Raw genomic sequence first — 70,390 nt, 5'->3', positions numbered from 1 at the left:
TGCCACAGAAGCCCTTCCTGATGGGAGGGGGGCGGGAAAGACACCACCACCCCTTTCCCAGGCTTGGATCTTTGAGAAAGTGTCATCACACTATGCTAATACAGACAGAAGACAAAAAAGAGACAGGCAAAATTTAATATTAAACCACATTCACACCTTCAAATATCTCCCCACAGGCTGGACTTTTATTGTCCAAATATACATCGGCACAGACTCCAAGTTGACACGTAGCAATGTACAGGTGCTGGATTGGCCAGACAGAGCAATACGAATTGGTACGATGATATCCATCCCTGGAACATCTTTACTAACACATCACCATGCACAAACAGAACTAAGCTGCAAAATACACATCAATTATTACACATTCATTATGATTTTGGAAAATCCACTCCATGTAGGCAGATGTAATGGGTTGACACACTGCGCCTCACACAGAAGCAGAAGGGATCTCAGGTTGAAAATGATACGATATGGCAGCGATTTTCAACTTCTCTCACCTCATATCACACTGACAAGGTGCTAAAATTTTCAGGGCACACCATCCATTTTTTAACAACTGACAAGGCACATCACACTGCCAACAGGGGGCTCACATCCCCAGAATCTGCACTAATGAATGACCCTCCCACAAAGTCCTGCGGCACACTAACAGCACACCAATGTGCTACAACACATCAGTTGAAAATTGCTGTGATATGTACTCAGTCTGTTCTTGTGCCCCTGGGACTGTCAGATTTGCATGGAATCCCAATATTCCGGTCAGATTCTGGCATCCTTAAATCTTACCTTCCATCTAAAAGGTTTTTTTAAAGCAAGTTCCTAGCTCTTATTGTTTGCAGAGGGGGCAAATATGGGTGGCTCTGAAAATGAGGGGCAGAACAGACCTTCTAAGGTGTCAGCTATCCTCCCCTCCCACTTTTTGTGCCACTACTTCCTGGCTTATAGCCCACACATGAGAACATACAAAGAGCCCTATTGGATCAGATCAAGGGGTTTATCAAACCCAGCATTCTTTTTAACACAGTGGCCACTCAGATGCCTCTTGGAGTCCAACGAGAAGGGAATGAAGGTAAGAGTCCACCTCTTCCATAACTGGAATTCAGAAGTATACTGTGTCTGGAGATACCACACAGCCAACATACCCAGTGATAAACTTCTCCTCCTCCATGAATTTGTCTAATCCCTTTATAAAGGGAAAGAGGGGGGACCCGGGAAACTAAAGGCTGGTCAGCCTAACATCCATACCGGGTAAGATGGTGGAATGCCTCATCAAAGATAGGATCTCAAAACACATAGACGAACAGGCCTTGCTGAGGGAGAGTCAGCATGGTTTCTGTAAGGGTAAGTCTTGCCTCACGAACCTTATAGAATTCTTTGAAAAGGTCAACAGGCATGTGGATGCGGGAGAACCCGTGGACATTATATATCTGGACTTTCAGAAGGCGTTTGACACGGTCCCTCACCAAAGGCTACTGAAAAAACTCCACAGTCAGAGGACAGGTCCTCTCATGGATTGAGAACTGGTTGGAGGCCAGGAAGCAGATAGTGGGTGTCAATGGGCAATTTTCACAATGGAGAGAGGTGAAAAGCGGTGTGCCCCAAGGATCTGTCCTGGGACCGGTGCTTTTCAACCTCTTCATAAATGACCTGGAGACAGGGTTGAGCAGTGAGGTGGCTAAGTTTGCAGACGACACCAAACTTTTCCGAGTGGTGAAGACCAGAAGTGATTGTGAGGAGCTCCAGAAGGATCTCTCCAGACTGGCAGAATGGGCAGCAAAATGGCAGATGCGCTTCAATGTCAGTAAGTGTAAAGTCATGCACATTGGGGCAAAAAATCAAAACTTTAGATATAGGCTGATGGGTTCTGAGCTGTCTGTGACAGATCAGGAGAGAGATCTTGGGGTGGTGGTGGACAGGTCGATGAAAGTGTCAACCCAATGTGCGGCAGCAGTGAAGAAGGCCAATTCTATGCTTGGGATCATTAGGAAGGGTATTGAGAACAAAACGGCTAGTATTATAATGCCGTTGTACAAATCTATGGTAAGGCCACACCTGGAGTATTGTGTCCAGTTCTGGTCGCCGCATCTCAAAAAAGACATAGTGGAAATGGAAAAGGTGCAAAAGAGAGCGACTAAGATGATTACGGGGCTGGGGCACCTTCCTTATGAGGAAAGGCTACGACGTTTGGGCCTCTTCAGCCTAGAAAAGAGATGCCTGAGGGGGGACATGATTGAGACATACAAAATTATGCAGGGGATGGACAGAGTGGATAGGGAGATGCTCTTTACACTCTCACATAATACCAGAACCAGGGGACATCCACTAAAATTGAGTGTTGGGCGGGTTAGGACAGACAAAAGAAAATATTTCTTTACTCAGCGTGTGGTCGGTCTGTGGAACTCCTTGCCACAGGATGTGGTGATGGCGTCTAGCCTAGATGCCTTTAAAAGGGGATTGGACAAGTTTCTGGAGAAAAATCCATTATGGGGTACAAGTCATGATGTGTATGCGCAACCTCCTGATTTTAGAAATGGGCTATGTCAGAATGCCAGATGCAAGGGAGGGCACCAGGATGAGGTCTCTTGTTATCTGGTGTGCTCCCTGGGGCATTTGGTGGGCCGCTGTGAGATACAGGAAGCTGGATTAGATGGGCCTATGGCCTGATCCAGTGGGGCTGTTCTTATGTTCTTATGTTAAAGGCACCTGAGCTAGGGGCCATCACCACACCCTGGGGCAGTACATTCCATAAGTTAAATGGCATGCAGTGTGAAGAACTACTTTTTCCTGTCTTCCTGACTCTTCTGGAAACCAATTTCTTTAGATGACTCTGCCTTCGACTATCCTCAGGTGATCCTCAACAGCTTTTCAAGGTGAGAGTCTTTCATACACCCAGTTGCCCTCCCCTCTGTGGGTCATGGGCCCCAAGGGTGTGCTACTATCCTGAAGGTACCGGAAGACAATGCGGTCATGTAAACGGTTTGTTTGGCCCTGCCAGAACTCTATGACTTCTGGCTTCAAGATGTAGCCTCCCCTGGAAGAGAAAGAACACAGTCACAAAACAGCCAGAAGGTGATTCTTTTCTCCACTGTGTCAGACCTTCAGATAAGCTCCTAGGTCATGGGAGAAGTGCTAAAGCACATTACTAAGTTGCTTTCCTTAACATTGGGATTTACTTCTGAGTAGGTATTCCTAGGATTGCTTTTGCTCATGTGCACGCAGCATAACCACTGCCTCATCTCTTGCATAGCAAAATTTATGAACCTCAAAGCCAGAGTTGCATGTATACCATGTGTCCACCAAAGCACAGAAATAGCTGAAAATGGGGCACCAGGTCACAAAATCAGCCTCCTATTAATCCATTTTCATTCTAAAATTTAAAAAAGTTTCTAGTCCTTATGGCAACAAACAAAGGTATGTGGGAATGTTAAGTGCACAATGCCTCCTGGAATGTCAGAAGTGAGAAGCACAGCTGAATAAGATTTGCAGTGATTGAGGTCAAGTCTTCAGTGCCCTATATTGCTCCTCCTTAGAATGTTAGCAGAAAGCAGACTAGGAGAGTTATACAACATAGGAAAATTATGTACACTTGCATAATTTGCTGAACAAGTTATCTTACAATAGATCACGGATCTACTGGAATGGAATTCTGATTGGAGGTAAGAAACCTGAATGCCTCTGCCCACGTAGAGTGCACAGCCCTGCTCATGCACTGCTCCATGGGGGAAAGAGAAAGGAAGTTTTTCTTTAAACGTTCAGAAACTATGAAGATGCTGAGGTTGGGTATCAGCAGAAGAGTAATTTTGCTCAGTTTTGTTCAGCAGCATCTTGCAACAGGCTTGAATTGTTGCTATCCTCCCCAACCTGCATCACCAAATTCAAGATGTTTCTGAAACCAATTTAATGGGCATCTGTGATGAACAATCAAGAACTCAATGCCAAAATAGCATCTAGGTCCAACTCACCAATATGCTGGCTTAGGCACCTCGGCTTCCCGGTATATCTCCTCTAGCTCTGCGTTCTTCTTCCTCAAATACTGAAAAAGGGAAAAAAAGGTTCTGAAGGCTTCAGGCAGAACAAAAATAAGTTTGGTACCACTCCAAACCACTAGCACCAAAGCAGTATTGGGAGATATTTTGCATTTTGTAGGGACTGCTAAAAAGTAGAATTTTTGGCATCTGACATAAAGTTCAGAATTTTGAGAAGGACATCTTCACAATGTGGGCATGGGAGAGATTCAAAGTTTCTAGTCCTCTTGGCTTGTGGCAGCTATGGAAAATAGGGTGAATTAACAAGCCTTTCAGTGTTTGTAGAGGGTGGTGTTAAGGCTAATTTACATCTCCTGTCCCTGCTGGTAACACAGTGGCTTCTTATCACAGGTTTAAAGTAAGAACCACTCTTAAGAAGTCAAGTGCCATTCTAAAAACTTGATAGACACTAACTATCCGATATAGAAAGTCAGAGTTTTGATGAGGCAAGCTTTCATCTCTCTTCCCAAGAACTATACTTAAACATTTTCTTAATATCCCCTGATGAAGAGTGTTCTGAAGAGCAATGAAACACAGTACCTTTTTTAAAAAAGAAGTTTTGACTCATTTACTGAACTTTTATTATTATTACCTCCAGTAACACACACTTTTGGCTTGATGTGAAATAAGTTGTGGAAGACAAAACCAAGGAGAACTCTGAGAAGCCCCATGTGAAAAATCACAGAGTGTGCAGGTGGAAAACAGTTCTATGTACAAAGAGGGTGTGAACACCACATAAGGCAGAAATATTTAACAATGTTTGCCTTTCTTCACACAAACAAGTACAAGCAGTTGAGAAAGGGGAACCTGAAGGAAGCCAACACAGCAGTTCCTCACCTCCCTGTCTGCAATTACTGTGCTCTGACGACTCACAACTGCCCCGATTTGGCTGCTCTTTGGTCGTGAGTGGAAGTAGGACTCTGATTCCTCTATAGGGAGTCTCTTAACAGAACCCTCAATCCGCACCTGAAAAAATGCAATCAAGTTGCAATAGAAAAGCCCAGAATAAGGATATGCATTTATTATTTTTACTTAGTTCAAACATTCTGCCCAGTTCAAGGAGCTCAAAGCAGGATGCTCAGAAGAGAAACAAAACCACTGTATAAATCAGTGCTTCTTAAACGTCTTTGTGTTACTACCATTATATTTAATTATATTGTATTACTACAATTATATTTAATTTACTTGTTAAATGGAACAATACATAACTTTTCAGCCTCTATTTTCAGGTTCAAGAGTTCAGCTATTCCAGTGACTCACCAGCCTACCCTGAAAATCCTCCACTGTTCCTAATCCCATACACATTATTCTTGGGGAACTGTGCATTTTTGCTCAGTACAGTAAGTGCTGCAGCAAACCCAATACTTCAGTCCTGTCCTATCCCTTCCCCCTGACATACGTATCCCAACCCTATAGATCAGGGGTGTCCAAACCCCGGCCCGGGGACCACTTGCAGCCCTTGGTGGGCTCCCAGTTTCCAATGAGCCTCTGGCCCTCCAGAGACTTGCTGGAGCCCATGCTGGCCTGACGCAACTTTTCTCAGCATGATGAGGACTGTTCAACCTCTCACCTGAGCTGTGGAACAAGGGCTCCCACCACTGCTTGCTGTTTCATGCCTGTGATGCAGCAGTGGCAGCGAAGGAAAGGCTAGCCTTGCTTTGTGCAAGGCCTTTTATAGGCCTTGAGCTACTGCAAGACCTTCATTCATTCGTATAAGTTCCATCTCTAATAAATTCATTTATGTAAATTTATTCAAACTTTAAATGTAAATTCATTCATTTTTTTCCTGGCCCCCCGACTCAGTGTCAGAGAGATGATGTGACCCTCCTACCAAAATGTTTGGATACCCCTGCTATAGATAGAACACAACTGCAACATGATCAGAGTTATCTTCCTGCACCACGTCCCATCTTTCTGGACAGGCTAGAGCAGTGGTTCCCAAACTTTTTGGACTGGTGGCTCCCTTGACCTACTGAGACATTTGACCATTAGGGCTACAATCCTATGCATTATATACTGCAGCAGTTTTTTTGCAAAGATTCCACTGCTCCCCTGGCTGGTTTCCATGGCTCACCAGGGAGCCATGGCTCACAGTTTGGGAATCACTAGAGACAAGCAACTAAACTCCCTGGCCTCAGTAGGATTTTGCTGGATCTCCTCCAACATCAGCTATCTAAGGGAAAGGCTTGGAGCACATGAAAACAGTTGGAAAACTGAAAGGGGTAACTACGATAAATATGTTCCTGAAATTTCTTACACCATGTCATCCTGTGCACCATACGGAAACATTTCCTTTTAAAAATATTTATTTATTTCAAAATTAATGACAGACAGACATAAACATAAACTGTCTAAAAGCATAGCAAGTATGAAGCAGTATATCATATCTATTTATATCCCAATTCCAATTTGATCAAAGGACTATTTCAGCAGAGACGAAGACAGCTCACCTGGCGATTGAGGGGCTCCCAGTAAAAGACAATTGAAGCAAACGGATTGGAATCCTGCAAGTTGTGAAGGAAAAACTATTACGAATGAAAAAGGCTACCCCCTATGGACTAAGAAAGACTCCAGAATTTTAAGCTGAAGAAGCATGGCAAGCTTCAAGGAATGCCAAGAAAACACCTTGGAAGAAATTGTTAAGGTTAGGTGTTGTAGGATCCCAGTGTTTGTCCCAATGTGAGCTGGATGCAAGAAGCAACATATACAGCAGAGTACTTTCAAGCAGCAGTTGTATTTTGAGCAAGGGATATCACAAGCAGAGTAGTCAATAAACAGTCCAAGTCAGCACAGAGATCAGTCAGTCCAATGATGACAAATCCCAATCAGTTTCCCACAATACAAAGTCAAGGTCCAGTCCACGGTCAGTAATCACACACACACATACATACACACACACACACATACACACACACATACATACACACACACATACATACATACACACACACATACACACACACACACACACACATACATACATACATACATACATACATATATCCAGCCTCCACAGTCACTGGCAGCAGTTTCTCAGTTATCTCCAACTACACCCCTACTACTGCACTGGAGGTTCAGCATACTAACCCTTAAATAGTTAGATCCGCCAATCATTGCAGGCTTGGTAACACCCAGGGTGTGTCTGTCACAGGTGCTTGCTGATTTTTGCTAACTCAGCAGCCTGCACCTGCTCCTGGACCAATTCCTTAGCTGTGTTTCTGTTTCACTCAGAACCCAGAGCTAACAGAAATCTGTTGGACTAACAGCGCAATCCTATACATGTCTACTCAGAAGTAAGTCCAACTTTGTCCAATGGAGCTTACTCCCAGGAAAATGTGTATAGAACTGCAGTTTAAGATGCTTTTTTGCATTTTATAAAGGCATAAAGAAGGGGGGAATCTCCCTTCCTCTCCTCCTCCTTCCATCTTTAGTGTTTACCTCTCTTTTTCTTCCATCTTTAGTGTTTACCTCTCTTTTTCCTAGTGCTTGAAGTGCCTATTTATGGCAGAAAGGAAAACACTTATCCTGGCAAACTTCTGGTTGGCCAGATTTAACTGAGGGGACACCTTTGCTGATAAACTTCAGAGAAAACCTGTAAGGCAGTGTTTCTCACACTGTGGGTCAGAACCCACTAGGTGGGCAGCGAGCCAATTTCAGGTGGGTCCCCATTCAATTCAATATTTTATTTTTAATATATTAGACTTAATGCTGCCAAGGTATGTGACTGCATTTGGGGAAAAGTCACAGATCTGTACTTTTAACAGGCTACTATGAAGATGCTTTTAACAACGACAGCCAATGGGAATTACACCTGGGTGAGTGTGGGTAGGATTGCAGCCTTGAATTGTTAAAAATTTTCCTGCTTGATGATGTCACTTCCGGTCATGACATCACTTCTGGTGGGTCCTGACAAATTCTCATTCTAAAAAGTGGCTCCCAGTGCTAAAGGAGTGAGAACCACTGTGGTAAGGTATTGGCCTTGCAGTATCAATACCTTGCATTGGTCACTACATTCCCATGGCTCATGGAAGCAGAATTATGCCAAATAAGGAAATATTTGCAACTTATTTACGTAATTGATTTGGGTCACAGCATATGTATTTTCTGGAGAAAATTTGGCTTGTTTTTCTTTTTAAAATAGGCCTAGGTACAAAATGAACTCCACAACCAGTAGTTCTGGACACCAACATATGCATGTCAAGCTTTTCCAATAATCTTTCTTCACAAGGTAGAACTCACCAGTTCCCTTCCTTTCCGACTCTCATGGTTGGTGAAGAAACGAAAACCTGCCTGGCTGAACCCCTTCAGAAGCAGCATGCGAGCAGAAGGTTTTCCATCCCTAAGAAAACATTAACACAGCTGATAGAAAGGCCCCAAATCCCACAAAAATTCACAAAGCAGAAAGCATATTATATGCAATTATGCAGCAATTCCTACTTGGTAGAGGTGGCTAAGCACATGGCGTTAACTTCTCCAATGGATGGGCACCTCATAGCCTCTTCAAACCATACAGAGAACTGCTTAATAGGGTCCAAGGAGGTGAGATGCTTCTCCTCAAAGGCCTGGAGAAGGAAACAGGACAAAGCCTCAGGAAAAGCCCAGTTTCACAGAGCATCCACATTTTAAAAATGTGTCTACAAGATGCATTGCCAAGTTCTCTTCCTTATTTTCTTTTCAAAACATAACCAATGACCACCTTCCTTGCTCTTCAACATTGCTTCTTCTCACCTCTTCTCAGGAATTCTCCAATCCCTTCTTCTGAATGTTTCTGACCTTCTCACTATATCTTTCTACTCCTATTTCATTGACCCCAATCTGCTCTCTGGCCTCCTTTTTATTATCTATGGTCCAAATCCAACCAACTTTCCAGCACTGGCATAACTGTGCCAATGGGGCATGGGTTGCATCCTGCAGTTGGGTGGCACTCATGGAGGCCTCCTCGAAGTAAGGGAATGCTTGTTCCCTTATCTCTGAGCTGCATTGCCCTTATGTTGGTGCTGGAAAGTGAGTTAGGATTGGGCCCAAATTCACTATACATCTCTTGATCTCCACTTCCTACATCTGTTCATCACTAGTCCTTTCATGCATTCCACATGCAAACATAGTTTTATATCTGTTCTGAGCCATTGTTGCTTAATTTGTGCTTAATTAGACCTGGTAAGGGACAGAAAGGCAGGATAAAGATAAATAAATCATAATGCTTAACGTAAGTCTACCTTAATAATTTGCTCTGGATATATAGTCTCCATGCCGATATTGAGGGGTACACTTGTGTCTGACTGTGACTTTACAGGGAAGGGGGATCCACTTTACACATGCTCAGAGGAACAGATGTTATCCCTACTTTATTATTTCCTGCAGAGCTCAGCCCTGGGAGTGGAGGCAGGCTCCAGGGCAAATTCCCCACTCAATTCAAGCCATGCACACTGTAAAAGCTTAGAAGCAAGTCCCAGAGGGAACAGCTATGATAATCAGCAAACAAAACAAAGTCTTGTGGCACCTTAACTAACCATTTTATTTCAACATAAACACTGAAACCAGTGGAAAGCAGCCAGGGGAGCCATGGAATCCTCTCAAAAAATCTGCTGCCCTACACAGTGTATAGGACTGTAGCTCCCTAATGAGGCTCTACAACGAATAGTTCACAACCAATAGGCCAAGTAGGTCAAGAGAGCCACCAGTCTAAAATGTTTGGGAAGCACTGGTGTAGTGGTTTGGGAGTTAGACCTGGAAGATCCAGGTTCAAATCCCCACTCAAACCTGAAGCTTCCTGGGTGACCTTTGGTTAGTCACTCTCTTTCAGCCTCACCTACCTCACAGTGTTGTTGTGAGGACAAAAGGAAGGAAGGAACCCTGTACACCACCCTGACCTCCATAATGCAGTGGTTCTCAAACTGTAGGTCAGGACCCACTGGTGGGTCACAACATGATTTTTTGTGGGTCACCAATGGGTGATGGAAAGATCAGGTAACTAATTGCTTCAAGCCCTGAGGCTATTTAAAAATCAGATACTATAGATGCTAATTACCCTGCAGAGAGCTCAGCTCCTACAGTTTGCAAGACAGCTGCTAACTGCCCTGCAAGGAGCTATGTTCCTACAGTTTGCAAGCATGAGTAAATAATAAGGAGATAAATGTCTGAGGGTCTTTTTTCTGGTCATTCTTATAAATAAATAGAATATTTTTTTCTAGATCTCCTTTTTTAAAGACTGGTAAACTTAGGTGGGTCCCAACAGAGTGACATTTTAAAAAGTGGGTCCTGGTGCTAAAAAGTTTGGGAACCACTCCCTTATACCTTAGCAGTATAAAAATGTGAACAAACAAACTAGCTCAGGCTGCAACTTACCTGGGAGTAAGCCCCATTCAACATAGTAGGACTTGCTACTCCAGTAGATATGTCTAGGATTGAGTTATCAGTTCACTAAGAGCTCAAGCCTAGGCAGGTCTACTCAGAAGTAAGTCCCACTATAGTCAATGGGGCTTACTCCCAGGTAAGTGTGGATAAGAGTGCAGTGTGAGAGCCCAAGCCTAGGCAGGTCTACTCAGAAGTAAGTCCCACTTCAGTCAGTGGGGCTTACTGTGGATAGGACTGCAGCCTAAAGCTCCTCCTAGCATCCGTGGTAGCCTGCAAGAAGGCAGAGGATGCATCTCTGGGGCTCTTGACCCCTGGAGGAAGCCTCCCTGTTAGCACTGCCCCCCGGCTCACCTCCTCATCCCCCCTATAGCTCTTCCGAAGGGGCCCCAAATCCATGGCAGGGGAAAGCCTGCGCACTTGGCCTGAACTACGAGCGCCGAGATGGTCCAAGCACCGCAGCCCCAGACACCCCGCGTAACTCAACGCAAGGAGACCTTTACCCATCCTCTGCGCGTGCGCACAAGCCACCAACGTGCTCTCAAATACACGCTCTCCTTCCAGTTCTCTCGTCATTCCACCTCTTCCTCTGAGAGAGAGGAACCGCCCACTCAGAACAGTGATAGGAGAGCTCCAATATCCCACAGCCAATAGAAACAGGCAGCGGGCAGGGGCGGGGTTCCCATAGGCCAATGAAAAAAGGGCTTTCCTTCAATGACACCAGTGGGTCTCATAGAGATAGGAAAAGGCTAGACTAACAAACGCCATTGCCTGAATGCGAAACTACTCATTGCCTGAGTAGTGAACAAATAGTGAACTATTAGTTAATAGTGACTAGTGAATTAGTGACTAGTGTGAACTCCCCATTGCCTGAGTAGGTTTTCACCTACTTTTTCCTGCTCTGGAATGGAAGTGAAAGCTAATAAGTATATAAAAATGAGTAACTTATTGCAAAAAGCACCCAGTTGAAAGAGGAGCTAAAATCCAAAAAAAACAAAACTACACAGGTAAAATGTCTCCTATTAAGGAAGCTCTTAAGAAATACTTTTCAAAGAATTCCCTATTTAGTTTAAGTGTATGCAACCACAATAGTTATCTGATTTATCACATTTGTGCTATGTTGTGTTACATCATGCAAATTAGATTATCTACCATACATAGTAGGATATGATATGAAAGGTAAGATGACCAGTTTTCATAAGATCAAATTACACTTCATAAGGTCAAACTAACCTTATAAGATATCTCTACATGAAAAGAAACATTTTCATATGTTGTAATATTTCCAAAGATATTCTGTTAAGCAGGGCTTTTTTTCTAATGGAAGGGGGGACGGAGTTCCGGCACCTTTTTGCAGGGGCCCCTCCCCTTTGGAGGCATTCCAGGAGGGGGGGAGCAAAATAGAGGCATTTGCTGGGTGGGTGCTGGGGGGGGTGCAGGGTGAGTGGGCGCTTGGCCCCTGCCTGACCGCACAACAACCCCCTCCTGCCCCATCTCCAAGCTCTTTCCTGAGCCCAGCCTGCCTCCGCTCCCCCCCCCTCTGCTTTCCAGCACAGCTTCCAAGCTGGTGGAGGGTGCAGGGGACACACACCGACACCAAGAAGGATGGACAGCCAGCCAGCCAGGGAGACGGGCTGCGGCACCCACAGAACGCCCAGGTACTGGCTTGGTGGAGGAGGAGGGGAAGGAAGCTGGCTGGTGCAGCCCCCGTGCCAATCTGCAGCACGAGCCTAGGCGTGTCTACTCAGAAGTATGTCTCATTGTGCTCAATGGGGCTTGATCCTGGGAAAGGGTGCATAGCCTTGCAGCCTGAGAGCCCAAGCATGTCTACTCAGAAGTAAGTTCCATTATGTTCAATGGGGCTTACTCCCAGGAAAGTGTCATAGCCTTGCAGCCTGAGTAGACAGGCAGAGAAAGAGCTCTGAGGCTGCAGTCCTCTCCACACTTTCCTGGGAGGAAGCCCCACTGCCTCTAGTGGGACTGACTTCTGAGTAGACAGGCACAGGATTGGGCCCCGAGGCTGCCATCCTATCCACAGTAAGCCCCATTGACTAAAGTGGACTTCTGAGTAGACATGCATAGGATTGGGCTCTTAGGCTGCAATCCTAGGCACTTTCCTGGGAGTAAGCTCCATTGACTAGAATGAGACTTACTTCAGAGTAGATATACCTAGGATTGGGCTCTTAATCCTGGCAGAGGTATATATCTGCACCCGTTTTCACATGCTAAGGGCAGGTGAAAAAGGGGTTCTACGTGTGTACAACGTGGTGTCCAGCCTTGCCAGAGATCCTCCTCATCCTTCCCCCACAATCATGCCCTCCACCAGCCAGCGTTTGCAGCTCCTCTCCAGCAATGCACAGCAGCTGCTCAGGGCAGCAGAGAACATACAATTGCATGCCAAGTGCCTTCCCAAAGACACAGAGTATTCTGATACCTGAATTAAACCATATTTAATCACTTGTTTGCAAATGTAGCTGTTTCTATGTGCACTTAAGGACCCCTCTCGTGTAAGAATTCCTTTTTTGTTCTTACTCCCACAGTTGCTTAGAGTAATTTTACTACATGGAACTCATGTAAGCCATTTTTCAGAATCCATTCACTGCTTCCTCTCCTCGAAGTAGTGCCATACTACACACTACAAGTGCACCTGTACAGTATTTTTCCCCATGTGTAGAAAAAATAGCTAGGGGGAAGGGGATGTAGAGATTGACAGCCCAATCCTATGCATGTCTACTCAGAAGTAAGTTCATCTTTAGGGGGAAACACATAAAAAATATTTTATTTCTCCAATAAAAATGGTTTATAAATAAATAAATAAATAAATAAAAGATTAACAAGTTGTGAGTTCCTGCACCTTTTTATTTACAAAAAAAGCACTGCTGTTAAGAATATCCCAACATTCAGTTTTAGTGGATACCCCCATCCCAGGCATTTTTTGTTTTTTTTATTTGTTAGTAGATTTGGTTGTGTTTTTAGTGGTTCTTTGTATTGTATATTGATTTTGTTTGTGTTTATATATATATAAGGACAAGATCTTATATATACATCTTATATACATCTGCAAGAGGGATCTGAAGGCCTTAGGAGTGGACCTCAACAAGTGGGAAACCCTGGCCTCTGAGTGGCCCACTTGGAGGCAGGCTGTGCAGCATGGCCTCTCCCAGTTTGAAGAGACACTTGGCCAACAGTCTGAGGCTAAGAGGCAAAGAAGGAAGGCCCATAGCCAGGGAGACAGACCAGGGACAGATTGCACTTGCTCCCAGTGTGGAAGGGATTGTCACTCCCGAATTGGCCTTTTCAGCCACACTAGACGCTGTTCCAGAACCACCTTTCAGAGTGTGATACCATAGTCTTTCGAGACTGAAGGTTGCCAACATGATGATGAAGGACAAGATATAAATATATATTGAGATTGAGAGGTCAATCTCAAACCTGCCTCAGACCAAAGGAAGAACTCGTTTGCACACTGAAGCCTTGCGTTGCAATGAATTGCATGCAAAATTTTACACTCAAGCAAAGAACCAGAATAAGAAGCTGGAAGCAACTTGCATCTCAAGTAAGATTTTTCTAAATCTAGGAGGAGGAGAGGAGCTCCCTCTCTGAAGGGTTAATGGGAAGCAGACACAGAGCTTTCCAATAGGGGCGAGAGAGAAAGGCTGTGAAACCTGCAGCCAGTAGGAGAAGGATGCAAAGAGGCGGAGGCAAGAGGACCAGGAAGTGGTGCGAGAGGTTGTAAACAGACACATGGAGGACTTCCTTAAGCATCGGAGTGCCTGCAGCCCCTTGGAATCGGGGAGAGACCCTCACACAGTTGGAGTGAGCTTGTGGAGCAGCTGCTTGGGTAAGCTTGGATGCAATGTATAAAGACTGAGAACTGTAGATTGCACATGTATGGTGATCCCCTTGTCCATCCCTACTGCTCAGGGGGCCAACTCTGAGACTGAAAACAGATCTCAGGGTTGCAATCTTAAGACAAACCTAATGGTTCCAGCTGAGCTCTGTTGATCCCTTTATGTATCAAATTCTAGCATTTCTTTTTGTAAGTGTATCCCCAGGGCTTACAAATTCAATGCACAATGAAATTTCAAACTGTACTAAGTAAAGCATTAGGGAAAAACGCCACTTTTGTAGGATGTAGTAGTGTTTATGGTGAGATTGCAACAGATGCACAGGCTTGCTACCATTCATGGTAAGGCTGAGCGTAGGGGCTTGGGAAATTTGATGAAATAATGAAATGAAGGCCCACATTAGTATTCTGTGGCAGTAGCAACAAACTGGAGCTCCAGCCTGTGCCATCTTGTCGTAAGAGAACTTGCATGTCATCCCAGCTTGTGTGGTTTGCTTTGGTTACTTCTTTGTAAAGTGAAGGCACTCTGCATGTGCTTAGCAGCACCCTGGCATGGCATGGCTGAATCTGGGCATAAAAAATGACCTTCCAGAGCTTTCTCAAACTGTGGGTCAGGACCCACTCATGAGCCAATTTTAGGTGGGTTGCGTAGCTCCTAGCTCAGCTGCCTTTAAAAATACAGAGCTGAAAATACAGCATACAGAGCTGCAGGGCAGGACAGGCTCCTGATGGGAGAGAGGCATGGTGCTTTGCCCTGAATAGGTGGGAAGATGGGATGCTGGAAAGAAAGGATGGCTGTGTGGTTGAAGAAAGACCCAAGCCTGTGTTCTGCTTTGACTTTCTGAGCTGGAAAGTCTGAATTCTGAACTATGCAAAATAACAGCACAAGCGCACTGTGTAATGGGATTTTGGGCTGATCGCGGCTTAGGTTTGAAGCCTAGATTGATGATGTCACTGCCAGCCATGATCTTCCATGTTAATGACAAAACTTTTGATGGGCCCCATCAGACTGTCACTCTAAAAAGTGGGTCCTGGTGCACCACTGCCTTAGATGATGTAAGAAGCTTGAAGATGAAATGGGGCATTAAGGTTGAAAGGGCCAGAAAATGAATGGGAGAGGGAAATGGAAGTTGGAGATGGGCAGCTGTATATGACCTCTTGCAGAAGAAGTGGCATGGGAAAGGAAATGGGGTAAAATCAGAATCTTACAAGCAAAATCATGAGCATTAAAAGAGCATGAGGAAGATGGAAAATTGGAGATCAAGCATGTCTGCAAGTCACAGTGTGGAAGTTGTGCTTAGTGAACAGTGAACAGGAAAGGCATGTTGCACTAGCTGAGAAGCATTATTTCTTTATCACTTCACCAATTCTGTATCTGTGTTCTGACAACAAACTCCAGGGCTGAGCCCTCCTAAATCCTGCCTCAAACAAGCAGCTTGGTCTCAGACCATTTTTATTACAGGAGCTGGCCTTTTCAGAAATGGGAAGGAACAGCAGAAAGTGTGACTGATCCACCAAGCCTTGTCCCCTGGCTATGCAGCAAGGGATGGGTGATATCCCACAGAAGGAGAGGCACCCACAATTGAAGCAGCTGGATCCAGGAATGAGAGGTGCCACTCTGGAGAGCCCCAGTTTTCATCAGCCCCACAAATTGGCCTCTCAAATTCAAGTTCTGGAAAAATGTTTCAGGTATGGAGAAAGTCCAGGCACTGTACTGTGTCACTGAGTTAAGTGTTTTTTTTTCTAGTGGTATGTGTATGTTGTGGCCTGTCCAAAATGACTTTGCAATGGTAACAGAGGTAGACAGCTTCATAGCTGTGGAACATCTGCTACAAATACTTTTCTATGTAATTGTCACATGGATGATACTCTGAAGAAACTGTTTTTAGCTAACTATACACATGGTCTGACCTGATGAGTCCTATCTTCTGGTGTGTCCTATCTCTGAAGCTTGACCTTACCAGTAACTACCTGAGAATTACATGCACACTGCTTTGAACTTCTTGAAGGAAGGGTAGGAGAAAAAAAATGAAACAAATGAAATGAGGACATTTCACAAGCTGAGTTGTGTTGAACAAAACACTTCCTTGTCATTCCAGCTGCAGCAGCAATTATGTTTGCTGGTTGGCCAATTATATTGGCCAGAAAAAAGGAACTGTAATTGGGAGACGCATTCACCCAGCCATGCAGCAAATAAATGAGGGTCAAACTTGGGTGAGACAATATGACTTCAAGCAGGTAGAGGTGTGTCTTTGTTAATGAGACAAGTATTGTAATTTATGTGTTTATTTATTTTGGTGCCTGCATTTGCATTGAATTTGTAGTGGCTGAATTTGTGCAGTGACGGTTGCTAGAAGGTTCTGCAAAGAACCCAAACTTCTGGAACATTTTAAAAACATATTACATGTGTTCATAAAGAATGCATGGTTTTTTCCCCCCTTTGCTTTTGCTTTGGTTTGCATCTAGCTAGGTTGGTGATTGACAGCATTTATCTGTACTTGTGAAACCTTTGCAGAAAGTAGTGTGCTTTCAACCTGCAGACTGAAGAAGATAGCACTTTATTTGCACCTTCCTTACCAAAGTAAATGAATAGTAAACTTTGCTAGTAAAGGCAGACTTCTCTGCTAATAGATGCAACTTGCGGTACAGTAGTGAGACTATACCACACTGCACATCAAATGTGACTGGCTTATCTTGAGGCTGGCCAGATGCCCACATATGAGTGCAACATTTGCATGGCACCTATACACCTAAAATCTAATGTGTGTAGGTCTAAACCAGGGGTCTCTAAAGTTTTCAGCCAGAAGACCACATCAAATACCTGGTATGGTGAAAAAAAAAATTAAAATATAAAATTTAAATAAATACATTAGAAAGCCTAAGGTCCCAAAATGTCACTTCTAGTTTTTCAGGCTTTAGAAAGCATCTGAGGGGAGGCATGTGGCCTACCCACTCCTCAGAACACCCTCCAAACATGACTGGAACACAGCTCCAGTCACATTTGGATTGCCGTTAGCCAGATAGAAGCTTGCCGTGGGCCACATCTGGCCCCCAGTCTGGGGTTTGGAGACAATTGATTTTTTATTGTGATTATGAGATAATCTATTATGCATTCCAGTCCTATATTCCAGGGAAATGTCATACCCATGTCGTACCCTGCCGCAAAGGGCAGTTCCAGTTGGTAGACAGGGGTGGGTCTCTCCAGTGCCACTGAGACCACATAAGCAAGACACTGAAAGGTGGAAGGCTATGAAGGCTGTTTATTGTTTCAGCAAGACATGTCTGTGGCCTCTGGGAGACTTAGCTCAAATCCAAAAGGCTCTTTTTAGAGGCGTGGGACACTTTTTATACCGTTCTTGGCTCTTTGTCTGAAATCTAGACTCCCTATTTGCTGAAAATCCACAGCATAGATGGGGCAAACTCTTAATAGGCTAAAGATAACCTTAGAGACAACTCATAGATGAGTTTCAAGTTACAGGTTTCCAAAAAAGGTGAAATTAAACGTATTGAATTACAAAGTTTTCAAAAGCTAGCAGGGGGTGCTATAGTATCATTTTATCCGGTATTGACCCAGTGCTGAACCTTCCAATTATACAGATTGTTTGACTAGTAACATCATTAAAAGAGATGACACAATGTATTTTGACTGGTACCGTTATCTTATCTCTGCATACCTTTCCCTTGTGTTAATCCAAACATTTGAACACCTGTGAAGCTTTCCTGCAATGTTAAAGCTTTTGTCTGTTCTTAAGACTTTTCTAAAATTAAGCAAACTTTTGGTTTCTTAAGTCTTACTTCTAATGACTACTATGTCCCCATATGTGGGTTACACTTTAGGGCAGGGGTGCCCAAACCCCGGCCCGGGGGCCACATGCGGCCCTTGAGGCTTCCCAATGTGGCCCTCAGGGAGCCTCCAGTCTCCAATGAGCCTCTGGCCCTCCGGAGATTTGTTGGAGCCAGCACTGGCCCGACGCAACGGCTCTCAGCGTGAGGGCGACTGTTTGACCTCTCGCGTGAGCTGTGGGATGAGGGCTCCCTCCACTGCTTGCTGTTTCCACTGCTTGCATGTCTGTGATGCAGCAGAAGCAGCAAAGGAAAGGCCAGTCTTGCTTTGTGCAAGGCCTTTTATAGGCCTTGAGCTACTGCAAGACCTTCATTCATTCATATGTCCATCTTTAATATATTCATTTATGTAAACTTATGTAAATTTATTCAAATTTTAAATGTAAATTAATTCTTTTTTTTCCCTGGCCCCCGACACAGTGTCAGAGAGGTGATGTGGCCCTCCAGCCAAAAACTTTGGACACCTCTGCTTTAGGGCAAAGACTATTTTGCCTATATGTGCCTTTTCCTCTGAAAGCATGGAAGAATAACAATTTTAAAACTGTAAGTGAACACAGGCAGACTGTCCTTGCTACGACATGTATTCTTCTGCCAAAATGAGGCTTATCTGCTCATTGCCTAGCGTCTTTATCTATTTCAGTTGCAATTCAAACAGAGAGCCTTCAAAGGCAGAAGTTTCCCTGGTACTTTCCACTTCTCCCTTTCATCTTATCGCCCCCTCCTTACTTTCAAAGTGAGCCTTGTCTCACTTTGACTTGTGCAAGGATGCTTGCTTTTCTGATTAAAATGTGTGCTGTCTTCTTAAGTTAATCTCATCTAAAGTTCAGCAGGTGTCTGTGGTTAGCTAGCTAGACGCTTTGTTAGTTTGCTAAGAAACAACCTTGACATTTAACAGAGCTGCCAATTCAGCAGAGCAGTTAGTTTTTAATTTTTTTAAGCTTTCCCCTAAGTTCATGCTTTCCTTGTCTTCTTCTTTCCTAATCTTTCCCCCCCCCCCTTTCTGTTACACTGTATTGATGGTTTGGCTACAGGCTTGCTACAGGTTTGGCTTCATGGGAGGGGATCTGAGACAGGTAAGCAGGTGTCACCCATATGTGGATGTCTGATGAGGCCAGAGGCAGGGGCATACACATCTGGTGGGCAGAACAGTGCATTGGATTGTGCTGTAATTGGGAGTGATGTTCATTAAATCATGCAGCATCATCTGTGAATAAGCGAGTCAGAATTTATCTACTTTAAAGATTCACAGCCAGGCTTCACAATCATATTGCTGCCATGGCATCCTTTTGAACCTCAGGATTGCTATTATGTGAAATGACTTGGGTCCCATGGTGAATGTAGCTGTTTTACAGAGTTTAAATAAATCAAAACTCATCCTATAGCTACAGGGTTCCCTAGAACAGGAAGTATCTTGTGTTGGAACCTTGGGATATCTTGTGTTGGTATGAAAATGGGAATCCCGTCCTTTAATCCTGTAAGCAGAAACTTCCTACCCCTTTCTTTCTCTGTAAACATGAATGGAATCTTGTCCAACATTGTTTGCTGGTTGGACTGGACATCATGAATCAGACAAGAAAGAATTACTGTTGACAATTGGGAAGCAAAAAACAACTGAAGCCCTAAGTTTCTATATGGGCAATTACTTGTGTTTTTTGTTTTCTGGCAATGTTGCTGGGGTGGGGGGGAACCAGTACCAGTAAAAAAATTAGGGGTATCCTGGGTAAATGCATACTAATAAGGTAATTGCCACTTTGACATTCAGGCCTGTGTCACTTAACAACCTTACCTTCCTCCTAATGTGGTCAAAGCACAACAGAGAGGCTCTCAATGAGGCAATCAGGTCTCTCATAGCCTGCACTAGAGTGTCTGTTTATGCAACAAAGATACTCTTAATGTAAAGAAGAGGCAATCAGACTCCAGTAGCCTGTGCCTGGCAGGGTGTGTTTACACAACAAAGGCACTATATTGGGCTGAGTGTTCACTTAACAACCTAATTGCATAACAATGGGGATCAGAGAACTTATCTCAGTCATTAAGTGAGACACACCTGGTACATTGCTAAAACAGCTAGATAGTAAAATTAGCTCTGGGAAAGGAAATTGACACTGCTATCTTGCAAGAAAGAACTTTGGATCTCACCTAGTGATAAGCTGTCCCCTGAATCTTTACATAAGAACAGCCCCACTGGATCAGGCCATAGGCCCATCTAGTCCAGCTTCCTGTATCTCACAGCGGCCCACCAAATGCCCCAGGGAGCACACCAGATAACAAGAGACCTCATCCTGGTGTCCTCCCTTGCATCTGGCATTCTGACATAGCCCATTTCTATAATCAGGAGGTTGTAAATGCACACCATGGCTTGTAACTCATAATGGATTTTTCCTCCAGAAACTTGTCCAATTCCCTTTTAAAGGCGTCCAGGCCAGATGCCATCACCACATAGTGTGGCAAGGAGTTCCACAGACCAACCATATGCTGAGTAAAGAAATATTTTCTTTTGTCTGTACTAACTCTCCCAACACTCAATTTTAATTCAGTTTTGTGGCCTTTCTAGAGCAGGGGTCTCCAAACCCAGCCCTCGGCCAACCTCTGATCCCCTGAGAGCCTCTGGCCCTGTTGACCAAACACAACCAGAATTGTGTTTGTGGGGTGGGGGAATGGAGGTCCATTTAAGTATGTGTGCTTTATTTCTTGGGCTGTGTAGGTGCTTGGAGAAATCCTGGACATTTGAGCCCATTCATTCATTCATTTCAGTCATTCATCTAAGTTCCAACTCTAATGTATTTATTAAATTTTATATTTAATTTTTTCCCCCGGCCCTCGACACTGTGTCAGATATTTGATGCGGCCCTTCGACTGAAAAGTTTAAAGACCCCTGTTCTAGAGGCAGAGTTTAAACCTGTAGTCAGGCCGTACAGAGCTTGGGGCATTGAAGCAGGGAAGGAATCACCACCACCTATGGTACAGTGAGGTATGGTGAGGTGCCTACAAGGTAGGGGTCCAATCCTAACCACCTTTCCAGCACTGGCATAGCTGTGCCAGTGGGGCACATGCTGCATCCTGCAGTTGGGTGTCAGTCATGGAGGCCTGTTTGTTGGTTAGGGTTGGACCCATAGTGATTTTAAGAGCTGGTAATGTGTAATAGTTATAGTGTCACTCTGCTGCCTGATATTAATTCTAACCCTTCTACTTTTTTGGAAGCATGTATTTCACAAGAGTAGACCCACCTTACCCTCTCCTCCTCCCCCCCACCCCCCGCAGTTTGCCAATAAGCAAACAAGTGTGCAAAATACTGATTTTTTTTTCTTTCTTTCTTGTTGGCTTTTGTCTGTTTTCAGCACCCATCCTCTGAGCAGTACTGGAAACATCAACTCTCTCCTTGCCTGTTCATACGAAGACAGCAAAAACCAGAAAAAAGCCAGGTTTGCCAGTGGGAACTATGCTGATCCAAGCCTTGTCCCTTCATTCTCACCGGTGCTGGAACTGGAAGGGATGTACAGACCTGCCTTTCGGAGTTTGGCTCTCCATAATCAGTATTCCTTAAACATGCCTCAATTCACAAGGTCATCGGATGTCCCAGATGCTGCTCATCCAGTGTCCTGTGTTTCTGTCTGCGCCCCGTCCAGGGATTTTCTCTTGGGATGCTGCCATCAGAGCAGGCACAACTGCACAGCTGTTGGGGATGAAGGCAGAGTCACGGCTCTCTACACTGAGCTGATCCGAGAACTGGAGCAGCAGGTTGCGGAGCTGCGGACAACTCTTGCCTCTCAAGAGGAGGCTGCTGCTCAGCAAGAGAAAAGGATCCGGGAACTGGAGCTAGAGAACCAGGAGCTGAAAGACCAGCTCTGGAACCTGGAAGAACAGAATGACTTTCTGTCTGCCAAGAACGTAGCAGGAGGAACTACACCAGCCAGAGAACTGCTGGGAACCAGGCACAATTCCTTGGGTAAAAGAGGAGTGGAGGGAGGAGAGGTTATGGAAGCTGGAATTAGGCTACTAATGAGATCATAGGCACAAGGTCAGGGTTGTGCTGGTGTAGAATGGCACAGGAGGTAAAAGTCTGAACAGTGAAGTCCGCAGCTCAGATATCTCCTCTGCCACAGACCAGGTGGCCAGAGCAAACCATAAACTCTCAGCCCTGCCCCCACTGCGCAGTTACATTGTGGAGCTAATACAGGTCGAGCTTCGTTATTCTTGTGGGTTCCATTCCAAGCTCTCACATGGATGGCAAAAAACGCACTATAGCAAATCAATTTAAAAAACAAAGTTTCTTTGCTGTGATTTAAAAACAGCCTTGCTGACCTTTGTGATGTAAGATAAGTCATTAAGAAGACAATCCATCAATCAGTTGGCCTCCAAGTGCTTAGAAAGGGGCTTCAGTCAGCCCCTCCCTTCACCAATGCTAAGTGATCACCTTTCTTTCACATGCTCAGGGGGAAGGGAGGGGTCACCCGGAGAGAGAAGGATTGATGGATTGTCAGCCAGCTGCCCTCTCTCTCTCATTAAGGAGGCTATTGTTACTGTTCAGTTCTTAAAACTGATTTTAAAGGGATGCATTTTTCCCCTCCTCCAGGGATCAGCACATTCCTTCTCATTTGGAGAGGCCATTCCTGCTGAGTCAAATCTGTATATAAAAAATCTGTGTATAAATAGGCTGGACCTGTAATACTAATCTGCCTTGCAGGTTGTAAGGATTTTGTGAAATAATGACCCAGATGCAGAGGAAGTTGATTATGTTTAAGTCCCATGGAAATGAATGGCACTTAAAAGTGAGTTTTGAATTATATGTCTCTTCAATTTCAGTGGCAGTAAAGCATTGATTGACTTGGTCTGGATTTAAGCCAATGTATGCAAAACAATTTGGGCCTTCTAAAGTGCCAAGTGTAGTATGTTTCTGTCTGTAGGATTTCAGGACTTTTTCCCCAAACAATGAGAACTAAAGAACCCTTTTAAAAAAAAATAATAGAAAGCTGAGTTTCTCAGAATATGGCATCATGCAACAGAAATCTAATTATGTGCTTGGACATATTAGTAGCTCTGTTTACCATAAGATGCAATGTAATTAACCCATTTCTGCCCACCCGCAGGTGTACACATTTGATCCCTGTTGCATATATGCAACATTGGGCAGAAATGGCTTAAGTAAAAATCTATTGGGCTTGGGTTTTTTGATCTGTGTTCCATGTACCTCTTTGCTTTTTGGCAATGAAACCCACATGTCTGAAAAGCACCCCAATCTTGGAATAGCCATTTTCTCATTTGTTAATCTGACCTGGCTGTTAACAAAGGAGGCTGGTGAAATTTGACATGCCCTTGCTAAGGTAATGCCTGCAAAAGCAGGTATGTTGCAAGTTTTGTTTTCAATGAACTTCTCTCATCTTTTTGCTGCATCAGTAGGTGTCACTAGATTGCTGTTTTCAGTCACTTTGTAAATGTTGAAGCATACAGCAGCTCTGTAGTGGCACCTAGTAACAGAACACAAGCTTTACAATGCCAGAGGAAGGGGAGAATCATTGTATTGTCACATAGAAAATTACTTTAGAAACGGAACCCACACGTATATGCTCTTTAACCCAGGATAAAACTGGAGGAAGTTAACCCACATTGTGTGAATTCTCCCTTCTAGAGATTTCCTAAAGTCCTGACCAGCGTTTCATTCTTTTTTTCACTGTCTGTGCTCTTCTTTCCTCAGATGTTAATGAAAGCAATATTCAGTTCCTCAAAGGCTTGGTGGGAATGTTGGAGAACCTTGTAGGTGCACAGGTAGGGCCCATATAGAGGAACCATAACTATTGAGTGTTTTCTTCTTTGGCAGGGGGCAAACTGTGAATAAGAGAGTCAGAATTTATCTACATAATTTTCTTTATCTTACTTCTCTGGTTAAACTCTAAAGCAGATGTTCTCAGAGTATAGTTCAGGATCAGCTGGTATGTGGCATAATCCCTTGTCAGGTCAAACATGTTCTGCATACACACTTTTGAGATGATTACAGAGAATGTTATGGAAAGTTCTGCTTCCATTCCACGGATTGAAATGACGGACAGATTCCCAGGCAAAGGCTACATTTGTGTTGCTAGCCTAACCCTGTTTAATTGCCAGATTTATGTTTAGAAATTCTGGAAATTATCAGATTTCTGTTAAACCTGGAAATTATTTGTAGAGCTACAATTTTCAAGATTTTCTGAAGGAATGTCTTGGCTATGAACTTTGTGTCGTGGGGCTATAGCTCCTCATCCTAGTTAACCTAGGTACCTTATAGAGACTTCATGACATTTGAAATTTTCTCCAATACAGGGGGACCCCCATATCCATGAATCCTGTATCCTCAGTTTCAGGTATCCTCAGATGTGGGGACCCCCCTCCCTCCACACGCACCCACTCCCGCCATTGCACCACCATTATATCATTTTAAACACTTAACTGGGGCAAATATCAGCTTGATTTTCACCCTGGTAAATGTTTAAAATGTTGTACTCGACACATGGGGGGGGGAACCACAGAGGGGTGGGGGGGTATCCATGGAGGGGGGTCCAGAACGGATCCCCCACAGATACCAGGACATGCCTGTATTATCCCTGCTATGCTGAATTCTAGCAGAGCCGGAACTAAAAACACAGAAGTCATGGGGAAACTGTTGGTAACCAAGGTTCAGGAGTTAGGGCACAATCCTAACCAAGTCTACTCAGAAGTAAGTTCTATTTTGTTCAATGGGGTTTACTCCCAGGAAAGTGTGGTTAGGATTGCAGCTGTAGTTACTTTCTGCCCAATCCTAACTAAATCCCATCCCTACTAATGCAGCCGTACCAACAGAGCACACACTGTATCCCGCATTGGGGCACAGTCCCACAGGCCTCCTTGAGGTAAGGGAACATTTGGGAAATCTTGATGCCCAGGGGTTGAGGCCTAAACTGCCTTGCGAAATGCTATGATGACAGACTTACCTTGATGACAACTGCCTTAATTTTAAAGCATATTTAAACCCAAAGTTGCACAAATCAACCTGATCCAGACTTCAGTAAGTCTGTATACCATCCAGCTTAGCCCTTCATGTATCCCCAAATATTTCTCTTGCAGGTCAGTGGTCGCTACTCACCACCTTCTTGTGAAGATCAGAAGCAAACTCCTGTCACAGTCTCAAATATCACCCCAGATTGGAAGACCCAAAACAGAGGACCAAGGAGTTTATCACCCTGGATAAATACAGAAGACACGTTGGAAAGTCCCACTGTGTTAAGTGATGCTACCTACTTGTGTGAGAACAATGTGCAAGAGACGCTACCTGATGGCACACCAGTCTGGGCATTGCCAGTGGAGGTGGGTAACTTAGGAAGACAAGGCTTCCTGCCTGGGTGCCATGCTGATATTAAAATATTAGTTGAGGACTAAGATTGGATGGATTCAGAGTCTGTCTCATTTCAAATTAAGAAGGAATTGATTGCAACCCAGGCAGAGTCATGTGTGGGATATGGGCCTCTTAGGTTGTTGATGTGAGGCCTTTAGTTGACAGCGGTTGTCTGTAAAGAGGTAACTCTATTGAACATTGAGGGATTGGAATAAAATGTAGTGCAAGTGTTCAAGGCAAAATGTGTTTTTTCGCTTGAAATGCAGTGGTCTCTACACCTGGAGACTTCAGCTTAGAGGAAGAACAGCTGAGTAGTTGTTTGAACTTTAATAAAGTGCCAGGTAGCCATAATTCCAACTATAAAAATGCTATTTTCTCTCAAATATTTGGGCACACCCCAAAACCCACATAAAATACAAAGAAGGTAAACAAACCCATTTGTGGCTTGATTATGTAACTCCCTGAGCTGCTGCGTTTGAAGGCAATAGAAGTTTGGCCCAGTGAAAGCAAAATAAACTTGCCCCATTTCTAGGAAGGTTTTGCAGCCATCAGAATCAGGCTTCCTTAGCTGCAAGAAAGGTGGGCCTTTCTGCACTAAAACTAAGCTTGGGTCTCCATACTCTAGCCCACAAGCTGGATCCGGTGAACCAAGAAAATCATCTCAGGCGGTGGTGAAGCTTTACTGTTCTGCCCTGCCACCTCCTGTCTTCGTGCCCGATTGTGCAGAAACTTGTACTGGGTGGCCGCTTCCCCTGGGGCGCAGAGCCTCCTGGGGCAATTGGAAGCGGCTGCACAGATTGGGCGCAAAGACTGGAGGTAGCAGGGCAAAATGGTAAGGCTTCACCACTGCCATTCCCGCAGGCCATAGTTTGGAGGCACATTTTAGACTAACGTAACATCTCTTTCTATCTCTCCCCATCCCTTCTTGGATAGGAAAATGGGAGAGTCAAGCTGGAATTGGTCCCCAACTCTCAAGTCTTCATCACTTATCACCAGTTGGAAGACCTGTCTCAGATATCCACTGACAAACCAGAGCTTATGACCAGACGTCTGTTGGATTACTTCTTCTCCCGGGAGACTCTTGCTCGATCTTCGGCTGCTGGGCTGCGCATCGCTCACAACAACATGACTATGGAGAAGCCCATCCCCTTGCCAGTTGCGGTGGTGAATGCTGTCAAAGGTATGAGGTGGAGGGACAGCAAGATTGGGTTATGTAGAGCAATGGTGGGAAGGTGATTGAGTGGGATGCTGCTTAATGGCTATGTAAAGTCTCTTGCGTTTCTGTCTGATTCAGAACCTTGTTTTACACAAACACATACCACTGACATCCTCTTGTTGTTTCAAATCACACAGGCTGAGCCCATACTTTCAAATGCACCTTTGCAAACTTAAGGCCTTTTTTTAAAAAAATAAAAAAACTAAGATTCCTAGGAAGTTGAATTTCAAACTCAGTGAGCAGGTGTATGTCACAATACAGTGGAAGCTCAGAACAACCACCCGTACTATAATATTTAGCTTCACTGTGCATTTCTTCTTGAAGAATTTAGACTTGAGCACACACAACTTTGACTTCCATTTTCAGTACGTCACTGTCCTAATTCTCTTGTCTTTGTTCTCTCACCATCCTTCACCCTGTCCAGAATACGTCACCAAAACTTGCAGGAGAAGCTGTAATTTCAATGCAGTGATCAACAGCAAATGTGGGACCTCTCGGAGGGCAGTTAAGAAAATGATCTTCCACGATAGTCAAAATGGACTGAACATCACTACAAGCAGGACTTGCCAAGAGCCCCTCAAAGGGTAGCAAAAAAGGACCATTTTGTATTACTGTCTTTTTTTAGATAGTAGGATGGAGAGGACACTGATGAGTTCCTGCCTGCCTAACCATATTGACAAATGGAGCCAGTTTCCTATGAGCTATCCTAGTTTGCAGTGGGTGGCTATGAAACACACTCATAAGCTCCCTTCTACAGAAGCAGATCATGGTCCATTTTCCCCATTACTATTTACTGCAGGAGTAGGCAAATTTTGGCTTAAGGGCCACTTCGGGGATATGGCAATTATGCAGAGGACTGTAATGCCTACTTATTACCATCATTTGATTCCAGCTCTGCAGAACTACATACCCCTGTGCCCTTCCTACCTTACCCCTATACACATGGCTGCTGTTTGTCTGTGCATGCATGAGAGGAAGAATTAAGACCAGATTGTTAGCCAGCTCCAGGTCTTGTTCCGCTCATCTCTGCTCTACTGGTTGCACTTCTCATGCAGTCTCATGCAGACCTTAGCAAGTTGGAATGTTTCCCAACACAACAGGCAGCCCAATCCTGAGCTTTCATCCCCTGACTTTCATCCCCCTTCTCCTGGGTAAGGGAAGCAGCCCTGCAATGGGACTACTCACTTTCACTTTACGGTAAAGGCGTTCGTGTAGGGCGCTGAGCCCCACATGAACGCCTTGGAACCAGTGGAGCAGAGCACCATGGGACCAGCGCCCATCCTGCCTGCCTACCCGGCACGCCTTTCACCTGCCCTCTCTCTGCCCTCCCCATACCTTCCCCGTCCCTGGAATGCCTCCTCCCCGCCTGTTTACTGTGCCATGGCTTGGCGGTCTGTGAGACCACCGAGCAGTGGAGGACGGGTGCCCGGCCAGCACTAGCCCAGCGCTGGGTTAGCACAGGCGCTGATCCGGCAGTAAGCCTCATAGATGTGCCTTATGGCACGTTTGCAGCAGTGCGCTCCAGTGGAAAGCCGGAGTGCCGAGCTCAGGATTGGGCTCTGAGATCCTTTTCACTGAGGAAGTGAAACTAGGATCTTCAACATGTACTCTACCACTAAGCTACAGTCCCTTCTCAAGTTTGGAGCAAGTAGAATGATCTCATTCTTTTGGATGCTTGGAGTGAAATACATCACCCTGGGTCAGTTTTTGGGTGGTGACTCCAATTATCATTTCTAAGGATGAGCGGCTGCCCATCTTAGCAAGCTACTGTAGTCTATTCTAACAGCTCTTCCAATGCCTCAGACTTTCCCTGCCCCGTAACTTGGGAACCCTTGAACTTGAGAAACCACTGCTTCAGTGCTTTCTATGTGCAAAGTACATGCCCTAAGTAACAGGCCTGCCCACTTGAAACCCAACCCACTCTCAGATATTTTTTTAAATATACCAGCAGTTCACACTCAAAACTTTTCACATCAAGCTAGACAAGATTCTTCAAGGTATGTAACTTGTCCATGACCCTCTTAAAAAAATTTTTTTTTACTGAGAAGGAAAATTAATGCAGGTACCACCTGTGGCATCTGAGCTTCTTTTTTGTTCCAAAATCTCCTATGAGCTGGGCTGTATCAGTCATCTCTGCCCCCACTTGCTGTAGCAAGATTATGCCAAGACATTAGCTTTTAATGAATGTTGTATTTCATAGTAAATAAGACAAGCCTCAAAAATGGAGTGCAATAATATGGGTTTATTTCTCCTGGCCCTTAAAACAACCTTTAAAAAAAGAAAAAAAAGATGGTGAAATAGATAGGACCTTGAGGGCTATTAGCTTCATAAGGGGAACAGGATCAAGTTTATTGCGAGCCCACACAGAAGAAGCTGGCTTCTTGGTAGACAGCTTATGCATATGCTACATAGGGCATAATCCAGGGGGACGTTTTCCTGTGCAAATACCCTTGTTATACCACTCATTTCAATGAAGCTCATGCAGGAGAACTTCCCCCTGGCTTGAACTTACAAGAAGTGTTTCTTAATGAGAATCCTGGAAACATAAGCAAGCTTTATACAGCCTGTGTGACATATGGGAAACAGGCAGTGGCAACTTGAAATTGCCTTTCCATGACCACTTAACTTTGCCAATGCTGCAACATGTAAAATCCATCAACATACTAAACATATTGATTACACCAGTACTGCACACTCCTGTATAGTATGTGGACCAGGCCAAAGTTTTGGGGTGTTTTCACGTGTGAAAAGCATTTTTCACACATTATTTGGATGCCTTTGTGAATAATATCACTATTCACAAAGTGGAAGAGGCACATATCTGAAAATCAGAATTTTGGTCAATTAAGTTTCTTATTTGCAAGACAAATGTGTTTGAGCAAGTCTCAATATAAGCCTGAAATGTGAAAAGGCCGGGGTGTGGTGAGTGGGTTCTATATGCCACTCTAGCAGTCTCCTGTACCACTTAGCAAGCTACCTAAATATGCCTATTCTCCACACTTAAAACAAAAAGGATCCTTTTGTTCCCAAACTGTAATTGGGTTTGCTTCCAACAACTAAATCTCTTTGTAAAGAAATGTGATTGTTTCTCCCCTTTTACCACTTCCGACTAGCTCCATTCTGGCCAGCTAAATTACATCAATAATAAAAACACAACATGGATTAGCCACTTTAAAAAAAATTACTTCAAGCAGTTACAACTAAAAAATAAAGTGGATTTTTTTTTAATTTAAAAGCTCAAAAATAACAAGCTGTATGTTTTTGAAACATGTAGGAAACACAACGCAATATATATAGTCTATGATACAATATACACTATAATACACAGAAAGGGCTGTTATGGAGGCATTATAAAAGGGAGGAGGAGGAAAAAAGGAAAGACACACCAGTTTGTTTGGAAAGAAAATCAATGACGCAAAAAGAACAAAAAGAGGAAGGGGGGAAAAATCAAATTTTTTGGAAAAACAATGCTTGCATTTGAGCACGGAGATTGTGTCAGGCAGGGTTTACAGAGCATACAACCTTGGACAGGTTTGCAGCCCAGTGCCCCAATGCAATGAAGATCTCTTTCCAGATGTGGATCTACAGCACCAGATGCACAGAAACCTGCGGAACCAGGCAAAGGTAGAACTGCATGCCACACAGTTGCCCATGCACCTGGGCAGGCTGTGTTCCCTGGATCAGGACACATGGCTGTGACCCAGCAGCTCTGGTATATGCATAGTGGTATACTCCAGCAGCTCTGGTATACGCATGGACCTTTTCCCACTCTCTCCTATGAAAAAAAAGTGCTGCTGCCATGAACACCCCAGAAGCCCCTGTTGTGTACAGAGATAATAACCGGTTCACAAGCCCATAAATGGCATGGCCTAGGTGTGTTAACTTTTGTGTTAGAACAGGGACTTTGGACTGCACATACTTCTTTAAACACAGGGCAAGATTTTGCTTTTGTTCTAAAAAGAATTTTTTAAAAAACCAAAAACTGCTCACAATACATAATTTGGAACTGGGGGGAAAAATAAGGCAACATTCTCCATAGAAAAAACAAGGGGCTTCCTAAGGAGTTTATATATAGATATATATATTTATAGATATTTATAATTTTAAATATAAAGTAGGAATGTGCTGGGAGGGATGCAGAGAGTCCCATTTTGGGTGGTGCCCCTATTTAAAAGTCCTTCCCCATTTAAAAGCTTCACAAGCTGGGAAGGGGGAGTCAAGACTACAAGTGGAGTACAGCTTCACTGGTGCTACTACCAAATGCACAAAGGGGCCCTCTCCTGCAGTGGAGTAGGGCATTTGCTTTGCTGCTCCCCAGGCTGGTGCACAGACAAGCTCTGCCTTCCTGTTCCCACTCCCTTCCCTAGGCTTTGTGCCTACTTCAGCCAATTCATTCGCAAGCATCATTGCTCCTTCATCCCAGGTTGGAAAATGCAGCATCTAAAGCACCTTTCCCAGAAGTTCCTAGAAGATGAAGACCATTTGATGGAAGGAACAGTGACGGTTATTCCCTTTCCTGCGCAGAACTGTCTGTGAAAGCAGATACCCCCAGTCAGAAGTGTTACTTGGGCATTTTTCTGTCCTTCGCAAAGCCCATTCTTCATGGCGAGGGGTCACCAACACCCCCACTGCTCCCCCACTTTTCTTCCCTGGTTGCATCCAGCACTACAAGTTCTTGGTGACCAGGTGAGTTTTATAGTGCTTCGTCAGGTGATCACTTCGAATGAAGCGTTTTTGGCACTGGGCACACTCAAAACGCTTGTCACCTGTCCAAAGGAGGAAACAAGAGCGCTGTTGAGCATGCATACACACAGGAGAGTTCAGACAACATATAAAGTCACCGGCAGGGTTCACTGCCACAAAAAAAAGTAACAGCCACTAGCTCAGAGGGAGGGTTCTTTAAAAAGGATTACACAAATTCATGAAGCTAGTGGAGCCTCCATGTCAAGAGGTTCTGAGTATTAGCTGGAGGGGAGGGGGAGAACACACCCAATGGGATACTGCCTTCATGCTTTCTTTCATGGAAAGAGGCAGGAATGCATGGGCCTCTCCACAGCCACTGTACAACCTGGGTTGTGCAAAGTCAACAGAAACCAGGGGTACTGATAACAGCAAGCTTGATATTTAACCAGAGTAGAACTAGGGGTGCAGCAAGAAATTATCTTGTGAGAAGCTGGTGCAAAGTGTTGGTGGTGAGTCTGTGGTCCATCAACTCACTGGGTGGCCTTGGGGAAGACACAGGCTCAGTTCTTTCCAAAGTGGTAAACGTCTGTCAGAGTTGCACCACTTCAGACTGCAGGTGGGAGCGTGCAAAACTAAATGCTTCTTACAAACCCAGCAGATCAAAGAGAAGCACATTAGGGAGACTGAGTCTAGCTTAACTTTCCCCCAACATGCTATTTTTTTATGCAGGTTTTTGTTTGTTTTTTTGTACAGGACAGCATGAGTACCTACCTGCTGCCTGAAGTGGTACAGCCCAGACACAATGAGAACTAGGCCACTTACATCTTACATCTAAACACCACCAGCAGGCCCTACATAGCTGTTCTAAGGATGAGTGAGATAACATACATGAAGCAATTTGCACAATTCTTTCACTATCCCATTACTATTCTTAGGGCAGTATAGAGCAGGAGTAGAGCAGGAAGCTGAAGAAGGAACGGAATGACCAACCTGTATGTGTTCGGGCATGCCGCTGCAGCTCATCGCTGCGCGTGAACCGCTTCCCGCAAAGGATCCAGTTGCAGACAAAAGGGCGCTCGCCCGTATGCAGTCGCACATGGGCCCGCAGCAGGGACGTCTTGCGGAAGGTCTTCCCACACTCAGGCACATGGCAAATATGCCTCTTCTTCCCCTGATCCCCCAACCTGGATCAAAAGAAAAAGGTGGTAGCCCAAGTACAGAAAGACACCAACTCCAAATGCGTTCAGAGACCTCATTGCTGATTCCCTCCGGTCCAGTTTGAGCAGCAGGATGATTGAAACAGCGAGTGCTATGTCCAAATCTGACAATACCTCATGATCTCTTGCACCCACTTCCAACAAGTGCTTCTACAAGGAGGTCTGGCAGGAGGTCTGGTCTAGAGGGTAGAGCCTCCGTCTGCCTGAAGATAACATCTACAAGGTCACCAGTTCGAGGCCACCGGCACCATGCGACCTTGGAGCAGCTGACAAGCTGAAGCCGAGCAATTCCATCTGCTCTGAGCGTGGGAGGATGGAGGCCAGAATGTGAAGCCAGATCGGAATGAAACACCTTGAATGTAGTTGTTCTTGAAAGAAAGAACCTTCTTTGAAATTGTAAAAATCCCTATTCGATAAGGGATTTAAATAAAAGCCTGCCTATGTAAACTGCCTTGAATAAATTCTTGAATAAAGACCAAGAAAGGCGGTATATAAATACCTATTATTGTTATTTATTATTATTACAAACATGTCTTTAGGCAGCAGGAGCCTATGAAATGCAAACTCCTTCCTTCGGTAGTGACTCAAGGAATGCCAATTTTTTCTCTGGAAGGCAGTGGTCATTCTGGCAGTCACCTGGAGCCTCCTTGGCACTTTCCTCAGTAATGACTCAGAGCTGCCTGAGTGATTATCCTGCAATCAACACCCTTCCTCTTGCAAGGCCTCCAGAAGCCTGACTAAGCTGGCAACAGCCTAGAGTTTTACACCACTGTCCCCAGCAATTACCCAAAACGTCTTCAGTTATCCTGACAGATAGCCCAGATACCATCACAGCAACAACCTCAGCAGCAGTAACCCCTCTTCCCAGAAAAGGTCCCCTCATCCTGCACAGCCAAAAATTTTATTTACAAGCAAAACTCGTAAATAAAAATAATTACAAGTTATGAACAGAAGTATGTACAACACACAAATATTCGGAGTATAAACTGAACAAGGCACAAACTTACACAATATACATGTTCTGCTGAAAGACTGAAGTACAGAAAATAAAACTGTACACTGAACTTAGAGGGGAAAAAACAAGAAATAGCAATAGCCCAGATTCAAAACAATTGTGTTACAAGCTACAAAGCAAGCCAGGATACCCTGTAAGCCAAGCATTTGAGTTTTATAGCAATACAAAAATCTGATTTGCGTTGTTCATCCCAGTCCGGCCACTTAACCTTCAAAAACCTACTTCCAGGACATTATACGAAGTAGTACAACATAAAACAAAATTTTATGGGCCGAATTTTCTATCATCCCTTGACAGCAGATATAAATACTCCAGTTAATGTACTGACATATTAGTACTTTTTCGAAATGATAAATACTCTGACACTTTAGTTGTGTAAAAGCTTTCCTAAGCTTAACAAACGCAGGAACTGCAAATACATGATTCCGTGCAGTAGATATAATACATTTGCGTTGCCTAAGGATAAAAACCACCCTCTGAAAACCTGCTGACAGAAACATGAATCCTTAGGTTTCTCTGATCAGCTTCTCACTGGTCATCTGAGCAATCATCTTTCCCACAGCTGGATGAATCAAAATTCGCTCCCACTCTCCATGTCACAAATGCCTTTAAAATAGCCTGTGAAACTTCAGATACCACCATCTTAAGGGCACCTAAAATTTTAGGAACTGGGGAAACTGTTCCCAGAGTAGTAATGTGTAGAGAAGCTGACCCTGTTTCGTTCCGGAAGCACTTCAGATGTTACCTTTTCTCCCCATCCTTGCAGTTGGGGCAAGTGCAAGCCATCCTCCGCCTCTTCTCCCCTGGCTGCAGGTCCCCCGAGAGCGCCTGTTCCATCTGGAGCTGGATCTGGGTGGGGCTCAGGCCACTAATGGTCAGGTTGTTTCCGGCAACATTTTGCACAGTCAACTGTTGCTGGCCTGCAGGAAGAGGGAGGAAGCAGCTGTGGTTCAGGACCTGCCTGCAGCTGAGACATATCCAGATTCAGCAGGGGGAAGGACCTGGGCACACCAACAAAGCTTCGTGCAAAGTCAAGATACCACATGCCCTGTACATTCGTTTACTTTCCCCTAAACATTTCCTCTGTTAGCATTTTAGGTGTCAGCACTGCACAGGACTCAGACAAATGACACTGAGTGCCAGTATTTAATTCCTGCTTGAGAACAATCACCAAAGATTTTTCAGCCCTTTATGGGAGGGGCCTCAAGCAAGATACAGGTTAAGTCTCATGTTCCAAGAAGTCACCTGCATGGCAAAAAATGCACTATAGCAAATAAATTTAATAAACAACATCTCTTTGCTCTGGTGATTTAAAAACAGCCTTGCTGACCTTTGTAATGCGCACAGAGGCAATTAGTCTCTTTCCAGGAGCTTGGGCTTTGCTAGGAGGCAACAATCCCTCCCTTCACCAGGAGCCTCAGCAAGGGGGAAAGAATGGAGAAGGTGATAATCACTGCCATTTAGCCTTCTTTCACATGCTCAGGGGGAAGGGAGGAGTGAAGCCTGCAGAGAGAATGATTGAAGGATTGTCAGCTGGCTGCCCTCTCTGGCATTATTAAATTTTCCTTTAAAGGGCCCCTCTCATCAGCTCTGAGATAGAAAAATCTGTGGATCCTTCAGTTATACCTGTAATCACTTGTATGACTGTCTCTCTGCAACAGTAAAAAGCATTTTTTAAACTGCGATTTTAAAGGGGTGCATTTTTCTCCTTCTCCAGGGATCAGCACAATCCTTCTCATTTGCAGGGGCCATTTGTGTTGAGTCAAATCCGTGTATAACAAGGCTGGACCTGTATCTTGTTCTTGGAGTTAATTTCTCTGTGCATCAATTCTTCACAGCCTTCATCTCATTTCCTCCCATTAAACTCCCCCTCCCCAACATCACGAGAGGCAAGCCTCTCACAGAGCTCTCAGCAGGCTTCTACATTTTCACTTGCCACAGTGAGCGTGCCGCTGCCCTCTGGCGAGAGTGACGCTCACTCCAGAGGAAGGGTGGGTCTGATGGTATGCTGCATCTGAGAGAGATGCTCCTCACAAGTGCAGCAGCCAAAGGGGTTCTATTTCTCCTCTCCAGGCCAGAGCTACAGGGGTGAGATAATGTGCTTCCATCAGGTCGCTGCATTTGCAATGAGCACCTTGCCCTGGAACCCCAAGGTGAGAAGAATGCCATGGCACCATCACAATGGCGTATGCCAATAATCAACCTTGAAAAGCCAGGAGAGATCATGCACACAGTTGGGATATGTACTAAGATGCCCCTTGACAGATGCCAAAAAGCACACTTGAGTAATACCATCATTCCTCTCTCAGTGGCAAAAAGATCAAAAGCAGGTGCCACAAAAGTCTTTTGGGCCTGCAAAAAAATCACTGCTTTGGCTAGGTCAGTGGTTCTCAAACTGGTGGGTCATGACCCACTTGTTTTCCCCACCCCTTTAAGGGGTGGGGGAGGAGTGAGGGGGTGCTTTTACTTATTGCGGGCTTGGGCAAGCAGCAGGAGATGTGGGAAGCGTTGAACAGCCCTTCACAGGAAAGTTGAGAAACAGCATGTGCAAACCACCTCCTGGCTGTGGCGTGAAATCAGAAGTGGTTTGCGCACACTGTTTCTTAACATTCCAAGTCTTGGGGAGCCCTGTGGGGCTCCCTGCACCTCCTGCTACTTGCCCAAGCCCACAGTAAGTAAAAGTACCCCCCTTAGCGACAAGATCCTGGGGATTACGCAACTGCCCTCGACCCTCCCCCACAAAGACTTACTTAGGGAGTAAATCTCCCTGAAAGTTTGAGACCCACTGGGCTAGGCGATATGGCCACACACCCATTTATTCAGACAGCAACTGCAGCTCATCTCGGATAAGAAGGCGAGTGACTTAACACACTAGCAATTTTGAACCTCCCCAGAAAGTGCCCTCACCTCCTCCCTAAGGGCCCAATCCTATCCAATTTTCCAGCGCTGACGCAGCAATGTCAACAGGGTGTGTGCTGCATCCTGTGGTGGAAAGGCAGTCACTGAGGCCTCCTCAAGGCAAGAGTACATTTGTTCCCTTACCTTGGGGCTGCATTGCAGCAGCATCAGCACTGGAAAGTTGGGTAGGATTGGACCTTAAGAATGCTAGAAAGCTAGAAACAACAAAATGACTGCAAGAGGGTTATCAACCAAGAAGAGCTCCCTGTTCTACACACTTTTCTGCCATGGTATTAATATATGCACAATCAACTGATAGGAGCTGTATAGAACAGAAAGAATGCAGCCCGATCTTAAGCAGGTATACTTGGAACTAAGTCCCATTTTACCAAATGGAACATACATTTCAGTAAGTATGCTTAGGACTGTGGTATTCCAATGACACTGCTTGCTCCCCAAGTTTCTCTGTCATCTTTCTGAATTTTCTCAATTATCTCACTGCACAGAACAGGCTAGCAAATTTTTTTTTGCAGTCCCTGACCTTATCCCACCACTACCACCAACCCTCTGGTCTCCATGCTTTTGCTATTTTCCCTGAGGTCCTCCAACAAAGCAAGCCTATGCATGCCTACCCAGAAGTGCGCTCCACTGATTTAAATGGGACCTACTCCCATGTTAAGTATTCATAGGATTGCAGTTTTTAAGAGAGGAAAACCATTCAGGTGGCCTTTCCATCACATACCCACACTCCACTCATCACAGGGTCATGACATCACATATCCCACCTCCAGTATTGGTGATGGTGACAGGAACGCCTTGGACTTGCACCCCATTGATGCTGATGGTCTGCATTGCCTGTGCAGCAGCAGCAAGCTGAGCTGCATTGAGGCTGATGATGCCTCCAGCAGGAGCAATCTTTGGCAGGGCACGTTCTTTGCGAGCCCCTGTCTTTTTGGTACTTCCTCCCACCTGCGAACTGCGAGGGGCAGGACTGCTACAGGAAATGGCAGAGGAGGCAGTGGGGGAAGGGGCCACAGTGACACCTGGAGCTTCTTGGAGTAGCACTGATTGTAGCTCACCGGAAGGCGTCTTGAAGTAAACCTAAAAGAATGGTAGAAAACAGGCATGCAGTGCACAGCATCCCACTTGCATCGGTGGTGTCACTGTTAAGCTTTTATAGCTTTCCTGAAAACTGAACACCATAGTCAAGTGTGGTGCTTTCCCCGAATATAAACCCAGCCAATCTACAGAAAAGCAGCTTCTCATCACCTTTTTAATCACTTTTCCCAATATGGGTAGTGTCATTCAGTCCCAACCTCCTTCAATTATCCCTTGCCAATCACCAAGTGAATCATCATGCTCATTTCTGCTTCCATAAAACCATCTGTCATCACTCCGCATTTGGTAATTTCAGAAACGTATTTAAATTTCTCAATTTCAAAATGAATAAATGATCAATGGGTCTGCATCCAGAAAGAGAAAGAAAAAGCAAAAAGCTGCCCAAAAGCAGAAACAGAGCCTACTACCTAAGCCTAGGGAACATGGGAGTCCCTAGGGTATACCCATAAGTAAACTGCAACTGTTACAGGAAAATCCCCCCCCCCCATTTTATTGTATTTCTGGTTATGCTACTTTGGCATCAAGAACAGGCCTTCATATATGGATGCCAGCAGGCAAAATGAAATATTCTCCCAGAAAACACTGGCCTACAGGCCTCGTTCCCACTTTGGTCAAGCTCAAGACTCTTGGTTTGTTTGTATTCCCTTTTCTCCCCTCACAATCACACATCCTGGAAGGAGACTGATAATCCTACGTTGTATCTCTAGCTGAATAAAACTCAGTAATCCTGTCGGACAGTTTTCCATGGTATCCTCAGTTTGTGTTTGCTTTCCTGAATGCAATTCCAGTAACTTCTGTATTTTGTACCAGAACATTGGATTATACCTGTATTTTGCATTAACTTAGGTAAAGCTCACTTTAAGTTACCAGACATCCTCTGGCACCAAAGAGCTAATCTGTATTTTAGCTGACACTGCTAGCCCTGTTTACCTGCATCCTGGTTAAGAGGAATTCCCTTCATTCATACCCAAGTTACCTATTGAAACATTAAAAGCAAACACCCTAAGTTACACATTTATCCCCCAAGCATTCTGCTTACATGTAAGTAACTTTTCAATATCCTTAAATACTAAGAAGGTTTGACTAGCAAATGGTCACTCTCTGGAGTGTCCACACATGCTGCTCACAGAAACTGCTGCTCATAGACCAGACGCCCAGACAGATAGCTATGTCTTGCACTTTGAACTCTTTCTCGTCCCTCACCCCCTTTTTCCCTTCTCTTCCCATTTTTAGTTAGCAGCTGGGGCTAACAGAGAAGGAATTCCTGTAATCCTTCCCTACTATTCCCCTTTTTCTGATTTCTTCAGATGCACCAAATACACTCACACAACACTGCACTCACCACTATAGAACACTTTGGTTAAGGCATTACAAAAGTCCTTTACTGATTCTTTTGGATAGTTATTTTGTGTCCCTTTTAATAAAGCTGTAATCATTTATTGGAATATTTCTCTCAGTCTCTTCTTTAAGTAAAAGGAATTTCTGCAGGACACTGGTTTGCATCCAGTCTTAAGGTCCCAATGTTCCAATAAAGCAGGTGTACTCATTCCCCTAAATAACTAAACCAGGCTCTTTTGGTAACACAACCTCTCAACTATGGCAGACCCTACCATAGAAATTTGTCTTAATATGCAAATTGAAAATTACTGATCAGGGTTGTGCAGTGCCAAGTCATCTGGAATTTTTTAATGGGGGTTAGAAATGCAAACTAAAATGTAATAGTACATTATGCACCCTGTGGGGTATTACATGGGATTTTCTCAAGAACCATTTCAGCCCAGATTTCCAGGCATGCCTCCACCTGCACTGGAAATCCTAAATACCTGTGTGGGAGTTGGCTCAGTTGTCTGGATCTGGAAATTCTGTGGGGACTTCTGAGGGACCGTTGGGAGTGTGGCTGAAGCTGCCTGGACGACCCTCAGGGCTTGCTGGGGGATCTGAACCACTTGCTGTTCTGGTTTGGGTTGGACCACTTGCACCTGTTGGACCACTGCTGGCTGGCCAGAGCCAGGACTCTGCACAATCAACAGATTGCTCCCAGCTTGGATGATGTTATCGGCCGTGGTCTCTATTAAGACGGTCTCCACCTGCTCTGTCACAGCCATAGCAGTTGTCTGGGTCGGTGACATCACTTTCTTCCGGGTCTTTTTGCTTGGCTTTGAAGGACTCTCTGGGACAACCTGAGTCTGAGCAGTGGTGTCCCCGGCACTCACTAGATTGCTCACAGGTAGAGTAAGGGTGACGTTACCACTAGCGCCAGTTAATTTGACAACGTTGCTTGCGTTATGGACAGCTGTTGGTGGGGTCTTGTGAGCTGGTGCTGGTTTGATTGGCACAGGCTTATGAGCAGAGGAAGAAGATGACGAAGAGGAGGAAGGGGTGATTGTACTCGGAATAATCTGTATTTGGTTGGCCAAATTCTGCTGTACTTGAATGGTCTGCCCAGATGCCGTCTGGATCTGTGGAACTGCCTGGTAGTGGATACTGGCAGGTGAGCGGGCTCCTTTATTGATCACAGCTGGGTTCTGGATCGTGAACACTAGCTGCCCACTGGGATAGGATGTCCCCAGCTGAGATCCCTGAATTTGGAAGACGTTGCCTTTCGACGACAAAATCCCAATGCTGTTCTTGTTGGAACTCAGTGGGAGAGGAGCAGGCTTGATTGGAACCAGTTTCCGAGGTGTGGGTTGAGGAGGGGCAGGAGAGGCGACTGCTGCTTCTACAGCTGGAGGGCCAATTTTACTACATGTGGCTGCGAGCAGGGCTAGTGGAGACGGCTGAGAATCCTACATGAAGTGGAAGGAGACAGGAATAAAAACATGTTAGATGTAGGCTGGTAGACAAACAGATTTCCCCCCCCAATTCAGCATAGTATAGCTGGAGAGGAGGGAAGCCCAATGCGTGGACACCATGTAAGATTTCTGCAGTTCTGAGACTCAGGCACAACATCTCAACCTCAAACTAGTACATTCTGCAAGCCTAGTGTGCTTTCAACATAAACAATAATACTTAGAATAGTTTTTGAGCATACATAGTGTCCTACATACATTGTCCCACAATCCTGACACATAATGCCGTACAGCAGGCCAGCGTTATTATCCCCCACATTGAAAGTAGGAAAATTCTCACTCTCTCTTTGATGATACAATGATTACAGTATTTCTCTTGCTTTATGAGATCTGTGCAAGGCCCAAACAGAACAGAATAAGAATTTGCTGTGCCAATTTCGCTCCACCCCCGCAGATCATCACATGAAAACAAAAATCACATGAAGATACTCAGGAATGTCACTGGACTCTCCTTGCTGAAGCACTAGATGATTCTCCATTGTGGCTGGGAAGCGAAAGAGCAGAAGGAATCCTGCATGTTCTCACACACACACACGCACAATGAAGGCAGGTGCTTAAAAAAAAATTCTCACTCATGTAAATTGGGATTTCCCATCCTGCAAGCCCCAATACTCACATGAAATAAAATCTGAAACATGGAAGTGCATTAATGGAAGCGCAATTGAGGATAAAATTGAAAGGAGGGAAGAGAAAGAGAAGAAAAACAATGGGGGGGGTAGAAAGGAAAGAAAAAAGATAAAAGCAAATTCAAGCATCATACAAGGAAAAAATTAACAGTACATCAGAATGGTGAAAGCAAATTTAATGCCATTTCATCTCAAAAGATAAAAAGTGTTGAGTCCTCTGTTAGGCCACCAGGATTTAGCATACACTGCATTTAAGGAATTTTTTAAAGATATTAGCTCAAATCTCTAAGCTTCTGGGCCCTTGTACAAAGGCAGTGCAGATTCCACAGCAACAGTACTGGGGGGAGAAGATGTCTACCTAAATATGTGTATTTCTGTTTCAATTTCCTGTTCCAAAAATCCCACAGAGAAGCTAATGTGGTGTTTCTCAACCAGGGGTAGTTGTACCACTGGTAATACTTGAGGTGGTGTTTAGTGATACATGTGGGACCCCCAGACCCCTGCCACCTGCGAAACCAACAAAGCAACACAACAAGCAGTAATAGGAGGCTCAGCTTGGTGGGCAGAGCCCCAATGTGCACTTTTTGCACACTCAAAAAGCATTCCTGGCCACCCTAAACCTCTTACCTCTGGTATTTGTTGCGTTGCGTCTGGACTCCCAATCCAGAAGTAACTGGTGATGACACCATTGCCAGTTACTTCCAGTGGTACTTCCGAGGTACAACTTGAACCTTGTACAAGGTACACCTTGTAAAGTGGTACAGCAGGGAACCAACACTGAGAAACACTGATCTAATGCATCCATTTCTAACATACACTGGAGGACTGAACAAATCACTTAAATGTTTAACTATTTCAGTATCTTCTTACTATAGCCAATTCCATGAAACTGTTATTCTGTTACTTTAAACACCAAAAGGAAACCAAATGGTTGCCACTTTCCTCACAGATACCCATTAAACATCTTCATATTTATTTTCAATGAGGAAAATGTATACCTAATAAAAACCTTTTTACCTACTCCTCTCCTTGCAATCTAGGGAAGGAGAAGGCACTTGGGCCAATCACTGGTTTACTGAGGCAGCAGAGGCATCTCCATGCCAATAAAAAGCTGGCATATAATAGAAAATGGTCTAAGCTTTGCCTTCTCCCTAATATGTTTTCTGCATAGAAGCCATTTTTTAAACATACAAGAGTATTCACAAATACAATCCTAAGTGGGTACCATCCCAAATACTTTTTCTGAACATGTAAGTCAGCTCTGGAAGAATAATGAAAGGCTCTACTTCCACCCAGCCTTTCAATGCTGACCAAGCCCCCAATTTTGGTGGGGTGAATTCCGGTTCTCAGACTTGTACTTAAACACCTTCCTGATCACCAATGGTAAGAGAAGGTTGTTTCCATATAAGCAAGTTGCCACAGTAGGACTTTTTCCTTTCTTTCACTTCCTTTTTAAAAACAAAAACAAATTTTCATGCTGTGCCTTTGTGGGTAGTGGCAACTTCAGCAGCACCGATAATGTTCCTGCAGGCAAATTTTTTGCTATAGTGTAAAGGCAGAGCACCGCTGGCAAGAAGAAGGCAATGAAGAAAGGAGGGGGAGCTAGCAATGCTGATGCAGCCACTTTTGCTTCTCAAAGTCAAGCCTTTTCAGTAGTTGGTGTTGGAGAAGCACCAGGGGGAAAAAAGAGAAAGAGTGAGCCTGACAGGGGAAGTATCCTCCCTTCTCCCAACATCAGGAACATCAGACTGCTGCTGCTGTTTTGGCAAGGCCCTGGGGCCTGAGCAGTTGCCTGCCTGCTCATTCATGCCCCTTTTGCTGCTGGGTTTGTGTTGCTGCTCATGTTCAGTCTGCATTGATGCAAAGGAAGTGTAAAAGGAAGGGGGGGGGAGGTGTTTGGGCTTCCCATCAGCCCAATAGAGTCCTGCCAGAAGAGCTTCATGAGATCTCTTTGCAGCCCAGGGAGTAGCCTTTGCTGACCTGCGATGGCAGGGGGCAGAGAAAAAGTTCAGCAAGAGAAGCCTGACTCTACCCACCACCAGCAACAGCTTGCAGCACTCCTGGTATCCTTTATCATCCTCTACAAGGGAGTTGGGAACACTGTTAACTGAGGAAAGGAGAGGCTATGGAAGGCAGCAATGCAATCCCCAGGAGTGTGCTGCTGCCAGGGATGGGAGGGGGGTTTTTTACATGTAAAAAAGTGGGCACTTATAGTTTCATGACAAAAACCGGAATTGCCCCCCCTTTTCTTTTTTAGTTGTTTGGAGGTGCGGGGAGCCCTGCAGAGGGCTCTGCAGACCAGCCAGGATGGTGCTGGCTGCCGGCAAGTAAAAAAAAACAAAACCCTTCCATCCCCAGCAGCAGCGTTATCCTGTGGATCGTGTTGCTGCCTTCCCCCCCTCCCTGCCCCTTAAAGGAGCAGGGACAAGTGCTTTCCTGGCTGGTGGATCACAACCCACCAGTTTGGGAACCAGAAGTCCTGAGTGAGAAGTGCTAGCTAAAAAGATTCAATAGTACAATCCTAGGCATCTACTCATCAGAAAGCTCTACTTTCAGAGAATTTTTTTAAAAATAAAGGTGCTATCTTTACTTAAGTTGTTTTAATCAATGCAGTGTACAAACAAATCAACAGTCCCTGTTACAAACACGGGGGGGGGGGTGCTTCAGTCCAGCCTCAAAGTTCAAAGCAACTAAAAACAGAAAAAATATTTCTTACAGACAAATCCTTTTCTAAAAAGTCACATTGCATAACCACAGCACTGGTATCCCAGGACAAACTGATTACCAGTGCTGCATGCAGAGTCTTATAGTGCAATTCTTTGTAAGTCTATTCAGAAGCAATTCAGACTGACTCCCAGGTATGGGTGGATAAAGGATGCTGGGGATACATTTATAAAGGATGCTGAGCTCCAGTTTTGTTGGAAGTTTCTCCTCTCTCATTCACCACATGTACAGGCAAAATTATGGTCACTAATTGGCAAGAGTAGGATATTTAAAACCACCAGAGTTGAGCCCTCCAATTAGAACAGACGCTATTGAGATCTGGTTGACATCAGCAACATGCACACTAGTTTAGAGAAGCTTATTGAATGCACACACATGTACCCAACCACTTTTTTCTTTGTAGCTCTTAAACAGTAGAACTCCTGTCTACAGTTCTGTTCTGTCCATTAGCAAGCTAGTAACTTTTGTGGGCCTAATTACAAGGCTGGAGGTGCTAGTCCTATAGGCGATCATCTCCCGTCTTCTTTCCTAACTTGTGGACAGGCAGGATTTGCCTTCAATAGAGTATTTTATACATAAGCCCAAGCGTTCACACTATCTTCATACAGCACGACTACTAAGTCACACACATGTAGACACTCACTTGAGTGGTTGAGGCAGCAGGCTGTAAGTATTCGCTGGGGCTCACAGCAGCAGTGGCGGCCATACTGCCCTCTGGATCTGCAAGAAGGAAACATGTCTAATTAACTGGAATAGTTTTCTATGTCTTCATCACTATCGCTAAGACTTGGGTAAAAAGAAACAAGAAAAGGAACTGATACTGAACTGAAAGTAAATTTAATTTTTAATCTCAGCTAAGATTCGAAGACCAAAAAACTGAATAAAAGAACAGTTCACATAAAATGGAAGTCTAGTTGCAAATCGCATGGGATTACACGAAAAATATAAATACTGCCCAGGCTGGAAAAAGGTTCACATTGTACTGTACTGACGAAGCCATTTGGTGATAACACCATATAAATAAATAAATGCCAAAGAGAGAGCTTATTTAATAGAGTCACGTAGTTAATGTTGTTTTGTCATTCCTTTATTTGATTAAATGTTGCTTGGAAAAATGTCAAACATTTTAAGGCGAGGGGAAGAAAGGTAAACAAAAGCAAGCGCTGACTTTTTGCAATTCATTTACTGGCTAAAAGCCAGGCAGTTCATTATTGTTGGGTATTCTATCTTACCCATGAGCCTCAAAGGAAAAAAAAGTTAGGTTATTGTCAATGGTCCCAGAAGAGCAATAGGTTCACATTCTCCATCTTCACTTTCACGTTTTATGTTAACCTAACCACAGATCCGTAAGTCATCAGATCTTTGAGGACTGTGGTTCATGAATTACTCCAGGATCAAACTGTGGTTTCAGATCCTGGTTTGTCTGAATAAACCATAAAACCAACCACAGTTCACCAAGTTTGGACAACATATGAAAGCATGGTTAGTTAACATCAAGAAGAGAACACTTCAATCCACTTGAACAAGAAGTGGCATGGGGAAGACACAAGGCTACAGCCCTCCCTGGTTCCTTTTCAATCAATGGAACCAGGTGATCCTCTGGTGTTTCTCTGGTTCAGGTGATCCTCTGAAACTGACCAAAGTTTCTTGCCCTCAGGGTTGCAGCACAGAACAAGATAAACATCTCACCTCATTATTATGACAGAGACAAGCTTCCTCCTTCTGCCACTGTCTTGGCATTGAGCATGATTTTTTCTTCCCCCTGCCTATCCTGAAAGGTTACTGGACCTTAACTGATAAAAGGATCCAAGACCTGCAGTTACTCATTCACTGCTGAGCTGCATACAAACTGTCAAGTTCCCACAACCCACTGAGACCGGGAGGAGAAAACAGCCAAACAGAAACTCATCCTTGTGCTGCCTTCCACTGGCTCTTGGTAAAATGAGTAGGCTCACGCAGCTTGGCAGTGCAGGTGAATTTATTACTCTGGTCCCTTTTAATTATAACTAGTCACCCCAGACAAGCATTAAACTACAAATCTCTTTCAAGGCACTTCACAGCTCTTATCTCATTTATAGTGAAAATAAGCCTGTCATATAGGCAAGGCTGATAGCAAGAAGTGTGTCCAGAGCAAGCAGAAAAGCAGTCACTCTCATTTCTGCATGTTAGGAGAACAAGAGTGAAAACAAACTCCCCAAACAGAAAGGGCCAGTTCACACAATCAGTTCCAGGACTTGTTGCAGTAAGTATCATAGTTGGACAGGTCTCCCCCACCAACAAAGAACACACACGATCACAGTGGCCCCAAAAGCTTCTCTATGCAGACCAACGACAAAAACCTACTTAGTCCTCTAGCCTCCATGGCTGCTTCTACACCAGCAGACTAAGTGCAAAGTTTTCTGTTCTGATGGTTCTGCTAATAGCATGGACAGCATTCCAGACAAACCCATACAAGCTAAATTCCCAAAAGAACCAGGCATCACTATGCTGAACACACTATCAGAAGTGCCAAAGAGAAGCCTTTAAATGGATGCAAACATTAAGGTTGCACCAATCATAGTGGTAAGGGGTTCTATCTCTTACAAAAAAGGTCTCACAAAAATACATCAAGAATAACGGATAACAAGTTGAAATGGGCTCACTCTAACAAGAAAACCATTGCATAGTTTATTTTGAGTCATCACTTTATGTTTGTGAAGTTGTTTTATTGGTTTCTTTACTGCTTCATGCTTATTATTATCTGGATTGTACAACATGCAGCTATAGACAGAGTCTACTAGTATGGGAAAGACAGCTCTACTAATGGGAAAAGTTACCTTGTTTGCACTACACTGAGTATATGTGCCTGAACTTTGTTGCCTTGGGGGGGGGGGGAATGTGGAATAAGAAAGCTTGAAAAGGCCCAACTTCATTGCCATCTGAAAACGAACAGAGAACATTAGTATAGTTCTCAGTCTGGGACAAGGTAATTCTGCAGTGCTGGTAACACAGGTCTACAAAATTGAGGGTCAGAAAAGTTTTTCCCAAACTTTATGGTGGTTTGATATGAATTTGGGGTGCCGATTCCAAAAATGGCATCCGTTTTGCCCTATTATGTCTAGTTTTGGAGATATAGTATAGCCTCATTAGTGAATGGTTCAAGCAGCTTCCTTATGAGGAAGACATGGTGTAGGCTTTCTCATGAGGAAGCTGCCTGAGCCAATCACTAAAGAGACTATGCCATGTCTACAAAACTAGACATGATAGTGCAAAACGGATGCCATTTTTGGAATCGTATATTTGGAACCCCAAATATACCCAGGAAAGGGTGTAACATTTAAGGAAGCAAAATACGTGTTGGCCTGTCCAAAGCAAATCCAAATTTAAAAGGGCCATGATCAGGTTAACAAGTCTTCAGCTTCCTTCTATGTAAAACTTTCAAGACATTGGAAAAAACATTGGAAAGACATTGGACATTGTTTAAGACATTGGAAAAAAAATATCATAGCAGATCTTGAGACCAAATACAGAAATGTGATGGATTGAAATAGGATACATGACTTTTCCCAGCAGCATTTGTGCATGCAAGACCATGGTGACAGTTTCTTTTCCTCTTTGTTCTGGTTAAGCAATGGAAATACTGGTCAGCAGATGCTCTTTGAGCACTGCAGAAACTGGTGTTTCCGCTTTCAGACAGAATAAAACAAGAAAAATTGAACTAGCAGGCTCTGAACCAAGTTGCCAGCGAGTCCACTTCCCAGATGCAGTTCCAGGGCTATCTTGGAGTAGGATCCACCATGCAACAGCCCAGACACACACCACACAGTGATGTACACACATCCAAATCAAAATATGCAGTGCCACAAGTTGAAACAAGAGAGGTTTTATCATCATCATCTTTTACATGCCAGAGCTTCCAACACGATTAAAGGGGGAATTTGGTAAAACTACCCAACATTCAAGCAATGGCTCAAGGATCTTTTTATGCTTATTCAAGAGGGAAAACACACAGCTATGCACTCCAGATCATCATTGCTGTACTTAAGTCTCACTGATTTCAGCAGGGACAAATTCCCAAAGGGAACCAGTATTAGCATCTTGCAAGAAAAACAGGAGTCCCAGGGCAACATAAAAGAGCAGTTTCCTATCAAGGGCTCCCCTGGATCCTGGGAATTGTGGCAGCAGGCTGGTCCCCAGGCTCTTGCTCCTGCCCAAGGTGTGAGATAAGCATGAAGATCAATATCCACTTGGGCTCCTACATCAGCAATAGTGTCAGGGAGACAGACAAGTGATCACAGCAGGACTACGCTGCTCTAAAACAATGTTTTATAATGGGGGGGGAAGAGTCTGCAGACATGTTGTAAAGAGCCATTGTGAAGTATTCGTCCTTCACAGTTCCTGATCTCCTCAGTTAAATGAATCAATTAAAATGATCTTCCTTCTCCTCCTCTTACAAGAACCCTCCATCAGTTACATTCAATAACCAAATACCCCTTTCTGTGCCCACGTCCCTCACCAATTCATTCTCACAACCAAGTACACGTTTCTGCATAATGCTCATTCCTCTGCTATCTACACTTACCTCACTTTTCCCTACCCTTGGCGTCTTGGTGACCCAACATGCTCCTCCACCTCCAAGGTTCAAACACCCACCATCTTGCCCACCAAGTAATCTATGCCTATTCTAATGACGTGCAGTCACTCACTTCTCACTACCCATTGCATTACATCCACTGTGTTCTCCAGCCACTGCCCACTCCTCTTTTCCCCCCACAGACTCCAACATCTATCAGTGTTTTTCAGCCTTGGGATCAAAACCCCAATGGGGTCACACAGCCTCAGTTGTGGAGTCATGGCAATTTATGGGAATAAAAAAGGTTAAAGACCACTGGAATAGAGCACCACTGGGTAAAGGGGGAGGAGGCCTCTGGGGTACCCCTTAAGGTACTACGAGACTGTGTCCCAGTCTTGCTCAGGTTCCTAGCAATTGCGCTGAAATTGCTTTCACTAATGCCAAAATAGTTTTCACTAGTGCTTCATGGTTAAATTCTTCTACCCTCTCTAATAAGAATATTTGGTTACAGCAAACAGTGCTGGGAGGCTGTTGCAGGGAGTGGGTGGCAATGAGGGCAGGGGTGGGAGGATAGGGTGGGGGGGCGGATTGTTGGTGGGTCCCTAGTCTCAGACTGTATATATTTATTGGGGTTATGGCATGAAAAAGGTTGAAGACCACTAGACAAAAGCAGCACCAGATAAAAGGGGGGGAGACCTCTGTGTACCCCTTCAAGGTACTTGCAGACTGTGTCCCAGTCTTGCTCAGGTTCTTTGTATTGTACTAAAGTAGCTTCCACTAGTTCCAGGCTTCCTGGTAACTTTTTCTGCCCTCTAATAAGAATATTTGACTACAGTAAACAGTGCGGGGGGGGGGGGGGCATTAAGGGAGTGGGGAGTGGGTGGCAGTAGGGGTGGGAGGATAGAGTGGGGCGGCAATTGATGGTGGGTCATCACCATCACCACATGCTATGTGGGGGTGGCAGGTGAGGCACAACTGCCCCATCGTAGTCCAGATTAAAGCACCACAGTTGCCCTGCCAGCTTACACCCAAGGATGCAGGTGTAAGGAGAGCCTCCTTGGGTGTAAGGAGCAGCAGGACGTGTAGGGCAGCTGCATTTCTGCCTCACCTGCTGCCCCCTGCACCACACATCCCTGGTGCAAGTATATATGTGTGTGTGGATATAGGGGCCATGGCTATATAGGTGTTATGGCACGTAAAAGGTTGAAGACAGATCTGCCACAACCAAACACACTACAAACTGAACATAAACTTTTAACTATGCCAACCTATGGCTACAGTTCTACCCAGTTTCCTGGGAATAAGCCCCATTGACCGTAAAGGGACTTACTTCTGAGTAGACATGCCTAAGGCAGGGCTCTGGGGCCGCAACTATACCCACACTTTCCTGAGAGTAAGCCCCATTGACCGTAAAGGGACTTACTTTTGAGTAGACATGCCTAAGGCATGGCTCTGGGGCCACAACTATACCCACACTTTCCTGAGAGTAAGCCCCATTGACGGTAAAGGGACTTACTTCTGAGTAGACATGCCTAAGGCATGGCTCTGGGGCTGCAACCCTACCCACACTTTCCTAGGAGTAAGCCCCATTGACTGTAAAGGAACTTACTTCTGAGTAGACATGCCTAAGATAGGGCTCTGGCGCTGCAACCCTACCCACACTTTCCTGGGAGTAAGCCCCATTAACTGTAAAGGGACTTACTTCTGAGTAGACATGCCTGAGCTGATGCAACTTCCCCCCAGGCTGCTGTTCAAGCCACTAAAACGCAGAGCACCTGCTGCTCCCTGGCCCAGGTGCTCCCCCGCCCCCTTCCACATGCCCTTTGACCCCTACAACTGGCCAATCAACACAAGCCCCCTTCTGCCTGCCCCCCGCTTATTCTGATGGGTACCCCAGGGAGGCGGGATCTCCCGTTAGCCCCGCCCCCTTCCGGTCCCAGATGCTTCGGCCCCGCTTGCGCGCGCTCGGCCCCACCTCTCCCGAGGTTTCCCCTCCCACCTCACAGACCCCTCCTCCTCCCGCCCTCACCAGCCAGCCGGCCGCCGTCTCTTGGGTCTTCCTCCCGCTGCTCCGCCGGCCGCACCCGCACCCCCCCGGGCTCACTCACCGGCTGGAAGGAGGAGGCGGCGGTGGCTCGAGCCCCCCTCACGGCGCCATCTTCCTCCTCCTCAGCAGCCCGGCACCGCCCTGCAAGGCCCGCCCAGTCTGCGGGCCAGGAGCCAATCCCTGCGTAGCCGCTGCAGCGTTCACCCAATCGGAGCGCGGTTTGTTTCCTTACGTCGCCGCCTTCGCTTCGAATGACGTCTCGTTCGGCCAATCCCGAGTCTTCCAACTGGAACGTACGAACCGACCAATGGGAAAGAGCGGCTTTGACAATGACGGACATTACCCCTAGCTCCAATAGCTTTCGTGAAAGCAGAGATTGACTTGGACGTTCACCAATGGCTGTTGAGGAGGGGGTCACGCCCATGATTGATTGACAGGCAAGGACCTGTAAGGAAGGAGATGGGAGACACAAACAAGCGAGGGGGTGGGCTTTCTTTTGGAGACGTGTGATTGGCCAAAGTATGGAAGACGTACGTAAGAGGAAGCCAATAGGAAGGCCGAGGCGAACCCTGTTCTCTAGCGGGCGTTCTAGAACGTTGGGGATACAGTAGCTCGGGGAGGTTCTGCTCATAAGAACAGCCCTACTGGATCAGACCATAGGCCCATCTATTCCAGCTTCCTGTATGTCACAGCGGCCCACCAAATGCCCCAGGGAGCACACCAGATAACAAGTGACCTGCATCCTGGTGCCCTCCCGTGCACTGGCATTCTGACATAGCCCATTGCTAAAATCAGGAGGTTGTACATACACATCATGGCTTGTAACCCATAATGGATTTTTCCTCCAGAACTTGTCCAATCCCCTTTTAAAGGCGCCCAGGCCAGTTGCCATCACCACATCATGTGGCAAGGAGTTCCACAGCTCAACCACACGCTGAGTAAAGAAATATTTTCTTTTGTCTGTTCTAACACTCCCAACACTCAATTTTAGTGGTTGTCCCCTGGTTCTGGTGTTATGTGAGAGTGTAAAGAGCATCTCTCTATCCACTTTATCCTTCCCATGCATAATTTTGTATGTCTCAATCATGTCCCCCCTCAGGTGCCTCTTTTCTAGGCTGAAGAGGTCCAGACACTGTAGCCTTTCCTCATAAGGAAGGTGCCCCAGCCCGGTAATCATCTTAGTTGCTCTCTTTTGCACCTTTTCCATTTCCACTATATCCTTTTTGAGAAGTGGTGGCCAGAACTGGATGCAATTCTCCAGGTGTGGTCTTACCTTCGATTTGGACAACGGCATTATAATATTAGCTGTTTTGTTCTCAATACCTTTTCTAATGATCCCCAGCATAGAACTGGCCTTCTTTACTGCCGTTGCACATTGGGTCAACACTCTCATCGACCTGTCCACCACCACCCCAAGATCTCTCTCCTGATCTGTCACAGACAGCTCAGAACCCATCAGCCTATATCTAAAGTTTTGATTTTTTGCCCCAATGTGCATGACTTTACTCTTACTTACATTGAAATGCATCTGCCATTTTGCTGCCCATTCTGCCAGTTTGGAGAGATCTGTAGTGGTTATCTACAGAAGTGCTAACCTTAGCCTTAGTATGTGACAATGAAGCAAAGCACACTTTGCACATGCACAGAGCAAACTCGGCGCGGCCTTAGTGACATGCTGGGTCTGAAGCTCTGTAGCTAGCCTTGAAGATGTTATAGAGAATCATATCTAGGAATGTGATTGTGGTGAGTCTCATCATCCTCTTGGAAAAGTCCCTATTACATAGACTATGGACTCATGGCTTAGTATTGTAAACAAGATGAGAGAATGGAAAAACCCAGCCTGTTGTGTAATGTTTGGAGAAGCAATAAAAGGCATAGAAGGCTGGATCCCACTACTACTTCTTCTTCTTCTGCATCAAGCCTTCCTTCTGCATCTAGCTACTATACTTGTCTGTTGTATTCATTGCTCTAACTCTTTGCTGCCTCGAGATCTAACTTTTAAACCCTCAGAGTGCTTCTGCTTTTAAAACTCTCCATCAGGCCACAAGATATAGTCTTGTGTGTCTCCCACCAAGCACCAAGGCCCTCAAAAGCCTTGGGTGCTCCCCAGAGCAGCATCTTGCGCTGCTACAGAGATCCTTCTGGAGCTCCTCACAATCACTTCTGGTCTTCATCACTTGGAAAAGTTTGGTGTTGTCTGCAAACTTAGCCACATCACTGCTCAACCCTGTCTCCAGGTCATTTATGAAGAGGTTGAAGAGCACCGGTTCCAGGACAGATCTCCTTGGGGCACACCACTTTTCACCTCTCTCCATTGTGAAAATTGCCCATTGACAACCACTCTCTGTTTCCTGGTCTTCAACCAGGTCACAATCCAGGAGAGGACCTGCCCTCTAATTCCCTGACTGTGGAGTTTTTTCAATAGCCTTTGGTGAGGGTCTGTGTCGAAGGCCTTCTGAAAGTCCAGATATATAATGTCCACGGGTTCTCTTGCATCCACATGCCTGTTGACCTTTTCAAAGAATTCTATAAGGTTCATGAGGCAAGACTTACCCTTACAGAAGCCATGCTGATTCTCCCTCAGCAAGGCTTGTTCGTCTATGTGTTTTGATATTCTATCTTTGATGAGGCATTCCATCATCTTTCCCGGTATAGATGTTAGGCTGACCGGCCTGTAGTTTCCCGGGTCCCCCCTCTTTCCCTTTTTAAAGATCGGCATGACATTTGCTATCCTCCAATCTTCTGGCACCTTTTTGAGGGACTTTTTGAGGTCTGGCCTTTTTGAGGGACAAGTTAATAATAATAATAATAATAATAATAATAATAATAATAATAATAATAATAATAATAATAGGTATTTATATACCGCCTTTCTTGGTCTTTATTCAAGACTTTATTCAAGGCGGTTTACATAGGCAGGCTTTATTTAAATCCCTTATTAAGTAGGGATTTTTACAATTTCAAAGAAGGTTCTTTCTTTCAAGAACAACTACATTCAAGGTGTTTCATTCCGATCTGGCTTCACATTCTGGCCTCCATCCTCCCACGCTCAGAGCAGATGGAATAGCCCGGCTTCAGCTTGTCAGCTGCTTCAAGGTCCCACGGTGCCGGTGGCCTCGAACTGGCGACCTTGTGGATGTTATCTTCAGGCAAACGGAGGCTCTACCCTCTAGACCAGACCTGCATATTGCACATTTTGCAATATTTTGCATAGTTGCAAGTTGCTCCTCCTGGCTGAGCTCGCAGGGGGTTGTGTGAGGTGCTGCAGCTGCTCTGGAGGGTGGGCAAAAAGTGCAGGGAGGGGACCTGCAGGCTCAGGCTGCACTCCGACCTACACTTTCCTGGTAGGAAGTCCCATTGACTCCAATTGGGCTTACTTCTGAGTAAACCTGCAGAGGACTGGGCTCTCAGGCTGCAATCCTCTCCACACTTTCCTGGGAGGAAGCCCCATAGACTCCAATGGGGCTTTCTTCTGCCTTTGTTTTAACAAATGAAAACATCAAAACACAATAAAAAAACCACAGAAACCATTAAAAATTTTAAAATAACAACTGTGAAAGAGCAGACAAAATGTATAGCAGCATAAACATTAAAAATTTGTAGTTAATGCCCAGAATCTTTCCTCACCATAGTTCAGTGTGCCCCAAATTGCCTTTTATCCATTCTGCTGTCCTAGAACGTGTGTGTACATCTTGTTAAAAACACATGAAAGCACAAAACACCACCTTTTGGGGAGTTAAGATATCCAAATAAAAACTCAGAACACTGCATTTTGGTGTTTAAGATATTTTCCAGAATTTAAAACATTATTTTTCCACTTAGAGATAATACTGTGGCTGCATCTGCTAACACTAGATTGCCTACCTAGCGTACCTTTAAAGTGATTATAATTATAATTTATTAAATTGCACTTTTGGAATAAAAACACACAACACCACAATTTGCTATTTTAATCAAGAAATTTTGGAAAAAAATATCACCCCCAAAACACACAGCCCTATATACTAGTATAACTGACATTTCAGCAATTGTAGCACAATATCCAATAATGGTGAGGGGGATGACTCCCAACTCTTGTTTTGCTATTCTGTTTATTATTTATTTATTTACTCTTCACAAGATGCCTACACTTAAGACAAACTTTCTGAGTTCTCTGCCCTTTTTAAACGTGGACATTTGGCTTCTACAGGTTGGTTCCTTGTATAAGCTTCCTGCTGCTGCCTTGGTACTTGTAATCTACTGTATTTGTGATTTATTGTAATTGTTTTTAGGTTACTTTAATGTTTTATGAATTAGGTCATATTGCAATTTTTTAATTGTGTTTTTATCAATTTTGTCCTGTAAGCCGCCTTGCCGCCGCCCCCCCCCCCCCCCCCGGAGAAAGGCAAGATAGAAACACAATAAAATAAAATAAAATAACTCAGGTGTGTGCTCTTATTAAAGTTGTAGAGTGCACTACTCCATGTGACTTAAAAAAAATATCTATACTCATAAAATTGTAGTAACTAACAGTGACTGAGCAAGGTGGGAGGAATTCTATGGTTCTGCCCCAGTATTTATGTCACAAAATCATATCTAATGGCCACAATCCAATATAAACATAAGTGTGCTTAAGGCTGTTGACAGACAGACAGACGACCTTTATTAGGCATAAAACTTGGCAGTTGCCTGAGCAACTTACACAAAGGTTTACATTCAAGCAGGTCATCAGAACAAAAAATATATGTAGGTTCAAATAAAATTTCCCTCCATTTACATTTAGTTAAAATCTCATATAAAAAATCCATAAGGCTGTTGACTTCAGTTAGCTTCAAAGCACGTTTGTTTGGGGCTAAGCCAAGCAGAACTTCATTGTGGGGGATTATTGCAAGAATTCAAATTTATGTTTAAGTGCCCCGTCATGGGTCCCAGTTATATAAAAAACATGGTGTAAAAATAATAGAGCTACACAAGTTGATACTGTACTTTACATTTTTGCGTTAAAATACATCAACAAGGCAGGACGCAGGCCAGTATGATGCTCTCTTGCACACCCCTATTTAAATAAATGGGGTAAGGTTTTGCTGTAGTGCTTATGTTCTGTTCCCATTCATTGCAATGGGGCTTGCACAGAAGAGTTTCCATTTGAATTCTGCCTTAGTTGTCTTTTTAACCCATTTTTGCCCAGCCCACAGGTGTACACATTTGATCCCTGTCACATATATACAACTTTGGGCAGAAATGGCTTATGTACTTTACAGCACAATCCTATCTATCTTTAGCACCATAAACATTATGCAAAAATGGCTTCAGTTCAATTCAAGAACACTTATTAGGGAGATGCATTGCATTTTCCCAAGTATAAGTTATATCCCTGTATCAGAAGCACAATCTGAGCAAAGCACATGCAGACTGCACAGTACCTATGAGGAATGCACACCAGCCCTTCCACCCTAGGCAGGCAGAGGAAACCTCTAATAATATATGCTGCAATATTCTTTACAACTCTAGGGGGCACCAAATACTTACAATCCAGTACATGGATCTCCATGCTTAAAATTCCTGTACTGTGTTCTCCTAGCTTTGGCATTTGTGAATAGTAAGGTTATTAATTTTGTTGCACATAACTCTTAAGTTCAAAAAGCGTAATTTGGAAAGCTGACTGTAGAATAGACAGCAGGTGGCTAGCATATGGAACAGGTGCTACAGGCAGCAAGAGGTTATGGGTTCTTCTGACCAGGAAGAGGTCATGGGCTTGACTGACCCAAAGTCAGGCCTGTCCAATGTACTGCTGCTTATTCCCCACTTCAGTGGAGTGGAACAGTGGTCTTCAGCTTGTTAAGAGCTAGAACCCTCTTTGACCCTCAATCTGCAACATGGGACCCACCATCAGAAGTCCAGCAGGTCAGGGGGTTTGGACAAGTGAGCAGCATGTTCCTCTCCTTTAACCACCTGGCAAAGGCCATTCAGTAGCACTGCTACAATGTCATTCTGCCCTTCTTTCAGGTAAATTGGAAGGTGCGGGGAGCAAAACATGGTCTGACAACACCATAATTATGAAAGAGGGAAAGAGGATGTAAAGCAAGGCAGAGAGCAGAGGGAGTGCCTGTAGCAGGGGAAAGCAGATAGATGGGAGCCAAAATGGTGTAGTGCAATGTTTCTCAGACTGTGGGTCGGGACCCACTAGGTGGGTCACGAGCCAATTTCAGGTGGGTCCCCATTCATTTCAATATTTTATTATTATTATTATTATTTTATTATTTTATTAATTTATACCCCGCCTTTTTGCCCAACAGGCAATTTTTAATATATTAGATTTGATACTACCATGGTATGTGACTGCATTTGGGAAAATGTTACAGACCTGTATTTTAACAAGCTACTCTGTATATTCTTTTAGCAATAATAGTAAATGGGACTTACTCCTGGGTAAGATTGCAGCCTAGGGTTGTTAAAAATTTTCCAGCTTGATGATGTCACTTCTGGTCATAACATCACTTCCGGTGGGTCCTGAAAGATTCTCATTCTAAAGAAGTGGATCCCGGTGCTAAATGTGTGAGAACCACTGGTGTAGTGGTTTGTGAGTTGGACTTTGACCTGGAAGAGCCAAGTTCAAATTCCCTATCAGCCATGAAGTTTCCTGAGGAAGCTTCCTCAGTGACCTTGGGCCAGTTGCAATTTGTCAATCTCACTTATCTCACAGGGTTGTTGTGAGGACAAAAGGAGGGGAGGAACTATGTACACCACCCTGAGCTCCTTGGAGGAAGGGCGGTATAAAAATGTGAAAAATAAAAAATGTGTAGGAAATGGGAGGGGCCCACTGAAGATAGGGGTGGGGCTAAGCCAATACCCCTCCAAAGCCAAAGGATCTTGTGGGATTTATCTCATCTAGGATCCTTAACTTTTTCTTCAAACTATACAGGCTTGAAACAAATGGATGGTGGCAGCAGTTCCCTGACCCACCTGAGGCTGGGCCATGAGTGACTTCTGGGACCTGACACATCTGTTGAAGACCTCTGGACTAGGGGATAACCCATTCCAAGGCAGTGGGGAGCAGGGCTGACAGGGCTGAACAACTCTTGTGGTACACAGCTCCCACACGCCTTGGAGTTTCACTGTGGCACTATTGCCCAAAAGGCAGGCCCACTACTGCTGTGGGTGAAACATGAAAGGATTGAGATGAGAGCTATAAAGGTTTTAGAAGGCTAATCATAAGAGGAAAAACTTGCAAGAACTCGCTGTTCTTGAGACCAATGTTTTCATCCAGCTCAGTGTTGACAGGCAGTGACCAGCCAGGTAGGTCATGAGAGGTTCATAAGCCTCTGATTCTCAGAGTTCATTGTCTCTTAACATGGAGGATGTACTTAAGTGTGTCATGAATAGCAGCACTTATGGGCTCTGAATATGTGGGGTATGCTTTTGGTTTCCACTGCTAACTTCATTTGTGTCTTCTGCTAAAAATCCATTTTGAAACCCCACTTAAGCCTGTGGCCATCACAGAATTTTCTGGCATTGAGATCCATACAACTGCACGGCCACAACATATAGTGCTGGCCAGTTAGGCCTCAGTCTATGCATCCAGCAGAAAAAAGGGTAGAATCAGAGATGGAACTCAAGTCAGGTGGCTTGAGTCCAAGTCACGAAAATCAACATTTGTTGCTGACTTGTGAAGACTTGAGTCATGCGAGTGGAAGGCTCGGCAAAACACTCGAGTTAAGGGCCCCTGACTCGTGAGTCGCCATCTGCTGGGGTGGCTTGAGTTGCTCACCAAAAGCTACTGCTTGTGCTGCCTCCATCTTGTCCGAAAAACCTCTTGTAACAATCCAGAAGCCGGGTTTGCATATGTGAATACCACCAGCAGCAGCAAGGTACACTATGTTCAGAGACAGGGGCTGGGGGTGTGTGCAGCGAAATGGTTAACTTTTTTTGTTTGCGCTTAAAAAAACTTGCTGGGTCTCATGATGCAGAAATTGTAGCAAGTTTTGTAAAAGTATCCATTTTACCTGGCTTAGCTCAGTAATACACATGAGGCGCCTGCATGTCTTCAGAACCTGGGGGGGGGAGGTGCCTCCTCTGGTACCCATTGGAGCATCCATTGGACAGAGGATGCATCTCAGGGAGAGGGAGGAGGACAGCCTCGAGGAGCCGTATTTCCCCATAGGGTCAAATGCGTTTTGCAAGCAGAAGGAGGTGCTGGAGAAGGGGGGGGGAGCCAGTGCATTCTGCACTGCTGCCTGACAGATGGTATGGGCGGAAACAGCATGGGAGTGTTTGATTTTGTAGTGTGGGGGGGTGTTAAAAAGTTTTGTGCCCCCAGGTGCCCGAGGCCTTAGTTACGCCACTGGGTAAGGGGGCTTTAAAACTTTACTTTCACTGCGGTTCTGATCCAGATGGTACACACACACAATTAACCTCAGGAAAACAATCATTTAAATTTGAAACCAGTACCTTTGGATTGTTGAGATGCTACATGCAAATATAAAACATGGGTGAGAATTTTTCTCTCCTTTGTTCTACTGAGGAACCCCAATTGTTTGGGGTGTCAAGCCAGGACATTGGTGGCTATGAACAGGTATCAACATGTGTGGCTTCACTGAGAACCATGGCTCTTTTTACAGTCCTTGAGATGCTTGAACTGCAGCACTCTTCCAAGGGCAAATGGAGACCACAGAGCGTTGCCAGGAGTTTACTAGGAATCTTTGATCTACCTTCAAACAAAAAGAGAAGACTCATGAGGTTGGGTGCTTTTTTTTACAGACTTACTGCTCCTCCTCCCCTCCCGTTCACAATCTGTTTTAGAGAACACAAGGCGGGTTCTGGCTTGCCCCGCAGCCATAGGCTTGAGAGATGACAAAGAACTGTTATGGGGCAGGCCTGGTACAAGGGTTTCCAGAACTTTGTGTGCATGTATTTCATAGCAGGGTTGACAGATAAACCTTTTTGTATTTGGGAAATCAATGGTATTCAGTAGAATGCTTCCCTCCCCCAACAACGAAAAATAACTGCAAGCCACCGAAAATGTAAGTGTATGGAGACATCCATTCCATGAGGCAAAATCAGGTGGCTGCCTAGGGCCTGACTATGTGTTTCCAGGGCTACATGGCTGTCCCAACCCCCATTCCTTCCATGCCTCTTCTCTGTAACATTTGATTTTTTAAAAACAGTGTGTGTGATGTGACATTTCTTTCAGTGTTTCTACACCCATGCTCCAGTGTAGCATGGGCTGAGGGGGTGGGAGAGCATAAGCATGATGGCATTTATCACGTTACCAGGAGAATGCATTGGGTGATGTGGGTAGGCAGCAGGGAGGCACCAATATAGCCTTGTAAAATACAATGACAAATTTCAGTGGCTGAACAGAGGACAGATTTAGTCCATGGGGCACAGGCGCCAACTGAGTTCAACTTCCCCTATGCCAGCTCCACTAGAATGAGTGGGAGCTGCAGGAGAGCATGGTAGCCTGTCAGACATAGGGATGATCATCATATACAGTAACTATACAGAAATATGGGTTTCATCAGAAATATGAAATATGGGAAAGTGGTTTTTTTTGGGGGGGGAAGGGGTACAAAGAAGGAGCTATGCTTACTGGTTTTCCAGCCTGTGTGTTTTCTGATAAACTACATGCTCATGTCACACTAGGAAACCTGTGCATTGTTTTCTTACCCAGAAAAGATTGTATAGGGGGGAAAAATTCCTAAGGGGTCTGCAGAACAGATGGGAGGGACTGACATGAGTGAGACAGAGTGAGATTTTCCCATATGGGGAACTACCTGGATTCAAAGGCTCTTGAGCACAGCACCTGCAAAAAAAAGGTTAAGCAAAAGGGGGCTTTAAAGTGGTTACACCTCCCACCTCCACCTGCCCACATCCTTCCTTTTGTCTAAGAAGAACGTGGGCGGCCGATAATATGGGACTGGAAAAAGTGTGTGAGGAGGTTCTTAAGTTGATGGTTAATCTAAAAAAAAAAAAAGTTACATGATTTAGACCTTCCTGAAAGACCCTTTTTTGCCCAAACTTTGGAGAAGGCCAGAAGGAACACATTCCACATCTCGTGTTTGTTGCACAAGGGGCTATAAATTTGACCCCACCCAACAAGCTGCCAGCCCAAAACCTCTCCCTTTCTTTCTTTGAAGAGCAGGGGAGGAAGTTGCACCAAACAGTAAATCTTTTCCAGTTCCCTGGGGCTATTCTGGAAGGAAGAGATTCATGGACAAGAGAGCCAAGCACCAGCAATGCGCACACTATGGACTCAGCGCTCAGTCCTTCTTACTGGGGAAACCCATAGAAGTGGGTCTGGGAAAGGGGCCTGTGGATCTCCTAACACAGGTGTGTCAAATTCATTTGATACAGTGGGTTGAATAGCATTCATGATGCCTGCTGAGGGCTGGAAGGGACATCATTAAGCAGGAAGTGAAGTCATTAAGCAGGCTACGACTAGAAATAAGCCCTTTTTTCTCACTTAGGAACTCATTAACTGTAAGAAGAGAAAATACGCATTATCTTGATCATATTTTGAAGATATAGGAGAGCCCAGTTATCATGCAGGTTGCCCTTTCAGCACTGAGACCTCAGGTACAGCTCAGCAACTGAGAGCAGCTGATGGTGGTGCTGGGAGAGCCAAAAGGCCAAATAAAGACCTTCTGCAGCCACATTTGGCCCCCCAGGTCTTATGTTTGACACCCCTGTTGTAACAGAATTTTTTAGCACTACTTACAAGACTGCAACTTGCAGGAGGTGTGTGGTCTAGACATCCTACCTGTGACAAGCAGCATGGAAAGTCCGCAAGGACTATGCTCAGGGTTTTATCTGAACTAGCAGACTACCAGAGGCTTAACTCCAGAACCTGTTTTATAAACACATGAAACTGCTTTATGCAGAGGCAGATCTTGAGCATCTAGCCCAATATTGTCTCCTCTAATAACAGGCAGTGGCTTTGCAAGGGCCTCCTTTTTCAGCTCTGCTATCATGAGATTCTTTTGCACCAGAAATGCCACTGAATTATGGCATTTGAAGAATTTGAAGAGGAACTGTTGATTTGATTAGATTATCTTGTCAGAAAAGAAGGGAGCAAATGAGCGGTAATCATTTGGGAGCCCTTAATTTTGCTTTTGGAGGCCAGTAGAGGCTAGTAATTTGGCCAGTAGAGGGCAATCATAGTCCTTCTGGATTCTGATGGTCTCTTGGATGGTCACTAGTTATGTGCATATGACTTTATTTTTCACATTCTTATACAGCCTTTCCTCCAAGGAGTTCAGTATGATTTACATATTTCCTTCACTCTTTTTGATTTCACAACAACCCTGTGAGGTAGGTGAGGCTGAGAGAAAGAGTGTCTGGCCCAAGATCACCCAGGAAGCTTCATGGCTGAGAGGGGACTTAGCTTTTGCAATAATGTCAGAATGCCCTGCCAGTATGTTTTTTTTTTTAAATAATCCTCTTGCCACTTCATTAAGCCCCTGAAATTTGGGGCTGAGTGTTGGGTCATCACTGGGAGCTGAAATCTCACCTGGTCAAGGTTAGAGTCAAAAGTTAGCCTGGGAATCTGTGAAGTGAGATTTAGCTTCTTTTGCATTGATTTGACTCGCTTACTTCATCTGCAGCGCCTAATACCACATTTGCAAGTTTTACCCTATAGCCATGAAGTCAAGAAACTTGCCTGAAACAAAAGTTGAGATTTTTCCATATTTTCCACAGTGTCATGTCATGCTTGCATATTATATGCACAGGCCTTCACTATCACCTTTCAAGTCATGCTGTTGCTACTTTGTGTGTGTCCCCCCCCCCGCATATATCTCTTCAAAAGTCTTGTCTGCAAGAAGCCAGGCGATCCAGCGTCACGCGCCCTGCCCTTTTGCATTGGTTTGGCATATGGCGTCTCTTATTAACAAGCTCGCTCCACGCTGGGCAATGTGATGTTCACTTGGCTGAACAGGGCTGGCCCTGCGAATCTTAGGCTGGCTATAAATATTTTCAGAGTCTTAATTGCAGTAAATTATCAGATTACATGAGAGACTCGGCTGGCTCTCAGACCAGACAAGAGTCACTGCATCTCTGAAATAATTGGCAAGGAGTGGGGACATTTGCTTATTGTGTAGTTGCGTATGCATCTGAAATTGTGATATTTTGCTTCAACCATAGTGTTGCCCCAGACCCATGGCCAGAAATGTTGCAAACAACCCAATGTGCACACATCAGAAGGGAGGGATTTATGTCATTAATGCAAAGCAACAAAAAAAATCTAAGGCTGCAATCCTATGCACTATTTTGAATTCAATGGGACTACTTTCTGCAGAGACATGTGCAGGATTGCAGTGTAAGTACAGAAAGCCTTACATCCCTCTGTGCACACTCACTCGGCAGTAAGCACAATTGCACATGGTGGAATTTACTTTTGAGTAAACATGCATAAGACCTCACCATGCTATGTACGGATTGACATTATTATTACATTTATCACATCATGGAATGCAGTTTTATGTCAATAAAACAACAAGTTCCCAGGTACATATCCACAAAGAAACTTGGGCACAAACAGTTTGTCAGTCATTGCTTTTGCACCTATTGGCCAGAACGCCAGAAGGTGGAGAGAGCAACTGGGCAAAATACTCATGCTCAGTGGCAGTGTTTATTATTCATCTTGTTGTTTCACATATTCAGGAGTATAAATGGGTTCTGTGTTTAAGCCCTGCCGCAGGATACTAGTGTATGGGACTACTAAGAAGTACTATAGTAAAAAAAGTAAGTATAGTACTGCTTATTGTTTTGTGCATGTGGGGTTTGTACATGTCATTTCCAAGGCCCTAATACAGTGATTCTCAAACTTTTAGCACCGAGACCCACTTTTTAGAATGAGAATCTGTCAAGTGACGTCATGATCAGAAGTGACGTCATCAAGCAGGAAGACTTTTGACAATCCTAGGCTGCAATCCTACCCACGCTTACCCAGGAGTAAGTCCCATTTACTATCATTTTTCAAAGCATATACTTAGTGGCCTGTTACCATCTATAACATTTCCCCAAATGCAGTCACATACCATAGTAGCATCAAGTCTAATACATTAAAAATAAAATATTGAAAGGAATGGGGACCCACCTGAAATTGGCTCGTGACCCACCTAGTGGGTCCCGACCCACAGTTTGAGAAAACACTGCCCTAACATAATGAATAATTGAAACACTATTGTGCCAGTCCAACAATTCACAAGAGCACCAAAAGTTTATTCTGCTGCTTCTGCAGAAAAACTATTTATAACAATAAATCTGCTGTGTATATCCATATGAAGCAATGGACAGGGTTGTACTTATGTTAACAGGTAGTTAGATGTAGACTTTTCTGCTCCCTCTCCCTCCCCAGCACAGCAAATTCTACTTGCTAGGTTCATCTTCTGCATTTGCTGGGTCTATCCCTTCATTGTCTGAAATGTAGTGAGGGTCATTATGCTTTGGAGAAACTGAGGCACAAGCAAATGAAAGTCTTCTTTGCAGACACATTTGGAAATCTGTGGCAGAGTGATGAACTTCACCTGGAACTTTCAAGGCCTAGAGCTAACTCCCTTGCTAACCACTAAATCAAGGATAGGGTAAGGAGCAATTTCAGAATAATTCAGTTAATATTCCAGGGAAATCATGACTTGGCAGTGGATTAAACCATCAAAACAAGGCAGCTGCCAGGAGGGGACGTGTGTGGTTTCTGAACTCTCAGTTGAAATTGCTCAAATGGCTTTGGGTTTTCCTCTCCCACCCTAAGGGCTAGAAACTTGCTCAAGAAAGGAGGGAAAGAGAGAATGAAAGGAATTCTCAAGCTTCTTCTAACTAGGTTTCATAGAGATCACAATTCTTAGTTGCTGTGTTTATTCCACAGAGCAAGTGAGATGATATTTCTAATGAACCGTCTAACCACATGCATAAGCAGCAAATGTTTCCTGTTGGTTTTCATCTGATTTCAAAGATTCCTCAAGTTCCTTTTAGCTCTCAGCTACCTACCCCTAGGCTCTCCTCTGTGACATCAGAGAAGCTATGCCAGTGTAAGGCAGAGGCATTATGTCACGCCTTCCTGCCCATGCCCCTGTGATTCCAGAACCAATGGAATCAAGAGAAAAGGACAGGCAGACACATCAAGGAGGAGATCACTGAAATTAAGAGGTCAGAGGAGGAAAAGGGGGTTGCAGCTGTGTCAGAAGGTTTCAGATGTACACGAACTCACTGTAATTTATTAATACAAGAATCTGCCCATTGGTGACTACCTGTGACCTAGTTGGTTACGGATTATTGAAAATGTTGGACATAAACTATCAAGTTTCAAAGCAAAGATTAAACATTCAGAAATAAGAAGTTTACTATTTAACTTGATACAGTTGAGTATTCAAAATAAAAGTGATAACGGTTGGCAAACTTCAGTCTCAAAAGACTATGGTATAAGCCTACAGCACCTGGTATTCTGAGGCAGTCTCCCATCTAAGTACTAACCAAGCCTGACCCTACTTAGCTTCTGAAATCAGACAAGTTTGGGCATCTGCAGGGTAATAGTAATTTTAGTATTTATTCCAGTCTTGCAAGGTAGGTCCATATTATTAGCCCTATCTAGCATATGTAAGCCTTATATAGAACCATTAGGTGGGTCACAAGTCAATTTCAGGTGAGTCCCCATTCATTTCTATGTATTTTATATTTAATAAAATGCTACCATGCTACCATGATGCTACTATAGTATATGACTGCATTTAAGGAAATGTAGTAGATCTGTACTTTGAACAAGCTACTATGCATATACTTTTAACAATGATAGTCAATGGGGCTTACTCCTGGGTAAGGATAGCATGTGGATAGGATTGCAGCCTTTGAGATGTTTGGGGAATTTTTAAAAACAGATCAGCAACTGCTTGGGAGGGTTAGGAGGGTTTTTCTTTATTTTAAATAAAATTTTAAACTTATGCATATTGTAAATTTTTAATTTACTTGATTTGATTTTATCATACGGCGAGTGTTAAAAATTTTCCTGCTTGAGGACATCACTTCCAACCATGACATCACTTCCAGGTTACTGACATCACTTCCAGTGGGTCCTGATAGACTGTCTTTCTAAAAAGTGGTTCCTGGTGCTAAAAAGTTTGAGAACCACTGATGCATGTATTGATCACAGTGGCGACAATTTCTAGAACATTAAGAAACATACAATATATCCAGTTTTGAATTCCCCACAACCATCATGGGGATGATGGGGACAAGAAACTATACTTTTTTTTTTTCTTTTAAGACAAAGGCTAAACTTCTTACAGTTTTATCTAGTCTGCCTGCTAACCACCTTGGGGTGACTTTTGAAAGATGGAGTAGAAATCTGTGCACACTCACAAGATAGAATTGTTTTTGTGTAATAAAACCCAAGGAATATTGGTCCCTCTAACTAAATAGAACTTCTGTCCTTAATTTCACTTGACTCCCATTGGATCAGGGCCTGCCTTACCAACAAAGCAATGAGATTAAAAAGTTATTTCAGGCAACAGATTCCAGATAAGTCACCTTTACCCTTACCCCCCAACTCACATCCTGTATGTATGTGCTACACATTTGGCGTTTTTGCCTTTCATGCAGTTATTAATGGTGCAGGAGCCCTGCCAGGAAAAAGGTGGCAACTCCACCTGACTCTGACCTTGCAGGTCGGGGAGTTGACCCACAAGATCAAGAGAGGTCTGAGTCCTTTCAAAGGACATTGCTGTGTTTCTTCCTTTAGTCATGCCTGGAGTCTAGCTTGTTATGCAAAGGACTAGAAGCCCAATAATGCCCCATAATGAAAACCCGGAGGAGTATTTATGATGAATTTGTACCTCCTGTTAACCTAGATGAGAACTAGTTCAAGGTTGAAAAATGACCAGCAGGGGGCAATGGTTGGTCCTAAGACAAAAGACAGCTGGAGAGGAATAAGTTTTGTATTTTGCCTGCACAGGAAGTGGGGGGGCGGGCGCTTGCCCAATCTTCTCCTTATAGCACCATCCAGCGCATGCAGAACTACAACATTCCTTCCACACCACAGTAGATATAGTGTGTATTTGGGGCACTGTAGACTGACCCTCCCCTTTTTACCCCTCCTGTTTATGTTGTGGTCTGTGGTAACTGGGCACACACCTCTCAAAACAAGATGGACTAGTAGCATTAACAAAAGTTCCTATCTGTGGTTATTACACTACTGTACAGCTGTTCTCCAAAAGTCAGATTTTTCTTAGTTAAGAAATGTGACAATTAACACATAGGGAAAAATACAAGTGGATGGAGGATGATGTTAAGAACATAAGAGCCCCAATGGATCAGGCCAAAGGCCCATCTAGTCCAGCTTCCTGTATCTCACAGTGGCCCACCAAATGTTTCAGGGAGCACCCCAAAACAGCAAGACACAAACTGCATCCTGGTGCCCTCCCCTGCATCTGTCATTCTCAGGCAGCCTACTTCTAAAATCAGGAGCTTGCAGATACCTCTCATAACTGGTAACCCATGATGGACTTTTCTTCCAGAAATTTGTCCAATCTCCTCTTAAAGGCATCTAGGCGAAATGCCATTACCACTTCCTGTGGCAAGGAGTTCCACAGACTTAATTACACACTGGGTAAAGAAATATTTACTTTTGTCTGTCCTAACTCTCCCAACACTCAATTTTAGTAGATGACCCGTAGTTCTGGTGTTATGTTCTGGTGTTATTATGTTGTATGAATGCCCTATATAAAAAACTTGAGTGAACAAAGTATGACAATCCCACACTAAACAACCTGTCAGAAAGTGCCCCAGGTCTTGATTTCAAGAGCATAGCGGAGATGCTTCCCATCTGGGCCAAAAAGCCACATGGGAATCATGATGGGGACAAGGTTAAAGCCTCTTCCCCCTCCCCCCAGGATGTGCAGTTAAGGGAAATAGGGGAGACAGCCTCCCATCCTGACCTGCTCCAATGAAAAGAGTCTCAGAGACTCATGCGCCTCCAATAAAAATAGCCTCACATACAGTGAAAGACTTGAGCTTGTGGCAGCAACAGCTCAGCCTCCCCTGTGATTGCGCATGTGCTGTGCCCAGTTTCTGAGTAACTGCGCGATCACAGAGTTGAGTTGTCATTGCCGCAAGCTCTAGTCTCTCCGAGAGATACTCCGAGTCTCTCTGAGAGACTAGGGCTGTGGCGGAATTGCTCAGCCTCCGCTATGATTGTGCAGGCACTGGGGTAGCCCCCTGAATGCCTTGTGGTGTGATGTCATCACGTCACCACCATACCTTCGGGTCTGCCTCCCCAGTCTTGGACCACACCACACGTCACTGCTTATCCCATGCTGCAGCCCGGATCTGGATTGTGCTTCCCTCCCCTCAACTGCTATTCAGCAAAGTCTAAACAAGTCCATCAAGGCCAAGCATGTGCTGGATGTCACATGTCGATTGGCTCTCAAGTTGGCTGGCGTGTCTAATCTCTCAGATGTGGGGAGGGAGGCTGGCTATGAGTAACAGAAAGACCTCCACAGAAGGGATGTCCAAGCCAATCTGCCTCCAGAACCCACCCCCCAAATCCTGCCTCCCCCTAGCCCTACAATCTGCATGTTGAAATGCACATACTTCCACCACCAACACATGTCAGTGCACGAATACACACTAATGCACATCTAACCATCTTCATTCTCCTGCTCCAGTCTGCTCCAGCATTTTGTAAACTTTTCTTTTTGCGTGTGAACTTCAACTCCCCCTCCCCAACATTTTCACCATTAGCCACGTTACAAGAAGTACCTTTCCTCACTGAGCACACGAGAAGAAGATGGGACACCCAGGGGAAGCAGGGGGCTGGGGGAGGTGGAAGGCAGGTGGATATGGGCTGTGGGCATCAGCTTGCTACCTCCGCTAGCCCCGCTGCCAGAAGCAAGGGGTTCAGACAGCCTCATGGTTGGGCCATACCTGTTTGCACATGCTCAGAGGAACTGACATACAGAAACAAAAGTTAATTCCATGTTTTTCTTAGATCTACTGTAATTCTATACTGGAACTCTTAATTAAAGTCAGGTATGGCTCAAGAGGAGAGCATTCAGTGGGCTCTCTCTCTCTCTCTGCTCTGGTCACATGTTATCAGACTTCAGAAGTGCCTGTAATTCTGGCCTCCACTACAAGTTCTTCTCTCCCCATGCCACACCCCTCCAAGATCTTAAATTGAAGCTCAGTGATAAATTGAAAGGAAAGTTGGGCGCAAAAATTATGGGGACTGAGACTTTGATCACAGCAGAAGTGCTGGGTGAGAGAGTGCTTAACCCTTTCCCTGTGAGGCATTTTTGCTTTTGCAAACAAAATCACCCCGCCCCACTGCTGCTTTCCACCCATAGGGGAAATAATCCAGAGTCCCCAAACTTCAGTAATATTTTGCTAGCACTTGAGTATTATATTCCTGCTTGTCTTTCACTGATGATTTTGACAGTTAGTTTCTGGGAATACAGAAAAGAGAGGTCCGTTAATAAGAACCAAACAACATGCTATGGTGATGATTCGTGACGGGATTTTCCAATTCCATTTTTAATGATTTAAAAGCATCCTCATCGTCTGTGTGGTAAACTGGATCAGGATCATGAAAGTTTTTAACTTGTGTGTTTCCCTGACTGCCCTCCTCCCCAACACCCTGCTATGAGCCCTGGAGGGGGGAAAAAACTAGACATAATACAAATTTCTGTTTATTTTTTTTAAACAAATTCCAAGCATAATTTCTTTTAATTTAAGGTATATAAGGCTCATTGTGGTAATTAGGAAGGAAAGGCACTTTGACCATGCTCAGAGAAACTCTCCTCCAGGTATAAAAATGAATTTTATGTTTTCTCAGAATACCTAAATTGTCATTGTGGAACTTAAACCAGTGATGAATGCAGGTGAAATGTTTGACCTAGGCTGCCATAAGGTTTTGCTTGTACTCTTTACCTGTCAGATCCTGTCCATTTTAACTGCTGTTCTCTTCTCCAGTTAGCTTGCTAGTACAGATGAATACATATAAATTAGCGCACATAAACTAATGCATGGAATATACAAACCTAAGCAAACCACCCCACCCATCAGATTCCAAGCACATTTTCTCCCAGTTCCAGATATATACAAACTGGTTGTGATTGCTGAGTGGTGACACTCTGTACTTGCTCTATGACACTCAAATGAGTCTGAATATCTGGTCATGAATCATTCTCTTAAGTAGTGTGCTATCCCAGGATGCTAAACCAGTCAGGTGAGTTTCAGTCTAGTTTTCTCCAAAGCTGCTGGAGAAGATGGACAGGATTGAGGTTTTCCTTTGAGCCACAGCACACCAGAGGACAGCCTCTGAACCTGTTATGAAAGCCAACAACTAATCTTGGCAAACACAAGGGTCTGAGAAAATGCAGTGTCTTCTTAAATTACCCAATAGCTACAGGAAGGCCCCCCCCCCTGTTTTGGTATTGACAATAAGGCTTCCAGGACTAAGCCCAGACCTAAGCTCTAACCTTTCTCTTTTTGGAAATGGGTTGTTAGTTGGACCAGAAAACGTTCTCTATGCTCATGGAAATAGAAATCTTTTGCCTTCTCTTGCAAGGCAGGATAGACAATCTTTTTGCCTCTAAAAGGGGGTTGGACAAATTTATGAACAGAAAGTCCATCACATGTTACAAGTCATGATGAGTAAATGGTTTTAAAAGTGGGCTATCTCTGAATGGCAGATGAAAGGGAGTGGCGTCAGGATCCAGATGTCTTGCACGCCCCCTGAAGCATCTTGTGAGTCACTGTGCGATACAGGAATCTGAACTAGATAGGCCTTTGGCCTGATCCAGAACCAGCAGAGCTCTTCTTATGTTCTTATGTTATCCAATCTCCTTTTCTTTCATAAAGGAAGCCTTCAGTCTTGTGCACTCCGGAGTGGGGACTGGGCCTTGAAAAGAGGGAGAGTGATTCTAGGCAATTAACAGTACTTGAGAGTGCAAACCTGAGATTGTGCTAGGCCAGCATAAGAGACTTACGCCGGCCTGGGAGTGTCACAAACGAGCCGTAAAGCACATTTGCACCTCCTCTGGAGTCAGCTGGGTCTGTGCACAGAG

The 70,390-nt window shown here is 44.5% G+C and overlaps 3 protein-coding genes across 11 annotated transcripts; 1 reads left to right on the top strand and 2 right to left on the bottom strand.

Annotated features, from left to right (window-relative positions):
- Window positions 1-2,110: 2,110 nt before the first annotated feature.
- On the bottom strand, window positions 2,111-10,958 carry PNPO (pyridoxamine 5'-phosphate oxidase). 4 transcript variants are annotated; one of them, XM_066628634.1, is made up of 7 exons: window positions 10,883-10,958; window positions 8,466-8,590; window positions 8,268-8,367; window positions 6,479-6,532; window positions 4,866-4,994; window positions 3,966-4,036; window positions 2,111-3,034 (listed from the first exon to the last, which is right to left on the bottom strand). In XM_066628634.1, exons 2-7 carry the CDS (start codon window positions 8,519-8,521, stop codon window positions 2,869-2,871), a joined length of 576 nt encoding a protein of 191 aa, XP_066484731.1. In that variant the 5' UTR covers window positions 8,522-8,590; window positions 10,883-10,958; the 3' UTR covers window positions 2,111-2,868. The 4 variants fall into 4 exon arrangements, with proteins under 4 accessions (XP_066484731.1, XP_066484729.1, XP_066484730.1 ...); XM_066628632.1 differs by having other exon boundaries at window positions 10,734-10,929; XM_066628633.1 differs by lacking the exon at window positions 6,479-6,532 and having other exon boundaries at window positions 10,734-10,929.
- Window positions 10,959-14,066: 3,108 nt separating this feature from the next.
- Window positions 14,067-30,324, top strand: LOC136651361 (uncharacterized). 3 transcript variants are annotated; one of them, XM_066627660.1, is made up of 7 exons: window positions 14,067-14,220; window positions 15,689-15,915; window positions 21,408-22,015; window positions 23,762-23,832; window positions 25,144-25,383; window positions 26,345-26,591; window positions 27,052-30,324. In XM_066627660.1, the coding sequence occupies exons 2-7, from the start codon at window positions 15,761-15,763 to the stop codon at window positions 27,213-27,215; spliced, it is 1,485 nt and encodes a 494-aa protein (XP_066483757.1). In that variant the 5' UTR covers window positions 14,067-14,220; window positions 15,689-15,760; the 3' UTR covers window positions 27,216-30,324. The 3 variants fall into 3 exon arrangements, with proteins under 3 accessions (XP_066483757.1, XP_066483759.1, XP_066483758.1); XM_066627662.1 differs by lacking the exon at window positions 15,689-15,915; XM_066627661.1 differs by lacking the exons at window positions 14,067-14,220; window positions 15,689-15,915 and adding an exon at window positions 16,398-16,470.
- Window positions 28,834-50,491, bottom strand: SP2 (Sp2 transcription factor). Of its 4 annotated transcripts, none has more exons than XM_066627655.1 (7): window positions 50,419-50,491; window positions 44,402-44,478; window positions 39,383-40,345; window positions 37,226-37,541; window positions 34,288-34,462; window positions 32,301-32,494; window positions 28,834-31,393 (listed from the first exon to the last, which is right to left on the bottom strand). In XM_066627655.1, the coding sequence occupies exons 2-7, from the start codon at window positions 44,462-44,464 to the stop codon at window positions 31,293-31,295; spliced, it is 1,812 nt and encodes a 603-aa protein (XP_066483752.1). In that variant the 5' UTR covers window positions 44,465-44,478; window positions 50,419-50,491; the 3' UTR covers window positions 28,834-31,292. The 4 variants fall into 4 exon arrangements, with proteins under 4 accessions (XP_066483752.1, XP_066483755.1, XP_066483753.1 ...); XM_066627658.1 differs by lacking the exon at window positions 50,419-50,491 and adding an exon at window positions 50,340-50,377; XM_066627656.1 differs by lacking the exon at window positions 50,419-50,491 and adding an exon at window positions 50,013-50,102.
- Between the last annotated feature and the right edge of the window lie 19,899 nt (window positions 50,492-70,390).

The sequence above is a fragment of the Tiliqua scincoides genome, chromosome 5 (assembly GCF_035046505.1).
Source record: "Tiliqua scincoides isolate rTilSci1 chromosome 5, rTilSci1.hap2, whole genome shotgun sequence".
Classification (NCBI taxonomy): domain Eukaryota; kingdom Metazoa; phylum Chordata; class Lepidosauria; order Squamata; family Scincidae; genus Tiliqua; species Tiliqua scincoides.
Note: the sequence above shows the minus strand (reverse complement) of the source record. Positions and strands in the feature narration are given on the sequence as shown.

Excerpts from the sequence above, each read along its gene's own strand:
- LOC136651361 (XM_066627660.1), top strand. The coding sequence starts at position 15,761 with ATGCAGCAAGGGATGGGTGATATCCCACAGAAGGAGAGGCACCCACAA. Across the intron at positions 23,833-25,143 it reads AGAACCTTGTAGGTGCACAG|GTCAGTGGTCGCTACTCACC; the intron begins GTAGGGCCCATA and ends TTTCTCTTGCAG. Across the intron at positions 26,592-27,051 it reads GGTGGTGAATGCTGTCAAAG|AATACGTCACCAAAACTTGC; the intron begins GTATGAGGTGGA and ends CACCCTGTCCAG.
- PNPO (XM_066628632.1), bottom strand. The coding sequence starts at position 10,886 with ATGGGTAAAGGTCTCCTTGCGTTGAGTTACGCGGGGTGTCTGGGGCTG. Across the intron at positions 8,368-8,465 it reads TGCTTAGCCACCTCTACCAA|GGATGGAAAACCTTCTGCTC; the intron begins GTAGGAATTGCT and ends ATGTTTTCTTAG. Across the intron at positions 3,035-3,965 it reads GTGCCTAAGCCAGCATATTG|GGGAGGCTACATCTTGAAGC; the intron begins GTGAGTTGGACC and ends TTTCTCTTCCAG.
- SP2 (XM_066627655.1), bottom strand. The coding sequence starts at position 44,464 with ATGGCCGCCACTGCTGCTGTGAGCCCCAGCGAATACTTACAGCCTGCT. Across the intron at positions 40,346-44,401 it reads CTGCTGCCTCAACCACTCAA|GATTCTCAGCCGTCTCCACT; the intron begins GTGAGTGTCTAC and ends CACTTCATGTAG. Across the intron at positions 34,463-37,225 it reads CACCATCACCAATACTGGAG|GCCAGCAACAGTTGACTGTG; the intron begins GTGGGATATGTG and ends CTCTTCCTGCAG.